Below are 70536 nucleotides of genomic sequence, written 5' to 3'. Positions count from 1 at the left end.
GTCTGAAGAACTGCGACAAACATGAATTGTTTCTCCATGTAATGTAGCACTCACTCCTTGCCCCCTTGATCAAGAGAGTGGACTTTCCATAGATCCTAATTTCACTTACAAGAACAGTTCCACATCACACCTTGCACAGGCTACTTTCAGGTAAAAACTGAGTGCAAAATAAGTAGATAGAAGATTTTTAAAAAAAAAAAAAATCAAATTAAGCAAAGATTGTTTAAAGTTTGTCTTTTTTTCTTAAATCACACTGTGATTGTTGCACTCATTCTGAGAACCTCTATGCTGTGATGTGTAATGCATGTCCAAGTGCTGCCCTGGTCACAGGGCCCCACTGAGCACAGGGCAATGGCATGGCTCTGGGCTTCGGGGTCTGACCACACCCCTCGTGCCTGCTGCCCGGCAAGAACTCACAAAACTGCTGAGGCAGCTTGAGTGTTCTCCAGCTTGACTGGACTGGATACAGCCGGCAGTGGAAATTCAGCAGAAGCCATTGGCCCAAACACTCTGGGGCAGCTCCTGCAGAACCTGGTGAACACCTGCATGGTGAGAGGCTCCTCTGAGCTCCTGGCACCACGGCTGCTCTGAACAAGCTGGGCTTAGCACTGGGCTGGGAACACAGTGCTCCATACTTGTGATGTGGCCACAACAGCAGGAGGGCTCTACTCAGTGACACTGACAACTTCCCATCCCAAAAACCAACAGGGACACGAATCAGTATCCAAGAGTTTCAGAGTCCTGGTGTATGCAAACATGCCAGGGTGAATGAAATCAATTCAGAGCCCTTCATGCTGACTTGAGCGCAGTGTGAAGAGCCTGAACTTCAAAAGCTGCTCACAAATTCCACAGCCATGTGAATAGGCAAGGACTGTTGCTGATAGCTCAACACTCTCGCTTTGCTACCTGCTGAAGTTAAAATGCATTGCAATGGACCCTCCCCCTGGCAGCCCAAATGCTATCCCTTTCTTTACCAAACAGATAGGAAGCAGCTCTGTGCTTTCTATCTGTAAAGTTTTCCAATACTTCAGCTACAGGGTCACAGGGTCTGCAACCCAGATGGGTTGCTGCTATTCTCAGTGAAATATACTATTAATTAGCTGCTGACAGCACAAACCAGCTTTAAACTGTACAATTGGAGGAGCGTGGGGGAGACATCAAATGAATCTGATCTTCAGGGGACAAGATAGAAAGGTAACAGATGTTAGTGTGCCCTGACCTTGGTCTCATCGCTGTTCCTGTAGGACTAACATAAATAAAATTTTACAACCAAAGAAAAAAGTGAAAGGGCTTCATCTGTAACAGCTCCCAGCTATGCTCTAGCACTTTGGCAGATGATAAAAGCAAGGGTTAGATCCTCAGCAGGAGCAAGTGGAGCTGTACTGAGTGCCAGGTGAAGATCTCCAAGCACTTAACATGGACATGACCCAGCAGCAGCACAGCTCTGGCAGGATCACATATGAGGAAAGGGCCTGTCATTCCATCTTTCCACTGGTGATGGATACCACACACTTGGGAGAAATAAGACAGAGTGCCCTAAAGTCATTAAACAGCCCTTAACCCCTGGGTAGCACAGGGTTCTGAACATGCACAGCCGCAAGTCTGGCTTCCTCATGGACAAGGAAGGTGTCCTGTGCCTCCCTCTAACAAGTCAGCCTGGAGAGTCAGGTACAAATACCACCTCATCCTTGTATTTCTGAAGTCCATGAAATAAAAACTAGGATTAAAAACAAGTAGCGCAGATAACTGTTCAGATTGCGACTGCAGCAATGAATATCTAACACAGAAACCAAACTCTAAGGCACCTACATATGCTTTGGGCAGGAATCATGACATAAATCCACAAGGTGTACAAGAGGAAAAACCACTTGGGACTACCACAGCCACAAGAAGAGCTGAGAAAAGTGGCTGAAGAATGAGAGAAGAGGCTAAGCAGCAGCAATAGAGGTCTGAGATCAGGGAAGGTAGATATGGGAAGCACTGATATGCCATTCAGTTGGCAAGAAGCATTCTGCTTGTCTGCCAATTCTGGCTTTTTTGTGACTTCCAAGAAACTAGGCTCATTTCTGGATGCCCAGCACACCACCAAGCTGAGACCTTCAAAGTGGTCTTTTAAAAGTAGCCATGATCAGACCTGTAAGACTGAGAAAAAACAGAACAATGTACTCCTCTTTGTCCTGTCCTCACAAATTCTCTTTCATGTGACTAATCAGACAGAACAAGCACCCCTGGAGCAAGATGTCACAGCTGATGAGTCAGGCAGATTATCAAGCACAAATTGTGCCAGCTGATACCAGGATGAGCTGATGGTTTCTGAACAGGCTTGGTGTTATTCACATCTGGCTTTTGTGACACAACTTGTACTGGGAAAGGAAGGAGCTGAAGGGTTCTTCACACTGCAGAACCCTCAGCAAGAGGAAAACAAACTCTCTTCTGATGCCAAATCTATTCTTCTCCTCTTCAGCCTTCTTGCTGACATCCAAACTTCCAAAGTTACATGCAGGATGAGATCATGTCAGCAATCTCAATCTGAATGCTACCACATGGGTTAATTGTTTTGCTGTCTCCCACACTGAGAGGGGTTTAAATTTCCCACAAGTTCAGCAGTCCAATTTAAGAAAACAGCTATCCCAAACTTTAGCTATTAATCTTGGGTGCAATTCCAGTAGAAGCAATGAGCCACAAGGAAAAAAATGGCAAATTCTTTTATCTCAGACAGGACTAAGGTTATGGGGGCTACAGAGAGAAAACTTGCCTATTTCTAACAAGTCAGAAATGAAACTGCACATCTAACAAAGAACAAAAACACATAATACAGTGCAAATGCCACAATTTAAAAATGTATGTGTCAACATCTCTATTTCACATAGATCAAGGAAACTGTAATGTTTATGTGCTATCAATAAAACTTCCAGAATCTCTTTCTTGCCCCAAGTCATGGTCAAACTCAGCTTGTCACAGATGTAATCCAAAGGTATTTGAATTTAGACACTGAGGTTTTTATGTATAAAAACTGAGAGCTGCAATCTGCATGTACGTACACAAGAAGGGTAAATAGCTTACAGCCAGGAACTCTGTGTATGGGTAGAAATTACTAAGGTCTGGACTCAAAAATACATAAATATATATATTTTTAATATGTATATGTAATATATATACATATAGGTTATACACAAAGACTGGACAGGTTACCTCCTGAGCTGGAAGTAAAATACCTCTCTAGGAACTAGCAGGATCAAGCCCAGATTTGCAAGGGTATTTAAAGGACTTAAATATACAAGTAAATGCTGAAGGGATTTTACAAAAGCTACCTGAACATGCTAATATTTGCCTCACTGAAAAACAGCCTCCTTTGTTAAACTGTGCAAATCCCTGGTTGGAATTTACCCATATTTAGCTGCTCCAATGCCTTTATGAATCTGTTTCCTTATCTTCTCCCATTATCTGTGTTGGCTCAAAGCCATCAGCTAACTAATGGGACAAATCTGAGTAAAACACCACTCAAAAGATAAATAAGGAGAACAACTTGCTAATGGATAAAGAAGGAGATTATCTGAAGAAAACCCAAATGATTAGTACAGACTGAATAAGCACATAATGAACAAATGGTTAGAAACATCATCAGCCCAAGGACAGAAGAGCAGGCAACCGTTTTATTACAGAAAAAGGCAAGATCTAAAATTGGCAAAGCTAACTTTGTGTCACATGGCCTCTTCACACATTCATGCCATGGAATGATAAAGTACCTGCTCACATTCTGCCTGCTCCATCCTCTTCATAACGCTGATATCAAACTTATCACTGATTCCCACCCATTTTCTACAGTGACCTTTCCCCCCCAAAACCTGCTTCAATGAAATTTCCCCCTAACATCATTGCATGGCAGAGGTAACTCATGCTTCTAGGCTGCTGGTCTGCTCTAAAAGCAGCTTTGAGTTTTCATCATCCACTCAGTTTTCAGGTTGAGGCATCAGCAGTATGACAGCCTTGACTGATCTCATGTGGGATTCCCATCTGCAGACAGTTCCTCTGTTAGGAATCCAGATTCATCATTCAAGCAGGTAAGAAACCAGAATACAGCTCTATCTTAACAACTGAATTTTCTGATCTCAGTGTCGGTGACCAAATAAGATAGAAGCCTATCAAGGAAAGGTTAGAGGTAACTAGAAAACTAAATCATCCTTAGGGCTTCTGAGCATTTGTGTTATTTTGGCTTCTCTACTTTGCTTATGCTTCCTTATAGAAAAAGGAGACCTTAAAAAAAAAAAAGGGAAACCCCAAATAATTACCTTTGCAGATGAAGCAACAGTTACAAGCCATACAGAAAATCACTACAATACAGCAAGAGAAACCCCATTTGTGTTCATCATCAGGTAGAAACTAAATACGTGACTAGAGGAGGGCAATCAGGCACTCAAATCCCTGGGTCTTTACTGACGCCCCTCTGTCCCCTGCCAACAAGTTGAAAGAAAAATATTTATTTCCAGAGTCTGACCTAACATGTAAGCAAATCCATTTGAACAGCCAATGATATTCTGCTTTAACTGGTTAATGAAAAAATATGAAAGGTCAAAGTGGCATGGTGGGATATTCACAGTGAGTGAAGCTGCAACATGCCTACTGCCTGCAACAATTTGCCTGCTCATTATTAAAAGCAATAGTGCGAGGAGCTGTTATATAAAGTGGCAGGAAGCACCTCCCATTGAGGGGGAATAAGGATGATGAACATGCTGGAAGACATTATTCATCCATTCTCATTTGTGCTGTTTCCCCTGATCTAGAGGAAGCTAACACTAAAAATAAAAAACCTCCTCAGAGTTTAACTAGGATTTTGTCTTCTGATCCGTTCCATGTTTAAAGGAAATGCATCTGCTAAACTTGGAAACTAAATACAAGGAAAAAATGATGGAGAACACAATTTTGCTTATAACTTTTGCTCAATAAACACGACTCCCCAAATGCATCAAACAGGTTGGCACAGTGTTTATTTGGCAGCTTCTCCTGTGATGTAGTACAGAAAACAGCAGTGCTTTGTCAGCAGAATTTGTTGGTGTTTGGAGCACACAGAGAAAGCTCAGTAATAACCCAAAAACCAGAGCAGATGCATTAAGCAGTACCCCAGCTTGCAGCAGAATGTTGTGTCAGATTCTCCCTCATACCATTTATTCACTCACAGAAATTGCAACAAGAGATTGCTATGTACATTAGGCAGCTTGCTCCAAACACTTAAAAACCAATTCTGAAGAAAAATACAGAGGCTTGTAGGTCTATACCTAGTTCCTAAAGACTAGAAACTATATAACTAAATTACAAAAAGCCTCATCTCTTTAAAAACAAAGCTTATTTCTAGCCACAACTCCCCTTCCAAATTTCACCAGAGCAACTTCTGGGAATGCATTTTCCTAAGCATGTGGCAGGTGAACATGGGGATTGCCCAGAGTAACACCAGGGCTTGTTCCAAGGGGCATGGCCAGAGCCATGAACCTCAGGTCACCACGGGAAAGAGGAGAGACTTGGCAGGAGGGCACTGGACATGGCACAAAACAACACAACTGCTGAGGTCAGAACCTGGGGTCACTGCCAGAGCTGGGAGGTCTCCAAGGGTCTGCTTTTGGTGTGGTCTCATTTCTCAGCACGTGCACAGCCCATCTCATTTCTTCCCCCACTTCCGTTCAGGTATACATACCTACACCTTCTGTTTCCTGGTATTTTCCAGGTGGGCTGGTAGTGAATGGTGTTCTCTTTGGGACACTCAAAATCCTTCATGTTTCCCACAAAAAACACCTCACAGTAATTTTCAATTCATTCTGAAGCACAATTGAACTTACACAAAGTTCACGAAGAACAGGGTTCCACCTCACACCCTCCTGCCCTTCTAAGTGTTCTAACGGTGATAATTTACTTAAAAATGAAGGTCTAAGCCTGGTCTTGTAACAGGGCTAAGATGTTTCCCTACATTCAAGTAGATACTGTCATTATCAGAAAAATGCTTAACACTACTGCTGAGAGAGAACATCATTTTAAAAGGTGTATCAAGAGCAAATCACTCACTAACTTTTGGACACATACTTTTTTTTTTTCCACAAACCAAAGGGAAAACCCTTCAGCATTTTATTCTCAGGAGACTGGCCAGGAAAAGCCTATTAAAAGCACTATTAAAAAACACAAAGGAGCATGTTTGAGTCACATCTTGAAAGCCTTCTCAGATTTGAGAGCCTGTTGCTGTATTAAAGGAATGAGAAGGGTTGGAAGAGGTCTTGCTTGCAGAGACCACCTGACTCAGTGGGATCCTGATTTAGGATGCTGTAATCCTGGGAGAGAGCCAAGCCTGTGAGTCAGATCTTTCAGCCAAGAAACTATAACACACCTATTTATCATTTCAGGACAGAAAATATTTTTCTCTGACATATCAAAACCCTCGTGTTCTCCTGGTGGCACATCAGGCCTGTAACATAAATATCAACAGTGGCGTGGGAATAGGTGGTGACATAAGGGCGGGAGAAAGGCATCAAACTAAGGAAGCACCTCCATCAGAATAAAGATAAAAATAAGAGTGAAGGGCTAAGAGTCAAAAGAGGTAGCTGCAGTGCCTTCAGCCTTACTTGATAAACGTGTTATCTATCAAGCTCTCAGCCTGCAGAGCAGTTTGGGGTTTGCCTGCTGTGTCAACAACTTAGGAGCATCATCTCAGAGAGCTTCACAACTATTCCAGATTCCTTCTGTTTGTTAAAGACTCCAGTGTAATGCAGGCACTGATGTGGAATTCATCAAGTCACACAAAAGACAGTCTAATCACATCCTCTGAATTCACTTCCTTCAGTGGATTTGTGCCCTAGTGCATGGTTATAGATGCCTTGCCGAGAGCTCCCCTGGCTCTGGAGGATTTAAAGCCAAAGGGAGTCCAGGAGTCACAGCACAATCTTGCTTTAAGCTCCAGGCTCAGGTGCATTTGCTCACCACAAGGCAGCAGCAGGTTCTCAGGTGCTGGAGTAGAACATATACCTGCATGCAGGCTTAGAAATGGAAACAGCTCTCTGAAATGGAACACGAATGGTAATTTGATAGTTGGTTGTGCTGCAAGATCTTTTGGTGCTCTGATGACACTGATAACACAACAAAAAAATGGAAGTTTTTCCAAAATTATATTTTATTATTCCTCTGGGAATGTCAGAGGAAAATGGTAAATTTCTACCTGAAAATGGTAAACTTCTCTTTGGGAACCCATTCCTGATAGCTTAAAACTCTCATAGATGCAAAGAAATTATTAACATCCTAAAGGTTAATGTCATTTGGCTGCTTTCATGTGAAGTACACAATAATTTGATTTCAAGACAAATTCCTCACCTGGTGTAAAACACAATAGTTTCTGCATTTATATTTATTTAGCTTTCACTTCATTTCAGATTCTTTGGAATCTGTAAGCTATTCTTTGTCTGGTAATTTGTAAGTTACTCCCTCTCACTTCACCACTTTCAGAAGTAGGTTTTATATTTCTTGGTTTTATGCTTGCAGTGTCCCCTTTACTTCAATTTGCCTTGAGACAATTGTAGCCATGCTGTAACCATGTGTTTGCTTCCTGGAGCCACAGTAAATCTTTTTTAAGGATTGAAAATATCCTTGGCAATGTTGTCCTGCCTTCCTGAGAAAAACCGTGTCCTGACCTGTTTCTAAAGCAAGTGCAGCTGGACTAACTCTGGGTGGGAATTTTCCTTAGGGGAGCCTGGCTTCAGTTTTTAAAACTCATGCTGGACACCTCAGAAAACGCCTCCAGTTTCTGGGAGCAAGAAGGAAAAAAATGCAAAGAGGCAAGCATGCAAGCCTGCAGAGAGGATAGAGAAGATGAGAGTTCCTAAGAACATTTTGTCCTACTTACTTCATAAATAATTGGCAATAAAAACTTCAGAAAATTTAGCCGGTACACACTGCTAATTGGAAGATATTTCAATAACACTTGAGTGCAAAAAGGTTTACTTTAGTCATCTTACTATTTCTGGAAACATCACATAGCCAATGTGTGATATCCTCCCTTTCTCAGTCCATTGCCTGATAGCAAGTGTACAATAAAACAGAAGAATGAAACATTTACAGGTAACAGATGCAAGACTGAAACTTCCTTATTGGTTAAGATTATTTTTCATTATTACCTCTGGTTACTAATTCTTTACCTGAGGCATTACAAACAGCAATTGGAGGGTCATCAGGGCTCACCCAGTGCTGAATTTTGTATTACACACATGGAGCCTAAGGCAGCCAAAGCTGAACAGATCGAGGCACTTCAGCCTCACTGACCATCATTAAGACACACTCTGGGATTAGAGAAAAAAAAAAAAAAAGAAAATGCTCAGACCTACTAAATCTCATCGGTATCAAGCCTGACATGTATGTTCAAACCCCTTTGGTGATTTCCAAGTCCCCTAAACAGGTGGAGGAACATGTGCTTTATGGCCTCACCACTCAGCAAGAAGTTTCATAAAGAGACTTTAGCTTGGACATATTTTCAGTGATTTTAAACAATTAATTCTTGGCCTGTAACCTGTCCTGGGTACACTGGGGTAATTTGCTTTAGCATCAGGGTGAGTTTATTGCCCTTGAAGGCATATTTTGGAAGTTACATATGAGATTTATTGCAATTGCTACAGAAGTAGTGGTCCAGTTTCTAAATCATTCCCTACAGTATATCAGGGAAGAGCTTACAGGAGCAAAAACCAAGTTGCTAAGTGCAAGTTAAAAAAAAAAAAAAAAAAATCCATATAATTCACTAAATTTATTCTTATTTCTGACTAAAGTCACAGATGAACCTCAAGGGGTTCATCTGCAAACACTCCCAAGAGATGAGCACTGGAAACGCGGCTGCAGCAGTGCTCCCTCAGTGAGGAGGGAACATGGCTCTGATCCTTGTTGTTATGCCTGGGTGTCCCTGCTCAATTTCAGGGAGCTTATTGGCAAAATAAGGTTGTTTTGCTTCTTTCCTCCCACCTTTTGTATGAGCTACCTAAATAACCTTCTTTATTGAGCAGCCCTTCTGTTCCAGTCCTAATTACAGCACAGCAGACCCATCTCAGGGCAGCCTTGATCTATAAACTACCATGCAGAGAACTGCCAATATGAAAACCAGAATATTTTCATTTCTTGACCCGAGTACTCAACAACTGTCATTTACCTGTCACATTCACAAGATCTTTTTTGCATGTAATTCACTTCATAACTATAGCTTTCTGTATAACCAGGATACTAAAGGACTGAAATAACTTCTCACCCTACAGTCTAAATATAACACTACAAGGAAATGTGATTTTCAATCTTTTACACTCTACAGGAACAAGTAGGAGAATTTTTCTCCGTGAAAAGAGGCAGTATTTTGTGCCAGGTTGAGTTAGGTGTCCGTGAATAATTCCAATGGTTACCATACCAAAAGGCAGCAACTGGTAACATAGTTTGTGTTTTAGTGAGCATTGTTTGATAACATTTTTTTTGGGCACATGGACATGAATTGTCTTCACCCTTGTTTTAAAGGGTAATGCAACACAACATTTAACTTCCTTAGGTTTACATGATTCTGAGATCAGAGTAGGTCTACATCAGCATCCCAAAAGGGAATTTGGAGGTCACTACCACTCCTCATGGCACACTAAAAGACAGGTTTGGTTAAGCTCAGAATTAGCTGTCCTGTGATCCTGCCAGTCCATCAGGACTGCGCCCTACTACAAAGGGACAATCCATAAAGCACCTCACTTTCATTTCACATTCGTTGCACCAAAACATCTGCCCAAGTTGTTTTTGCCCATGGGAGACAGGTTTTGTGCTATTCAGGCTCTGGAGTCTTCAGTGACTACCCCCAAACCCCACAAACAATACCCTACTCTTCTCTAGAGAGAGAAAATCAATCAAATTTGAAAAGTAATCACTTACTAACTCAACCTGAATATAGCTTCTAGGAACAACTTGCCCTTGGGTGCACCGCCTTTGTTCCTGCCTTGCCTTTCCCTCAGCTCAGAGATGGAATCTCTTCCTGCAGTGGAGGTCATTCAGCTTTGTAATGACAGAGTTACAAAGATGAACTGTGCATTACTTCCCTGAAAAGCCACCTTTAGAAAAACCCATAAACCAAGCAGCTGTTACACAACTGATCTTTAGTATGCATCCAACAAGAGCAGCCCAGAATTCCAGGACAAATGTGTCAGTTTTACTTTCATTTAGGAGTTATCATAGCAGCTGTGGATAAATGTGTTTGTAATTGGCAAAGAATGATTAAAATAGGCTTCCTAGGAAGATTTCTATGACAGATGGAAATTTTACCCCGTCAGTGCAATTAAGTCAGAGGGGAACTTCAGAAAACATCTAACGCTTCCAGTTATAAAACCACAACATTTCATTTTTTAATATTTTAAGAAGAAAAGTAGATTAGTACAATGAAAAATGCTGTACTTCTGAGTTATTGGGGTGACCCTAACCACTATCCCAAAAATGCTAAGTAACTTGTTTGAAGAAGCTTCTGAGTGCTGCAGCAGAGAAGCAGAAGTGCTCTGGATACTGGCATGCAACTGGCTCCCTTGCATCCAGGCAGCACATCCATACTGTTGCCACATCCCGTGTCCCAGGGTGCACGACACAGAACCACAGATTGGATTCTTCCTTCGTTTCCACTGGCATGGACAGACCCTGGGTCGATCTGCAAAAACCCCACAGACCCTAGGTTGATCTGCAAAAACCCCACAGACCCTGGGTTGATCTGGAGCCATCAACACATAATTGCAAAGAAACCCTGAAGAACGTTCAGGTTCCTCAGCCCCAATGCTTCAAGCAATGGAACAACTGGAAAGAATGCATTTTTAAGTAAGCATTGTATAAACATTATTTTCTGCAGCCGTCTGCATCTTTTTTCTGCTGTAACCACACATACTTCAGCATGACTCATGCCCATGACAGAAGCCTGGAATTCCCATGTCCCAAGCTATAAGCCAAGACAGCAAGTTATCCAGTTTCCACAGTCTCCTCCTGCTTTCAATCCAGCATTTCCTCTCACCCCAACCCCCCTTCTATACAGTATTTTGCATTCCAAGAGTTTTAGGGACAGCCTTGTCCTCCTCTGTTTTTCAGACACGGAGGACAGGTTGTGGCTGCCCAACTCATATGGATTAATGACCATACTTCAAAACAACCCCAAAGCTACAAGGTCACCCCAACTTATTTTGGAGGCACTGTAGTTTGAGGGACTTTTTTTGCACACACACACATATTTAACCCACCCCTCCCAGCAGCACTGCTAATATCTGGACATCTCCTGCTCCTAGAGTAAACTCTTTGTTAGCTCATTCCTCGTGCGAGGAATTGTTCAGGGCAAAGAACATGATCCATCAAGTGTAAGCAAATTAAGGGTATCCTCTAAAAATCTCTGCATGTGCCTCGCAGATATCACACTTTTGTCTCAGTGAGTTGATGTTTAGTAACAAACAGCACTGACCGATTCTGAACTTTAACTAGGAATGCAATTAGCATAATTAGCTGTTAATCTACATATAACAGGGACCTGGGACATTCTCAGTGTGCAACTCTTCTGCCCACAGAGGATCCGTGTTAGGGCTAAATCCAACCTGCAATGCCTGGCGCTTGTTACAGCACTCGCTGTGCCTCTCCCCTCATAGCAAAAAAGAAATCAGGAGATGAAATACAGATGCAGACAAAATCTTCCAAGCCACATTCAATTTGGTTTCTTTATCATCACTTAGTCCAGATACCATGAGATGTTCAGCTGCACAAAGGCACAGACTCAGATGTCATATTAATATTATCTGTTATTCTGTGCCTTTGGGAAGGGGGAGGGGAGCTTTCCCTCTCATAAACTGCATATTTTTAACATCTGCTATTTTAATGCAATTTAAAAAAAAAAAAAAAAATCTGAGCTCTGGAGCAATGAGATTATTGGATGGCAGAGTCCCACAGAGCCTAAATTAGGTGTTTCAGGTCACAGGAATCTCTTATTTCAGCCCTTTTTTAGAGGCACACAATACCTGGGGAGAAAGTTCAGCTTGTTTGCATCTAAGAACACACAGTGTAAAAGAATGAGGATTTATTTAAAGCTACATTTTATACATTTCAAAGAGAAGACATGACGGTTTAAAGATGTTGTACACCAGCTGAATGTGCTTTTAACCTTCTCCTGGCCGTGTGGACAGAAATCTGCCAAATGAACCAGAAGACTCGCCCCAGGAAAACTCACCTGCCCTACACACGGTGCTGGGGGTGAAATCTGTGTCCTGAGGCTCGCTGCGCAAAGGAGCTGTAAGAGACATGAAAAATCCCTCTCTCGAGCTTACACACGCTGTTTTGGGCTTCTGCAAGGGGGGGGAGCCTCCGCCAGAGCTGTACCCGCACAGATGAGCAATGGAGCGCCGAGACACTGGCGCACACATCCCGCAGGTGCGGGCTCAGCTCCCAGCCGAGCGCATCCCCACCCCAGTGTCCCCAGCAGGGACGCGGAATTGGGGCCGGTTGGGCCGAAAGAGCCCCATCTCGTGACTCCTGTTAGTATTACACAGCACTGGCGCCGAAATAAAGGCTTCCTTTCTGCCTTGGCTCTTTGGAACTAAGCAGTGTCTCGTACCGGGAGAGGTTTCCCTCCCCAGTACCTTTTCCACAGGAGAGCTGGGAGCAGGAGACCACCGCAGAAGGGATTCCCACAAAGTCTCAGTTCCCCTTTCAATGCCCCTTTAGAACAGAGGGCTCTCCAAAATTCCTAACCGCGTTCGCTTTTTGTCCTAGAAACATGGATTTAATCATGAAATCTGACACAACCGAAGTCAGAGGTTTTGATCCCATGGACTGTTTGTACACTTAATACAGAAAAGCTGTATCTGATTTTGTTGGTTCCCGCTAACAATCAGCGCAAAATGATGAGGTATCGATGTTATCTGGATTCTTTCCTCATTACATCAAACTTCAGAGAACATGCTGTGGCAATTTGCACTTGTGACATAATGAGTGTCAACTGCTACAAAGGAAGCACAGACAATCTGAGAACTAAGGGATGCGAGGATTAAAGTGATTCTCACAGAAACACTTTTATCTTAACTAGGAGTAGCCTTGCTATTAAATTCCACAAGCCAGCACCACTCAGAAACACTCAGTGGGTAGCAGTGCCTGATCTCCCACATTTTCCAGTGCAAGGAAGCGTTCAGAGGATGTGGTTCCCCTTAGGAAAGCCACAGGGCTGTTGTGCCCCTTCTCAAATCCTGACAGTGACTCCCCCCCCCACATACAGCACCAAGGAAAGCTCAAGTCAGCTTTTCCAGCTCACCAATTCATCCCAGTGCTTTTCAACTTCCCCCCTCAACTTTTGCACAGCCCAGATTTTTCTCTCTGATTATCTCTGCCTTCCTGACTACCTCAGAAGCACCTCCTCAGCCCAAGGCTGCTGCAGCAATAGCCCAGCTGAGATGGACCAGGTGTTTTATCAGCCCTTTGGGCCAGGGGGACACAGCAGTGGCTGTGGCTGTGCTGCAGCTCTCAGCAGCACCAGGCTCACCCCCAAAACCCCACTCATCTCCCCAAAAGCCTGGAGCCATCTGCCTGTCCTCACCTGCTTGATCATGGCCTCCAAAGGCCTTATTTAAAGCTGACTTGGGTAAGTAGAAGTTGTTCAGTCTCTTGCAGTGCAGACGTGCCTAATCCACAGCAGCACGAGATTATAGGTCAACCACTTGTTATTGTTTTGCTGTGGGAAGCAGACTGGTTTTAAGGGGAGGAGGTTGGAAACCTGTGCCATTTCCAAATATATTTCAGTTATTAATCTCATCAAAGTAAGAATGTTTCCTTAATTTTTTCCCCCTATCTCTTAATCTTTGTTTTGTTGCCTAATTCTCATTCTGACTTGTCTTGAGATCAAGAGCTCTTTATGCAGAGATCATTGCTTTCAATACATTTATACAGCACCAAGTACAGAAACATTAAACATGCGGGTCTTTAGCACCATCAAATACAAATGCATAATCATATCCTGCACCTCTATCCTAGAGGAAACAGAGCTGGTATAGCATGTAGGAGTCCTGGAGCAGGACTCCTTCCATTCTGCTGCACTTCCAGGCAGTGCAGGAAGCCACAGCCTAAAATTAAGATTTTTAGGCACATAATTTCCAAACCTGAAAGTGCACATCTGATATTCTGAGGCATGGGCCAGTTTGGCTCCAGCTTAATGAAATGATGTAGCTGCAGGATGCTGAACAGTAACCACAGCATGGACTGGTCAAGACCAGATGCAGGCATTAATGTGGTTATTCCCACACTTTTTTGCTCCCTGAAGTCTATCTCAGCTGGATGCCCTGCAGTGTAACCACCCTGACACAGGAGCAGCTTCAAAGAACTCGTCTGTGATTAACCAGCGGGACTTGGCTCAGCTCAAGCAGGAGCCCCCAGCTGCAGAGGTGAAGCTGATGCAGTTGATGCCACAACTGACTACAGCTAAAAAAGGAGAGTATGTGAGTGCATTTGTTCTTGACTTCATCCCTCCTGTCCCCCAAAATGGGCGAAAGCTTTGCCCTGTCAAAGTCTGTTTGAGAAACAATGTGGTCCATCTGTTAATCTTGTCTTGCTGCTTTTCCTGTGGTACACTGGCTTTCCAAGCTAAAATCAAGGCCTCCAGATCCCTCATGCTGTGTGTCTAGAGGAAGCATTATTAGCCTGAGTTTATAGGTGGGGAAGAGACAGATTAACAACTTTTCCTCCAGATTACTCAAAAAGTTCTGAGCTGAGCCCAAGAGCTGTCTCTCCCAGCCTGTCCTTCAGACAGGCTTTTCTTCTCTCCAACAGGATCTGAAGTTATTCCATTGAAAAACCATAGAAATTATCTGTTACTATTTCTGCACATAAATTTCCACATGAGGTTGACAGAAGGAAGAAAAATAAGACAGTGGGGAGTAAAATCAGAGAAGGTAGCATGTGATAGCTGTCAAAACTGTTCAGGGCTGACATTCCCAGGTTTTTGCACCCAAGGAACTGAGTCAGCTTCCTCACAATATTTATTTGGATCACTGGCCACTTCCAAGGTCAGCATGTGCCAGACACTAACATTACTTAAAACAGCACAAACAGCTTTTAGCAATCATGAAATTCATCATTCTCCAGGTGCTGATAAGCCCAGTCCTAGTTCAAAATTGTTATTTTTAATAACTTATTCTGGAATGATTTGGAACATGAATTCCCTTTTCCATTCATTCCCTTTCGTTATTACAGTCAGGGATTCCAGCAGTTGGTTTCAAGTGATATTTACTACTAAAAGTCTGTCAGATGTGCTGACTGGTAAAAAATATTCCTTATGCTGAAAAAAAGACACCACTCTTCCTGTTGATGCACTGGATTTCTGCTCTCCAGGTGGTCAGCTTCACACCACACAGACAATTTCAAACCTAGGAAAAAAAAAATTGTTTGGAATTCCAGTACTTCAAATATTAGTAGCAGCAAAGCAAATGAGCACAAAAAATGATGTTTTCAGTGACCTCCATAATTTTCCTCAAACAGCCAGCAACATCCTTAGCCAGTAAATGCTGAAGCCTGTAAGCCCCAACTCTAGTCTCTTATATCACACATTCCTGCTGGCTTTAAAAACTCACCCTCTCCCTGTTCCATGCCAGTCCTGCTGGGGAGATCCTGCACTGGGACCTGAGGAGAGGATATGGAGCTCTCAGGGGTTTGTGCTGGTTTGTCACCTGTGCACCCTTCCAGCCCTGCCTGCCACAAAACTCCAGGGGCGACCACTGCAGCCTCACTTGTGCACTTCAGGAGGAAAGATGTGATCAGCTGCTCTGACAACAGCCCTACTCCCACCGTAAATCCAGGATTCCAAGAGGAATGCAGAGCCCCAGCTGGGAGAAACCTCTGAAGCAAATGTAAAGCTCCAGGAAGCCCTTGTCAGCCTGGGAAAAGAAACCAGGTGGGTAAGGGCTACCCAGTCCTTCTCTCATTCCCAGGTTTCCCAGTTGGTGGACAGAAGAGGACAACCCAGCCTTGAGAGATGTCTGGGGACTGTCTGTGCACACAGCACTCAGGTTTGGAGGTCAGACCAAATGGAGCTCTGAAAGGCTTTCAGATGTGCCGGACTGACAAAAATCTAACTGGTAGCAGTAAAAGATGAAGAACTCAGTCTAGATTACAAAACAAACTCACAAAGTTTTCAGTAGTTCAGATGCAGCTCATCCTGTGCAGAACTATTACAAAAACATTCATCCAAAAGCTCTTCCCAACATCTGCACTTTAAAAAGTCACAATTAAGGGCTGCTGAATGTTCTGTTCCTGCTGTTTTTCCTAAAAATCACGTCTTGGCAGAAAACCCAATGTTACATCTTTCCTGCTGCAATGTCCTTCCTATGGCAGCTACAATGCCGAGCATTATTTATAGCCACATAAAGCCAGAATGAGCTTATACAAGACTGTCTTAGAAAACCCAAATTAAGAAGGAATTGCAAACAGATCAACTTCTTTGTGTAGTACATCTGTTATCACAAATCTAGGACCTAGAGAACTGCAAGCCTGCATGACAACAGAGAAGTTCATCAGCTGAGTCCTGTTGTCCTCACTCAGGCAGAACCATAGAATTATTTAAGTCAGAAAAGACCTTTAAGGTCATCAAGTCTGGGTGTTAACCAAGCATCATCAAGCCTAAGCCGCAGACCAAACCCCCCTGCCCAGTAAACATCTTGCAGGTTGAAAGCACTGTGAGACTGTACAAGCACCACCAGGCCTCTCTACTTGTCATAATTTTGCATTCCAGCCTGTCCCAAAATACACCCTGACCTACCCCAGTGTAACCTCATCCACAATCAGACAATTATTTCAAGGCAACCCAGCAGCAGTTTGGAGAACCTGGAGAACACAGCAAACTGGGAACAACCCTGAGGGATGGTGTCATTGAGCACTAAAGAGTAGGGGATGTGACTCATCCCATTCCTGGGAATTTCAGGATGCTCATTCTGGCTCAAGAACAGCAGTGAGATGCAAAGGTACGGGAAGAGTGAGGGTCCCTGAAAATGGTGGGCACATCATGAGAATGAGACCTGCATCAGACTGCAACATAGAATTGCAAAGGGAATGAGCGAAAACAATGAAAATAATGAGCTTACTGCAATGAAAATATTATCTTATTTCTTTGAAAAACTGCGAGCTTTCCCCTGTAATGATAAGGAGGATCATACTACACATGTGTAGGCACCAAACATTTTTAAAGCCTACTTTCAATATACTATAAAAAAACAGAAGTGGAAACTTGGAAATTCATTGGAAACCAAATGAATCCAACATTTCCTTCCCACAGGACTGTTGCTAGAGATGCAGTCACCAGCTGCCAGTCTTTTCTTCCCCAAGAAGGGACCCATTGCTATGAATTGTACATCAGACCTTCATGTGACTCTGTGTTCTCTACTCAGTCCACCCCTTCCTTCTGCTCCACCTCAGAAAATTCCTTCAGCATCCGTGATCGGTACACAGGCAGAGTGCTCAGCAACCCCCATAAACCCTCTTCTAATCAGCACAGCTCAACAGCACAGCTCACGCTGGGACACCCCTTATTCCACAGCTTTTTTCCACATATCTGACCACAAGACATTAAATGAAAGAAGTTTCCAGCAAACTTTGGCTTCCATCAGGTTCTTAAATGAGTGCAGTGTGGGTTACTGCAATTAACTGCCCTAATCATTCTGTAATGCCAAAACATCATGCCATGGTATCTGCAAAAAGGAGAAAAGTATTTTTGAGAAGCGCTGAAGTCCCCATCAACTTAGAATCCTTCTGGAAATTGCTTCTTCACTCTATTTGAATCTTTTTATAGAAGTAACACATGTAACTGTTGCTGGAATGGTGAACAAGTAATGAAAAGGTCAATCCTAGCCACTTAGAGCTATTTCAGTCTGAGGTATTATACCATACCTATCTATATTAAAAACACTTCAGCAAGGTTGCAGAGCCAGGTGTTCAATGGTTCAGAGATCTGCTGAGCTTTTGTGTTGCTTCCTGAAAAGTCTAATTACGTGATCACGTCTTATTTTTCTCCAGAAGTTCCCCATCCTATTCAACACACAGAAAAAATGACAATATTACATTTCATCTCCTGTGACCTGTACTTACCCTTCTGCTCCTCTTTACTGCACACTGCTCAAAGCATGCACTAAAGAAAAAATATTTCTTTATGGCTTCTTCCAGTGCTCAGCTCTAGCATCCAAGCACTTCAAACAAATTATTCTGACAATAAAACAGGGAGATGAGGTGCTTTTACTGTGTACACAAAACAGACTCTGCACCTAAGATAATACACTCCAGACCTTCATCTCAGCCAGCTAACAGCAACTTTCAGAACTCTTGACATGATATTTGGTTCTTGACACAGAATAATTCATGGTCAAAACTGGCTTAAGGGGAAGTCCAGGACTCTGGGCACTGAGCAGAACTGACTGAAAAATAAAGGACATACAAATAGCAGATGGTGGTGACTCACTTCCACAGGAACCCAGGGTGGGCACAGCTAATAGGCAAGGCTCAAACTCCCCTTCCATCCATCTGCCCTCTTCTCCCTGCAGTTCTCAGCTTCTCCTGCACTCCCCTTACCTCACCCGCACTCAGGTTCAGGGGTGAAGGGATTCCTGTAGCAGGAGGAGCAGACACTCCCTAAGCACAGGCAGTGCAGGGAAGGTGTCGCCCTGATTTTCAGCCTTCTGATGACTGTTTACATATTTCTAGTGGAGCTTCTCAAGGATGTAACATAAACAAGTAGATTGTTTTCACATACCAATGTGTGATGGACTTCTAAGATGACCATTGGGGTCAGAGGGGTGTCCCCTTTGTCCTCCAATCCTGGACCAAACTCCAAATCCTATTTAAACCCCAAAACGACCATAAACGTCCCTTTTCTTTCCTCACTTCAACCTGTCGGGTGAGTGTGGTTCTTTCGTGTCCCTACTGGTGACAGGAAGGGATGAGCACTCAGCTGGAAATGGCATCCCCTAATCCTGCACTCAAGGGGCAACAAAGGCTCACGAAGCCACCTTTATCCCACCACACCACACCCTGCCTTCTCCTCTGGGACCTCACCATTTCACCTGCTTTTGTGTAGTTTCACAGGCCTGCCTGTCTTGGAGTTTGCTACTCATCCATGTCTAACTCTTGAGACTCTTCACTCCTAGTTTTCTTTTCCCATCTCTCCATTTATCTTTTATTGTTTCTCCAGACCAGCCACAGCCATCCTCTAGTTCCTGGGTGTGTATGGCCACAGAAAAGGATGTAGAAAAGCTCATTTCTGGGGAAATGGCTGCATACCCTAGGAGCCAAGCTCAGGCATTGTCAGGATGAACTGGGAGGCAGCTACCAAACCAAATCATTCCAGTCTGCAAGACTGGAAAGCTTTTTAAGATCTCTCACTTGGTCAGGTTTGGAATGCTCTTCCCCACAGGAGCAGAGGCCATCCCATTAAACCAAAACATTATGTACTGGAAAGCTTAGCCCCCAGCCCAGCAGTCTCAGACCTCCATAAAGAAAAGTTTATAAAACAAACAGTGTATAAATACAGGTGCCATTGTTGCTGAAGCTTCCTAAAAACATCTAGCTGGATGCAAGTATGCAAACTGGAAAGTTTTAGTCCACAGTACTTACTGCCTGCTGAGGTTTACAAGAAGGGACAATAGATCACTTTACCTGAAGGTGCAGCTCCATCTCTTACTATGCAAATATTCTTCTTTAAACCCCTGCAGCACAAGCAAGTGGCAGCAGTGCCTTCCCAGCAGGCCAGGCTGCCTGACAGGGCATCCCAGGGGCCCAGGCTGTCACCTGGGCTGGCCACACACACACAGATGTTCCAGTTGCTATGGGAACAGAGGTGGTGTGAGCACTAAGATGCAAGAGGGGCTGAAGGGGAGAGAGATGAACTCAAATGAACATCTGCACACGGACTGTGAGCAACTAAAGGACACCAAAATGTCGGGTTGCATTTGTCCACCACATGTCTAAAAAATACACTTGCAGACTTTTAAGTTTGAACTCAACACTTTTGATGCTTCCACCACTCCTTTAGTATCCTGTGCTGAATGGAGATTGCCATTCCATAGCAAAAGAGGCCAAAAAGTGACACAAAAGTGCCTCTGCTCCCACTGCCTCCTCCCCCACCATGGGCACATCAGTCAGCACAGCAAGCTCTGCAGCTTTCCAAGGAACTAAAAGTAGCAACATTGGAGCAAAAGTATTGAGTGTCACTGGTGATGATGAGAAAATTTTGTTCACGAAAGAATAGATACCATCTGACACATGGAACAGCAGCAGTAATTTGGAAATTAGAGACCCAGGCATATGCTTTCTAAAATTATCCACGAAACTAAAACCAAGGGCAACATACTTAAAATACTCTTAGAGCAAGCCTGCAGACAGCCTGCATGCATGCTGCCGGCCTGCCTTGTGAACTGGACTGGCAGAGCTGCCTGCCCTGGGCTGGACCTGGAATGTGCCTGTGGATGAGCACAGACTTCAGCAATAGCCTGTCCATCCCCACCTCGAATGCCGATGCCTCCAGAGCTCCGTGTGTGACACCGCCGGTGGGACACACTCACACATACCTTGAGCAGCTCTTGTTTCATGCCAGATTGGTCAAAGTATTCCACATTTATTTTCGTGCTGCCTAATTGACTTCCCTCCCCCCAGGATAGCAATAAGCACAGCCAGAACATTTATTTGTTTGATGCAATGTGATTTTCAACCAACTGCAGAAAAATCGGCTTCTCACTCAGGCTTTCAAGGACAAAAGTGACAGTGCAGACAATATTTATCTGAAAATAGCCCCAGCTGCCCCTCACCACAGCCCTGCCTTCGGGCAGCTGTCCCTGGGTGGTGGCTGCCCAGAAATTGACCCTGCACTAACAGAGGATGAAGAGCTCTCCTGGCACAGAGCAGCACTGGGTCAGTGGCAGTCACATGTGGTTAACCAGGACAGTGTTCAGGGATGCTGATTTAGCTCAGTCACAGCTTCCCCTGGGGAGCTTGCAATAAAGATAACATCCTCAAGTGCCCATGAAGCATCAACCACCAGCTTTACAACTTTCTCTTTTCACCAGCCATCCCCCACCTTTTCCACGCTCTGTCAAAACCTCCAGTTTCAACCAAGCTCCTGGTGTCAAAACAAGAGATTTGATACCAAACCATGCAGCAGAAGTGCTCTTGCTCTGCAGTTGCTTTGCACCACCCTCACGCCAGTGACACAATCCTCTGCAGTCAGGGACCCTCCCTCCTCCCAGGGCTGTTCCAGGGAGCACAGCAGCAGTGCCACAGCACAGCAGACAAGGGAACAGAGGTTTTGCTGTGCATGAAACAGGCACACTGAGAAGAAGCCTCTAGAAGCCGCAGCAGAGGCAGGTCTGGGGCTTCTCAATGACAGTGTCATGGTTTGACCCACGTGCCATCCCACCTGCACCTGTGCATAAAGGGGGAACATGGATTCTGCATTACAAGAGAAAAACAAGTGTTTGAGAAAGAATTTTGATGGTGAAAGGAAGGACTTAATGGAGCATTTCACATAAAAAAAAATAGGAACAGTGACACTTGCAGAGGAAAAAAAGATTAATATGGGCATTAAGGGGGCATTATCAGCCCAGCAGAGGGAAGAGTAATAAGCAACCAGGCTGGGAGAAAACATGTGGGAGTTACATAGGTAGTCTGGATAATCAGACAGCATATGGCCATTTTAACAGTGAGGCTTTCATGAAGTCAATGAGGAATGAATTCTGCCACAAAGCCTGAAAGCACGGAACGTTTATTTTAAAGGACAGGCAAATCCCAATGAGTTACACACATTCTTCAAAAACCAACATGCAGAAGGCACAATGTGACTTCATGCTACGGCTGCAGCCAGCTGCACTGGGACTGGGGCATCAGCCCTTGCAGTTCAGCTTGCATCTATTTTGATTTGCTGCCCTCGTGCTCGGCTGTTCACCTGCAAGAAACTGCCAAGCTCTTTCCTCATCACACCGGGCTCTGCTGGTGCAAGAAGGTTAAGGGGTGGTTCATGAACTCCTCCTAAACCTGCACTTCTAAACCAGCCATAGAGCTGAGCACTTGAGGTGATCCCAAATAATCTGGAAACACAAATAGGGAAGGAGCTCCCACTGATTTACCTCCCTCCCGACTACTCAGCATAATCCCATTATCACCCCGAAGTGGCAGCTTGCATAAGGCAATCACTTGGAGTATTTCAGGTTAAAACCTGCCCAAAAGTCAAGACAAAGCTTACTTAGCACAGCAGACCCAGCTAAAGCTGTGCACCAGCCCTTCAGCAGCTCAGGGGCTGGGCAGCAAAATCCAGGAGAGCCCTTATACTTATGAGGGAGGCTGCTTCTTTCAGGATATCTCAGGGTGTCACCCCAGGAGTGACTGTCCCCCCTGCAGCAGCATGACCAGTTGTCATCCTCACCCGTAATAGATGGAAATGGCTCCTGCCTAACGTCTGCAGTAAGGAAAACAGCCAGGTGAATGGAAGATTCTTCATTTTGGCACTCTAAGGAGGAGTGCAAAACCTTTGCTGAACACAGACATCCTTTTAACCTCGTATCTATTGAAATGAAACGCCACAGCTCTTCCCTGACTACTGGTTTTACACTCAGCCAAGACCCCAGAGCCTGCAGTCCCACACATTTGCACCTCCTGCAGTGCTTTAGCCCTGCAGATGAAGACTGGAGCCAGAGTCAGGATCAGCATTTGAGGCCTTCAGGATCTTGTGGCTAATAAAAGCCAGGAAAATATTATGAAAGAAACCAGGAGTTGTTTCAGAATACTGAGACAGGTGACAGGGAACAAAAATTCTCCTCAAACTCTTCAGCAGAAGCTGAGGTTTGGGTTTGACAAGATGATCTCAGGTCTCACGGAGACTTTCAAAACTTGGGCCAAGGTCAGGCACAATACAAAAGAAAACAAGTAAATATTCATGCCTGGCTTTATGCCTCTTTATAAAAATTCATTCCAGCTTCAGTCCTAATTTTCTTATCATTTCTTAGCATTGTTGTCACCCTGTATGAACTATGTGCTATTGATGTATGTGCCCAGTGTAAAGATTAATTGAAGAACCACAATTCAGGAGGGGTAACTTAATTCCCTTCTGCAGGTGCTCTGCAGTATTTCATACAACTTGTGGCCAGGAATACTTTATTAGTTTCATGCAAGAAGACTCATGGCAAGTGCTGTTGCTCAGCCTTTGCTAGCTGGAGCTGCTGCACAAATTCCAGATCACAGAAGAGGCTGGGGAAGGGGCAAGACAGGGAAGCTGTCAAGGAGCATCTGTTAGTTTAAGGACAGAAAACAGAGACACCTCTAATAGATCAGGATGGGAGGGCAAGTGCACAGTCCTCTGTTTTAGACTGAAAAGGATGCTCACAGCAAGGTTTGGGGCTGTGGTACAATGGCTTTTGGCTCCCAAGTTAGCAAAAAATAGAGTTTGTGGGGTCGAGTTTTCCTTTCCGTTGCTTGGTGCTTTCAAGAATAAGAATTAAGCCTGATACATCCTCTTAGTTTTGGGAATAATTATCCAACAGCTTGAAACTCCTACACCTAATTTGGACAAAAGCAAAACAAAGATTATCAAAATAATCCTGCTGGTATGAAAACCTTTACAGAAATGCATTAATAGATGTTGTGCCACTACTTGAGGCAGTCAAAAAAAAACCAACAAAAGACAGTCTTACTCTGAGGAGAGTGAAGCTCTGCCAGCACAGAAAGCTCCTGCCTGGCCAGAGGATGGTCTCAGCTCAGCTTCAGGTGCTCAAATAAGGGTTTCTCCCAGCATCTGTACTCACATTTCCACACTGCTCAAGAAGAGAGGGTGCAAAAGGTTTTCAAGCCACCCTTCATCAGCCTCTATTGGGCTGCTCACTAGACTTGCTTTAATATGGTGGAAGTTTTATTCAGGCAGTCAATGAACTTGTCCATCCCCAAGGGAATGAATAACCAGCTTCTGGAAGTTTCTGCAAGGCTCAAACCCCTCTGTGACCCCTGTCTGAAAGGTGCTAACCAGGAAGCAAAACAAGCAGCTTAGACACAGGTTACACCCAAAGTCATGAAGAAGGTGATATATTGGTTAAAACAGAATTTCCAACTAAATATTTAGAAAAAGGAAAACATCTCCAATAGGAAATTCTGGCAGCTGGCAATCAGTTTTAGAATTTGAAAGCTCTGAAAGTGTATACATGAATTTATTTTTACATGTTTTTACATCAGCTCCTACAGTCAGATCCAATCCTGCAGCTGAATCAGAGCTCTGCTCATGGTGCAGGAACTTTTACAGGTCTCACCAAAACAGCCTTTTTTTGTAATTTCATATAAATGCCAATTTCAGCGTGCAAATTAACTGTGAGGCCAACTCACTGAAGAGCTGGATATCCTCAATTCCCAGTGAAGTCAAGAGAGTCAAAGAATCCATACAGGCACAGGATCAGAGTAAATTAGAAAATGGATGATTACCATGTTATGAAATCCCAATACATTCAGTGAGTTAAAGCTTCCAAAGACTGGAAGTGTAGCCAATAATAGGAGCTAATAGTTCATTCCAAAGAATTAGAGGAAACTAGGGGCAGCCAAATTCTGTATTTCAGCCTCAAGATTATTAATGTGTTTCTATATAGGTGGGGAAAAAAGTCAGCTGTAAGTATTCTCTAGGTACAATAATTAAGGCTCCACTGTGATATGTCTCTGTAGGCATTTATTTTCCATTAACAGAGGATCAGAATTACAGTTTAATTATTCATAGGGTTCTAAAGAGATACTCTTTTATTCAAAAAGTCATTGACTGGATTACAGGAAAAGTCCACCAAGCTCCCATCCACTTTAATAAGGCAAAGCGGCAGACAAAGGGCAGCCTCAGGAGAGAGGAGGGAGAGGAAGACAGGAGGGCACCGCCACTGGCAGGGATGTCCCCCCAGGCCACACATCCTGGGTCACCTTTGTCTGCCCCCCTGCCCAGGGAGGAGCATTCACCTGCACAGCACCACACCGGAGCACAGCCGTGTCCAGCCTGGCATTCCCATGGGGGGTTCCAGGACACACATCCCTTCGACAGGCAGAGTTCAGCTCCCGACTTCTTTACATTCCTTTGAAAGTCTCAGACTCGGATCATTCCTTCACATCCAAACACCCATTATTCCCGAAAGCCCAGGCACGGCAGCTTTAACACGACTCATAAGCCACTGGGCACAGGCGGAGTCACGGCACAAAAAGCTCCATCCCCGGGGAAGGTTCAGCCCGTACCCGGGAAGGGTACCGCCTCTGCAGGGACCGAGCCGGCCACCGGCGCTGTCACCGAATGTCTGGTGCCCTCTCCTGGCACCACCAGCCGCACAACCCGGTAAATCCTGCCTAGATCGTGACGGTCGGGATATCTCAGAACGTGTTTTCAGGGCTGTGTGGAAAGGAGTTAAGTCGTACACTTGAATATGCAATTTTATAGCAGGTGAGCGCAAGGTACTGACAGAACGACGGAAGATTTCCTTAGAGTAACATATTCGGGAAAACAAGCTTCCTGCTTCCCAGTTTAATCTGGATTACAAATTTCCTAACTTTATGAAAAGGAAATTGAAACACTTTTGTTAGACACTTCTGAGTAGTAAAAAGCCCTTCAATTATTTTAGAACTTCTCCTCACCCAACAAATAATGCAAATATCTAGAAATTTTTCTCTGAATTTATCTTAAAGAGAGATGGATAATTTATCCTGGAATTGGTAATTAAGCCCCTGAACTAGCTAACTATTTGTAGTTAGTTTAACATAGCTGCAAGTGATAGGTTTAAAACCAGAGATAATGTGCATGTTCCCCCAGACAGAATCATTCTCTGGTTGAAAGCTTGTGCAGAAGATTACAGTAAAGAGCATGGCAGTTTCACTGAATATTCGTGCAGGATTGATATCCTGCAAAATCCTGGTCAAGACAGCACGGGAGCAGCTCACAGAGACAAAACTTTAGTGTTTAAACCAAAGTGCATTGCCTCTTGTCTATAAATGGAAGCCAATTTAACACACAAACATGTATCTCTAATTCTTTATTTTTAAACCAGCAGAATTTTAGAACTGGCCTACTTACTAGTCCCTTCAGTATTAATTATATGAACATTAATTACACATTAGCTCCTCAACTGCACATTTTCTGTCCTATATCCACAGCTAACACCAGCAATCATAAGCAAAACTTCAAGTCAGAATTTTCAAGAGAGCTCTCATGTAGCTGTTGAAAAAAGGACTCTTATTCCACATCACTAGCACAAAATAATCTTCAAATGTACTCATGAATAAAAAGTCATGAGGAGACATACAGAATTCAAGGTTCTGAAGGTTCAGTTAGTTAATTCATGATTAACTGAGTTTGCTGCCACAATCAAAGCTGCTCTGAGTTGAGGTATTGACAATAATCTGGTAATGAGATAATAATAATAGTCACAGAAGGCCACTGCAGCCTGAGGTTACACAGAGCTATTTGGAAGCTGCAAAGCAAGTTTTGAAAGAGAGGTTCTTGGACCATGACTTAATCAGCTTCCAGTCAAACTTGGAAAAAAATACTCCAGCACATGTTTCTGGCCAGTGTTTATCTGCACCTCCTCCTCCAAAGCTCTGTGTGAGCTCACAGGCCGGGATCCTCTGTGCCCACGGCTGCTGCTCACATTTTCCCAGGCTGGACTGGGATTCCAGGTACCACCATCACCTCAGGGGTTCCTGGAGAATTCACTCCCTCTCGGTAGGTGCTCTACAAACAGGAGATGGTTGACAGCAAACACAGGAGCTTTAAACATTACAGCCACCCCATCATGAACTGACTCGATTGCTTTAGCAGCATTTCTCTCTCCAAACCCACCCTACTCTCAGGCCCAGCCATTCCAGCCTTGGCCTCCAAGACCACCTTGCCCTGTCGGTGTGCTCCAGGGAAAACAGCCCTGCTCCCAAGGGGTCTGTGCCAGAGATGGGAGAAGGAAAGAGGCAATGGGGAGCTGCACACAGGACAAGCTTCTGGGAGTCTTCCATTTCTAACTGGTGTTTTATGTTCCAGGCTCAGTCCTTGTGCTTTTTGGATTAACCAGCCCCTTGCCAGGTCCTTTTTTGTTTCCTGAGACCAATGTGCTTTATCAGCTCTCCAGCTGAACAGGCTGAAATGGAACCGGGCAAACACAGTCAGCCCTTGGTCCCCAGTCATGCTCATCACCCCTGCACCTTCCCTTCGGCCAGAACAGCTGCCTTTGCTCAAATCCCAGTTTCCCTGAGAAATGCCAGTTTGGGAATACAGTTGGCTACAAGGCAGCAGCGTGGCTGGGCCCTCAGTGTGCTCAGCTGAGCTACACTGGGCTGTGTGGGAGCACAAGCCTCCCACAGATTTGAAATACAGAGTTTAAAAAAGCATCTTCAAAGTCCCACCCCTCTAGGTCACAATGTAGGTAATAACACCAAAAAACCAATAAAGCCCCAGTGCATTCCAACAGAGTTCAGCCTGGGGAGCTCTCTCCAAGCCCAAGAGAAGGTCCAAAGGACTGACAGGAACACGGCAGCCCCCAGCTTCCACCAGCACAGCCAGATGCTCCTCAGGAGGAATTACTGCCAAGGCAGAGCTGGAGAAAACTTAAACATCTGAACTGTCTTCAAGTGATATCCAGCTGAAGTCAGCTGGCCTTTAGTCTGGCCTTCCCTCCCCTCAGCACACCATACCACTACCAAAGAGAAATCAAGGGAAAAATAAAAATGAGAAAATAATTAGGGAAGCCACAACTTGTGATGAAAGGGGAAAGGAAGCACCCTTGCTGAGGGGTGGGGAGAGCGCTGTGCCACCTCAGAGACTTCAGCAGAGGAGATTTGCTCCTTCTCAGAGACCAGCTCTCACCGTGGGCCTCAGGACCACCCGGCTCGATGAGCACAGCCAGAGACACTTATTAGAGAACATCCATTAAACAGGGGAAAGCTGCACCTCAGTGAAGGGTTAAAAAATCGAAAGGAGAGTGCCTGCCAAATCCTAGGAACACAAAATGCCAGACCTCCCATATTTTTATTGCAGGCTTCTGCAATAGGAGTCACTCCATTAGTCCCCACCAAAAAAATGTTTGTTTCCATACTTAGGTCCCTCAGCTTAACAACTTCTAAGGGAGCCCTTTCACACTCTGGAAATGAAGCCAGGCTGGAATGCACATAGGTGGTACATGAGGTTTATATTAAATCTCATATGTCTAAACAAAAAGGTGCTAAGCATTGAAAGTCATCAACTGCAAAAACTCTCACAATTTAATGACAAACACACCCCTTGTCTTTCTTTCATTAGAGATGATTAAATCAGTAGTGCCTTTGCCCAGACCCAGATGGGTCCTTCAGAGAGAGCCCAGAGTTACTGACCCTCCCAAAGGGCAGCCCTGAGTGTTCACAGGGTGCAGCCCACAGTCACACAGATGTTCCCTTTACAGTTGAGTGTCCTCTGGGCCAACAGGACATTGTTCTGTGAGGAGCAGTAAACATGCATGTACTTGCTACCCTTAGACCCACAAAAGACACTGAAATTCTTTTAGGACACAGTTCCCAATGAACATAACTTCTCCACAAAAGTGGTTTTCTCCAGAAAGGTCTGGTGCCTAGTTAAATTCTCATCTTCCCTCCTCCATCTGCAAATTTTCATTTATACTTCTATTTTGTCTCTAATAGAAAGGAAATGATCTTAAAATGACTACTTTATCTACCTCTTAGAGGAAATAAATTTCCACAATCAAAAGCTTAACTTCATTAATTGAACCACAGAATTTTAAATTGAAAATGCCAGTCACTTAACTCTGCGGAACAGTCTGCTACAACCACCTGGCTAAAATCCCATGCTTCCCCGGGATTGCAGGCTTACGTGTACACCTATGCTAAGTGCCCATTTCAGCTTTTCCTTCTGACCTCCCTGGCTCCAGCTCCTCTCAGGCTGCTTTCTCCAGCAGGAACTGAAGCCAGCTGCCCTGAAAGTATTGAAGGGAAGCACCTCTTCAGGTTAATCATACAGTGATTAATGAATAGTCTCACAATATCCTTCCTGCAAATTGGAGGCAGAAGTTACCACAAATAGCAGTGACATTCATTTATCTTCTTTTTTGTTTGTTTGGCTTTTAAAACAAAAGAGCCAACAGAAAACTCTAAAGCACACAGAAACATTCCTTCCTTAAAGCATTCCCACATAACAAATAGATTCCTCCTTTCATTCTGGCCATTCCACTAAAACCAGTATGTGGAAGAGACCTGTTTGTATCCCAGATAGGCAGGGATCAAAGCCATAAGACAGGAAGAGTTTAAGCTTCTAGCCCTTCAGGGATGAAAGGTTTTGTCTTTTAGAAAATCTCCTCCTCAAAGGCCCAGGAGCAGAAAGCAGCAGCAGAGACAAAACTTTTGGTCCTGCCCTTGCTTTTAAAGGCTTGTGTTCCCAGCAGCCCTGGGGAGGCCATCAGTGGGAATGGACACACCTGGAGCAGCTGCACCTGCAGCCACACCTGCTCAGTGGATGGCTCAGTGCCATGGTTTAGTTGAGGTGTTAGGGCTGGGTTGGACTCGATGACCTTAAAGGTCTCTTCCAGCCTTGTGACTCTGTGACATTCTGAGCTGCCCTTGGGACTTCTCCAGCCCCAGCTGGGGGTGGCTGGGGGGCCAGGGAGCAGGAGGTTTCCCAGAGAGCAGCTCTGGGGGTCATGAGGGAACTGATACATAACCAGAGTCCTCCCACATTAATTTCTTTCTCCTGTTCAAAATCAGCATCCCTCAGTGGAGCTGTTCTAGTGATAGAGAACTGTTTATTTTCATGCTCACCATCTCATGGTTGCTTGTCCTCCTTGTTCTTTAGGTCAAGCAACAATCATCTCTGCCCTATTCTGACAATGCAGTTTGTGAAACCCATGACTGAGATAGTTCCAGGTCAGCCAAATTCAAATTCTCATATGTCAGCTTTATGCTGTGGGGGATTTGCTTTATTATTCAGATACCAGTTGGTTGTGATTAACATAGCAGGGGACAGAAATGCTGAGCCACTTTCTTGGAAAAACATGTATTCCTGAGATACCTGTACAGAAAAATGTGCCACTTTGAGATTATGCTAAATTAACGAGTTTCAAAAAATCTGTTGGGCATCTCAATTTTCTTGCTGTGTCAATGGAGCCAAAATCATAGCTTAATTAAGTGCATTTATCCTGCCTCTGAATCTGATTGGGGAGAATTATTACAACCAAGGCTTGGACCCTGTTGTGTCAATTACAGCCAGAAAGACTTTCAAACATAACTCCTGCTCCAAAGGCTATTTTCTCTCCATACCAACAGAGTGCTTGCTATTCCCCATTTCCCAGATAGGGATCTGGGTCACAGCCAGCCTTTTGCCTGAAAGTGGAAGGGGAAAATATTTCACCAGCAGCTTGAGTTCAGCAGGAGCAAATGTTGGGCATGGTGAGCCCAGTGAGGATGTTCTGGGCACCCACCACATTCTGGAAAGGCAGGTGAAGAGAAGGGTCTGGCTGTGCCTTTTTTAAGTGTCCTCAGAGCAGAGGATACCTGGCAGCCACAAGGTGTCTGCAGCAACACAAGGTGAGATCTTGCAGAGAGTAAAAATGCAGCTCTTTCCTGGGGCTGGTGGTCACAGACAGCAGCTCACAAGGGGTTTTATTGTGCAGGACCCCTTCTTTGCCATCTTAGAGCAGCAAGTTCCATTTGTCCCCATGTCTGAAGGGGAATGGACCCCTCCAAGTGTCTGCTTTGGCCCTCTGCTCTGCACCTGCCTTGGCCACCATATTCTACTTTGGGAAACAGGAATTTTCAGAGACTCGGGTCAAATTCTGGCTGCCTGACATCCATCCAGGAGAAAGGGGACTGTGTGCACGCGGTAGAGATAATTGTTCTCTGATCTTATTGCTGCTGATCTAAACCAGTGTGAATTTGCAATAAGGGGAAGTAATGCCTGCAGCTTGGAATTAAACCATGCTGCCTCCATGGATTGCTGTGTATGCCACCATTAAGACAACACATTGTGTAATGCTGGAGCCAGATGAAACAGCACCTGCTGCTCTTTTCTGTGCTGCTGGACACTCATTTGTACCCAGTGGTACAGACTGACTGAAAGACAGACTGAAAAACAAAAGCATGTTGCATGGCTATGCTCCTATATGGACTCAATTTATTCCTGAATATTGTCATCTACAAAATATTCCTGAGCAGGGAACAGGTGACAGGCAATACCTGACCACTTTCTCAACATGGTCTAGTCCCAGCTATTCAGCATTTTGCTGCTGCAGAGCAGCTCCTTTTCTCCCCTGCTCATCCCATATGAGCACAGTAGGTCCAGAGGCTGGAGAGAACTGTAGCTATAATTTACATGGTAGCTGGCATCTCCCCGCCAGTGCTCTCAATTCTGCAAAGACTTCTTAATGGTTCTATGCAGCAGTTTTTGAAGTTTGTAAATCTTTCTTCCCCTTCCTTCCTTCCTCCCTCCCTTCCTTCCTCCCTCCCTCCCTTCCTCCCTCCCTTCCTCCCTCCCTTCCTCCCTCCCTTCCTCCCTCCCTTCCTTCCTCCCTTCCTTCCTCCCTTCCTTCCTCCCTTCCTCCCTCCATTCCTTCCTTCCCTTCCTTCCCTTCCCTTCCTTTCCTTCCCTTCCTTTCCTTCCTTTCCTTCCTTTCCTTCCTTTCCTTCCTTTCCTTCTTTCTCTCTGTCTCTCTCTCTGTCTCTCTCTTTCCCTCTCTTTCTCTCTCTTTCTCTTTATCTTTCTCTCTTTTTTTCTCTCTCTCTTTCTCCCTTCCTCTCTTTCTTTCCCTTCCTTCCTTCTCAAGATCAGATCATAACTAATGATAGGAAATTCTTTTCTGCAGATAATACCTTCAAGTGTCCCACACAGGCAGGTCACAGCTAGGACTGTCAGTGGAAAGTAAGGACATCCAGCACAGTTTGGCAACTTTCAAAATGTGTTTCAAGATTGCATCTGTGGCTGTGGCACATGTCACTTGCTGTGGTGACAGACCAGGCTAAAATAAGTGCCTGTCCCAAGAAAGGAGACACACAGAGGATGGCACTGCTACAGCCCAGCCAAGTGTCCTTTCCAGGGGAGTCTTGCCATATAGAGCCGTGCTCCACATTGGGTGAGGTCTGGAGCAAACTGCCAGTTGCTGATGAAATGTAGAACTCTGTTGTTTTCAGTTTTCTTAAGCAGAACCAAAGCTACAAAATATTTGATTTTTATTTAGGTATATATACTTTTTACACCCCAGAGCAGTTGAATAACAAAGTGAAGAACAAAGTTTTAAAGAAAGGGGAACAATTTAGGTGAAACCAGAGAAATGAGTCTAAGTTCTGCATAAATACATTGAGAGGAATAAGCCCTATCCTAGATCCAGGGAGATGACTAATGATAGAAATGCCTATTCTGTATTTTTATATTAGACTTAGTACTATTTAAATCAAAGAATTTTGGTCCACAATTCCCCATGGTTACAGAGGTTCTTTTTTATCCTGAACTATGCTTTGGAGAAGAGGCTTGTCTCTCTCCTACTCAGTGACAGGAAAATGATGTATATTAAAAAAATATTTTTGAAGCCAAGTTGTCAAGGTTTCAAATTTCTCACTATGTAACCAATTCTCACAAGATGCCAGATCTTGGAAATAGGGGTCAGAGACTTTGAGGTTTTCCCACCCTTAATATTTACATTCACAAATGGTTTGCAGCAGAAGATTCTGAGAAGTGGTCAGTGACTTTCCCATGTTTGTTTATGCAGGGTGACACTGTGGCCAGCTAGCTCATGAAATAATAGTGAGTCTGTTTCAGTGTAAAACGCAAAGAACTGCACTTTCCACAGAGTTCCAAGTCAGATGGGGCTATCTGTCATTTTTGTAGCTGAACTAAATCAAGTTGCTGCAACCTTCAACTGTATTATCTTTCCCTCCCTGAACTGCATGATGGAGTTAATTTAAATTACTGCAGCAAACAACCATGGCACTGGTGGTGCTTCTGTTGATAAAAGTGTGCCTTGGAGCACTGGCCAGGTCCCACACACATGGAATGAAGCACTGGAGCCATACAGTGGGCAAAAACCTGGCCTTGGCAAAGTTAATGGTAAAAGTTTTGGCTTCAGTATAAATGGGCCTTCTGTCTGTCCTTCCTTGCAGGGAATGAGATAGGAGGGAGTAACAAAAAAAGGAAGGTGATAAATCCTGAGTTCACGGTCACTAAATGTAACTGGTTACACAGTGGCTGCAAACTAGAGACCTCTACACAGCCACTTGTTTGGCATTAGAGATCACCCTTTTCTGCAGGTCTTACACAGAGCTAAGGTCTGAAAAGGAGTTTCTAAGAGAAAACTCTGTGTTGAATCTTGAGAATCAATCATATAAATTATTTCAGAAAGTACCCTGCCCATGACCAATTTCACCCACATGTGATGACAACATTCTTCTTTTGGTCCATAGCCTGCACCCACAGGTGACAGATTTAAGAAAAAGCCCTGTGATTTACCTCACTAACACAGACAGTGAGCTGCGTATGTTCTGTGCCCCACAGATGTGGGTTACCTGCGTGGCACAGCAAAACAGCTGCATCATTCCCCAAGGGGATGAAGACTGAAGGGATGAGAGCACGGACCAGGGGCTCTGCCCTGAACTCCTTCTTTGCCTTGAGCTCCTGCTTGTACTTGGAACTTTCAGTGTGCAGCTTTCTAGGATGAAAAGCTACAGCTCCTAAACCTGTCCAGAAGCTCAGACTGTTGCTCTCTGCCTTTGGCCCTAGACACATGTTCAGACTGGTTTTGCACATTTCTCAGATTTGGTCACACCATCATCAGGAGGACACAAGCAGTCACTGCTCATTCTTCCTCAACGGCTAAACCAGATAATGAAAGACATCTGTATTCCTGTTGGGAAGGGTTTCCTAGCCTTCCCTAAGTAATTGATGTCAGCATCAATACAGCACTTTTTGCTGCCACGGCTCAGTAGCATTTATGGTAGGTTTCTTTTTTAACTATGCTTTCATTTTTTTCCTATTTCCTGCTCTTAGAATCTTGTCCAGTAAATTCCTTGTTTGGGTTTTATGGACTTTTTGATCATATGCCTTAGAAGATAATTCTTTTGGGATGTGACAAGCGTAGAGGAACTTGAAAGAATTACCATTGTTGACAAGATGTTTGGCCATGGACAAGTGTTCCTCATTAAGAAGAGGTTCTGTTTTCTACTTATAAAAACAAACTTCCTGCACGCTCCAGTTACAAGGAAATGGCCTTATTTTTATAAGGATGCGTTTATGTTTGAAGCCAGCAAGGGGCTCGGTCCTTGTCTGGCCTTTTATCACGTTCATGGTTGCTTTCCCTTGCCCTTGCAGAGCTTGAGAGAAACTCCTCTCAGTACACCATCAACCTTCGACCCAAAGCAAAACAAAAGTACCTTAAAAATAATCTTGTGTGCTTGCTGCAGGCTAGCACAGAGCTCCACATCAGAATGAGGTCTAGAGTAATCCCATTCTGGGTTCCTGCTGGCTCTGCCCTTGCCTTGCATTATTAATAACAATTTATGACTCTTCTGCCACGTTCCTCATCTTGCAGCACATACAAGTTGAATGCAAATTGAATTCCAGGAGCAATGGCATGAACTGCCTGTGGTTACCCAGGAAAGCTGTGATAGAACTCAGGATAGAGCCTGGCTCTCTTGGGTCTCATTTGAATTTTGTTTTTTTCCTTCTCAGTGCCATCTTCACCAGCCTCCCAAGCTGGAGCTTGGCACAGCTGACTGAAAGGGACTGGCAGGCAGAAGCAATCCAGCTGAAATGAATGGAGTTGTTGGAAGGCTTAAAACCAATCATCTGGATAAGTTACCTGATGTCACACAGGGTGAAGACACTGGAGATGTAAGGTTCTGCCTAAATCCTGGCAGAAGCCATGATTCAGTAGACATTAAAGCATGTGCTTAATTAAAACCTCCCTGTCTGATCCCTGGGCCATCAGGCTTGTGAATGTGTGTTTAGGGCTTGTCAGGGTTAGCTGTTGCCTGCCTTGTTACCCAGGGCTAAGTACTCCACACCTTTTCTGCCTGCCTTTGGACCACTCTGGAGCTGTTTGCAGAATTAATGAGGATTTATGGCCACACTGCAATGGGAAGACTCTCGGGTCCCCACTGTGCTGGTTCTGGCAGCTGTGCCCACCTCACTCCTGTGTGTGTAAGCCTGGGCATTTTCCCCTTGCTGTCATCGGCCTTGCACACTCGTGTATCCTCAGAAACCTCTCCCCTGCTCTCAGCAAGGCTTTTAGGCCTCTTTATTTTCCATAAATCATCTTCTAAGTTCCTTGTGATGTAAACACAGGGGCTGAAAGGGATGAGACGTTGACAAAATCTTAGCTTACTTTTATAGCTTCAAAACAAAAAGGGATGGTCAAAGGTTTCACATTAAACCTGTTATTTGCATTGTAACAACTCCTGTTATTTCTTTTTAGTCTTTTGTTAAGGATGTTGAGAAGGCTGCAGGTAATGGGAAGGAGGGGGAGCACATTTAAATAATTTCTATTTTAAAGCTTTTAAAAAGGCTTTTATTTTATTTAAAGCCCACACTCACACATTTGCATTATCCTTAGCCAAAAAAATGTCAGACAACAGAATCTCCCACGGAAGGGTATTTCCCTGTTTCAGGCATCTCTCACAGCAATGAGCCTGAGTTAATTTTGGCTCCATCGTCACACACTCTGGGCTCTGGCACCAGTCCAGCAGAGCAGTTTGAGCTGTGTTTCTTGCCTGCTGCTTTCAGCAAGTCCCTCTGCCTATCTTCAAAGATAAGCACGTGCATAAGGGCAGTGCCAGAGCAAGGTTAGAGGCAGCCCATGGACATTGAGCCCTTTGTATCTCTACAACATCTTGAGGGCTTCAGAAGAAAGGCACTGCTGTACCAATGAAGCCAAAGTTTACATGTGGAGATGCCTGTAAACTTTGAAATGTAACCCTGTGAGCCTCCAGAATGTGATGTACCTGCACTTGCCTTTTTTTTTTAAATAAGCAATATGTAAAATATTATCTGCCTCAGAGCTGATACAAAAATAATGGCTGTGCCTCTTCCAGATGAGAAGAAAAAAAACCCCATGCAAACAGGCTTACACACATACACACACACACACACACACACAGTGAAAAATACTTAATGTTGAAGGATTTATAGCCTCAGTTGCTGGGTCCTCCTGTTTCATGCAGTTGAAAATGGGCATCTTACTATCAGCATGATGATAAAAGCATTAAAAAGCATGTGAGAACAAGAAAAAGGAAGAGAGGTGGGCCTGACTCAAAGCAAAGAGCACTGGTGTGAGGGTGGGCTCACATTTACGAGCTGCTGGCAAAGGGACAGGGGTGGGAGCAGTTTGCGGAGCAGTTTTGGCTGGTCTGACTGAGTGGAGGGCTGGGGGAGGGAGGTGTGCATGGTGGGGACAGTTAATCATGTCTGCAGTGTTTTGGCAAGGTCAGGAGTGGATTACATGTGTCAGGCTCTGGCTTCCCTGGCAGTGTGAGAGGGATTAGGAATTGTGCTGGCTCAGGCAGTGAGAAGGTGATGAGACTTTGTTATCTCCCATACATGAATTTTCGGTAATGAGGGGAGGAAGGACACTGGGGACTGGAGAGGAAAACGAAAAGTCTTTGCCCTTAGGCTAAGCAAAAGGAAAGCTGCATAATGAGCAGGGACATTTTATACAAAGGGTGAAGGGTATTGTGGCACCTTGTTCAGCAGGAGTCAGAAAGTATCAGCAGGTTGGTTGTGCTAGAAAAGAGAGGTTTGTGGTGTAGGGTAATTTTTTTCCACACCTGCTAATGGACAGGATGGAAGTGGTGGAAGGAGCAGAGACACCAGTATTGTACAAACAATGGGAAGCACACAGTTCACAGAGAAGCCCAGGCCCTGGGGTAGCAATCAGGAAACAAGCCTAAGCAATTCAGATGTGACAGATGCTCCCGTTTATTAAGTATGGTTGGAAATGGGCTCCCGATATTCCTTTTTCATTTTCCCTAAAGGCCCTCTTTCTACTGCATGGACAGCCTACAAAACCAGTATCAGCACTTGTTAGCAGTCCCCATTTTGGGGTGCTGCTGAGGGGAGCACAGGAGTGTCAGTGCAAGGCTGGGCACAGGGGGCTATGGGTAGGGACCTCAGCGTGAGCCAGGCCACTGAGGAGCTGCTGGGAGGGCACAGAGCCATGTGGAGGCAGGTGACACCACGTGCAGGTGCTCCCTGCTCAGAGGGGAGCAGTGTGAGCCTGTGGGGGTCACTGGCTTTACACACACTCCTGTTTTAAGCTGTGAAATGTCCCAGCTGTCAGTATTCAAAGTGCTGTAGTGCTGCAGCATCCCACCCACTCCCCAGGCTGCACTGCAGCCTCAGAAAGGCTTGTTAGGCCTTGGCCTTGACAAACAGCACTTGGGCTCAGCTCCTCCTGAGCTGATCAGAAACACTGCCCACTCCCCGGAGCTTGTGCTGTCTAACGAGCTCCTGGTTTTAACTAACAGCTTCGAAAACTTAGTTTTCTTGCTGAATAGCAACCCCAAGTGGAACTATATTTTTGTTATCAAACTTTCAAAGAACCTCGGTGACCTAAATCGCAGCATCCAGGATGGAGAATCACTGTGACTAAAGCCCGCTGTGTCGTGGCCACACAGAGCGGTGCAAAGTGAGACCCTTTGGGCTCTCCTGGACTGCAGCAGGCTGAGACCAGCACCTCTCTCTGAGTGGAGCCTCTCAGAGCAAAAGAGCTCTCAACGTTGCTATTCCTGCAGGACCATCAGCAAACCACAGCAACAGAGCCTGGGCTAACACCCCACTCCTGGGGGCTCAACCCTGAGGAGATGCAGAGATCTGATGTGAGTCCTTTGCTGAACTCAAGGGAATTTTCACAGGTATTTACCCTGTACCTGCTCCTGTAGGTCTGTGTGCGGTTCAGTGTGCTATAGCCAGTGTACAATGGATGTTGCTCTGCTAGATTCTTCAGTGCTTTAGAGTCATAAGTAAGTTAGGCCTATAAGTGAGTTATTGTTGTGCCATTGTAAGTCCTACAAGAATATTTTGTTAAATTGTTTAAATTGAGTGCTGTTAAGTCTAAGAGCTATTAAACCCTTTAGACCTAAATTGTTGGTAAAGTCCAGGCTAAGTTTGGCAAGGGGGTTCACACTGACCATTGTAGCTGAACAGGAGGGTCTCCCTTATTCTTCCTTATCCTCACCCTTTCCCATCCTTACCCTTTTCCCATTCCCATCCTCCCAAAAGATACTTTTTTGTTGATTTTAGCTTCAGATTGATAGTTTTGGGGGTTTAGTCCAGTTTTTCTCTATGTGCTTTAATCACCTAGGAAGCAGCAGAGTGAATCTTGCCAACAAATTTGTCACATTTTCACCTTAATATTAAACCTGCTTTTGCTGATACCTTTGCCAGCAATTCTTTGAGCAACCAAAAACACTCATTTGTGAAAAACTGTTGTAGTCAGCAGGACGGGAAATGAAATCACTGACTATTTACAAAAGCATGGAATAAGTCCAGGTCCTGAGTTCTCAAATGAATGGTCTCGGAATAATTGGCATGATTGGGAAGCTGTGGAGGAACGTCTGGAAACAGCTAGGGGCCATATAATGGCTGGAAAAAACAAAGAAATTATTTGTAAAATGTTAGACACCAGCCTAGAAGCTGCCTGCTAGTATAGGAAAGATCAAGTTAAAGAGAAACAAGTGCTGAAAACTGAGATAGAAGGCAGGTAAACAACTGAACTATTACTGTCCTTGGAAATAGAACAGCTGCAGAGACAGTTACAAGAGGAAAAGAAAGGAAAACAAAAGCTGAAGAAAAAGCTGAGCTGATGCTTATGCAGGCTCCAAATCCTCCTGACATTGTGCAGATTAGAAAACTAATTGCATCCCCTGAAGATCGGGATGGAAATATATGGGGTGATCTCTGCAGTAACAGACCAGGGGAAAAGCATCTTTTATCTCCTTCAAATTCCCCTGTGCATGAAGTCAGACCCATTATAAAAACAGAGGTAACTACTGGACCTCGGGGTGGACAGAGAAATCATCACCAAACCCCAGCTCCGTTTGGTGAGATTCAGTAGGCAAATTTGCAAGAACGCTACAGGTGAAACTGAATATTTATGGCAAGTTTGTTTATCTGGAAGAGACAGAGTCTTATTAAGTGGTGAAGAAGCTAAAGCGTTTTGGGGTCCTGCTGTCTTTTTAATTTCCCACCCCCAAAATGATCCCCATTCAGTCACTAGCAGGGTGGTATACTGGGCTGGTGACACAGATGTGGGGGAGAGAGGAGAGCCTCTGATCAAATCCATTAAATCTTCGAGTGAGCTCTTCACTGCTGTTACAAAAGCTGCCTATGTCCAAGCCATGCATGTACCTTGCCCTAGTAACACTCCCATTACAGCACCTGTAAACTATGAAATGTGAAAGACGCTAATTAAGGGAGCCCCTGCCATATTCAAACTCTACCTGGCTTCAAAATGAGATTAAATTAAGAGACCCTTTAATGCAGAATTGGCTGGGAGTGTTGCTGCAATTTTAGAACACAGAGAAATCCCCAGCTGGGAAATACTAATGAGTGATATCATAAATTACAGTAGAGAGATAGGATGGAGTGATTTATCCAGTAAAAGCAAAAATAGAAGTCATCATTTTAGACAAATTGACTCTCCCCAGGAACCAGGACCTACAGGTCATCCATCCAGAAAACAGAGGTGCTGGAAAGAGCTATATAATCACACATTATCATCAGACATTCCAAAAGGTGCAATTCAGAGACAGCCTATTGGTATTATCCAGAGCCTAATCGATGCATTCCTGAGATGAGATGTATGTATATTGTATGGCAGGCCATATCAAATTCCACATATTCCGGGAGAAATTCACATGAGGGGGTAAACTGACTTACAGAAGTATTTAATAGCTCAAAGTTCCACTTAGCAGAAGCTCCAGAGTTTTATCTTGTTATCCAGACCCATGTTATCCAGGAAAGGATTGGACACTCTTCCCTGCTCATCCATTCCAGCCTGGAGACTGGGCCTGTGTTAAGTGCTGGGACAGTGACCCCCTGCCAGCTGAGTGGAGAGGACCATTCCAAGTCCTGCTGACCATCCTCACCACAGTCAAAGTCGCTGGCAAAGGACCCTGGATTCACTGCTCTAGAGTTCAGAGGGCCTCTGCTCCTGAAACAAATGGAAAAACAGAGACTGGTACCAATGATGTGGTTTGATTTCTTTTTCTGTGTTTACTATCTGCAGAGTCGGTAACTGTGAGTCAGCTTTGGAACTAAAATTTGCATGCAGCTCTAGTCCAAAATGTATCCAATGCTCTTCATAAAAACAGTTGTTGGGTTTGTACTCAAATGCCAAGAATGAATCAGGATAACAACTGGCCATTAATTGGTGTTTTAATGAATGAGACAAACCTTAATGGCAGTTGAGAACAGGTCACTAAGGACTACCTACCTACAACTCTAAGCAGCTTAGTTCCTGAACATTATAAGGTTCCCTGTGTGGTGGTTAATGTCACAGGAAAGGTCATTCTCCCTCCATACTGTCATAACACTGAATCTGAAATAAGGCTAGTCCCAAAAGCCATAGCAGGGTTGGCACAGACACCCTGGAGAACGGTTCCCCTGCAGGGCTCAGGATGGTGTTGGATGTGTAAAAATGAAGCATGGAAAGTTTTGCCCCTTGATAAAGACTGGGCCTGTGCCCTCGGGGCTGTAATTCAAACACAGCAATATTTGATCACCCCAAAGAACAAAGTGGGTGGATGAGGACTATGTAAGGAGATGAAAACATCCAGTAATCCCCTTGTTGAGCATCCCATGATTTTCCATAGTGCAATTATGGCTCCAGTTCCTTCTTTAGAAGTAATGAAATTGGAGAAAGCAATTGTTAACGTTATGGCCATCATTGAATATACCGAGAGTTATATTTCAGATGTAATCGTGGCCTTATGGGAAGAAGCTCAGGGTTTGGCTCAGGTGATTCTGCAAGACAGACTGGGTCTCGATTTTCTCACGAGTGGGCATGTGCAGAGTCATTAACACTAGCTGTTGTTCTTATATAGATGAAACTGGAACATTTAAAAAGGATTTGGCTGAAATTTGGAAAAAACCACAAATTTTAGGTCAGGTAACTCTTGAAGATGACTCATTGGCCTTTGAAAATAATACCCATACACTTACTTCATGGTTAGCAAACTGGACTTGGATAACACAGCTGTTCATACTGGTTGTATTTGTAATTAGTGTCTGCACAATTACTTGGTGCATGTTTCGACGCTGTAGTTTCTGGTCATCTTTATGGGCTGGTGCTAAATATAAGTGATAGAGACTAGGCAAGATAGAATTTTTTTGTCAAGTCTCTAAAGAGGAGAAATGATGACTAAAGATCTTTAGCTTTTAAAGTAATTGTAGCTTTGTGGATTTTTAATACGTAGCTGTAGTTTCTAGGACTTTCTTACACTTTAAAACCGTAGTTAACCAATCTCACATTTTATGCCACGTTCTTGAAATTCTGCTTGGTCTTATTTTCAAGGAGAAGAAATTTTAACAAGAACATCCTGTTTTGTTCCAGCATCTGAGCCAAAATAATGAGATACTTCATAGACATAACAAGATATAGGGCTAAGAACCCTTGGAGGGGTTCCAATGGGGCAGATGCAAGGGTCGTTACCAGGACAACCATTCCTCTATTGGATTTACTTGCTGGAGATGCTAATTAGTTAAACTTATAAACTTATAAAAATTGTGAAAACTTTGATGCTGTGCCTGCACACAGGTATAATGTGTGCACCTGAAAGCTTTCATTAAAAGACTGCTTTTTGTTTTATCAATTTTAATATCATTTGGAAAGTTTTCCTTCTGATTTTAGTCAACAACTTAACTAAAACTGGGGAGATAAAACCAGAGGATTCCTTAAACCAGGAGTGGTATTGATTGGGAGAATGGTTACATCAGAAATTGATCACACTGGCAAGGAAGGTTTTTATTTTGTTGCACAGAGCAAAGCAGGGGGGCCTAAACAAGAAAACTTGTGAAATTATTTTTACAGAATGTCCCCAGTGCAGATTAAAATTACAGTTAGAGCACCCTGCTAAAGCACCACCCCTGCACATCAGTAAAGGAAAAACTTCTTGGGCCACAGGGCAAATTGATTGTGTTGGGCCACTGAAACCCTCTGAGGAACACTGATCCATCCTTACAGGTGTAGATGGAATCTCTGGCCTACTCATGGCAATTAAATGCCAAAAGGCCAATGGTCAAAAACAGAGCATAGGGATTGTCATCTTGGTTATGGAGCCTACCTAGTCCCAATACCATCCTAAACAATAGTGGCTCACATTTCTCATGTAAGGTACAAGAATGGGCCAAACAGGGAGGAGTTCAATGGATATTCCACACCCTGTATTTACCCCAGTCAAATGGAATCACAGAAAGGGATAATGGCCTATTGTAAAAGAGCCTTAAGCCACATATGACCACTCCTCAAGGTTCAGGCCTTTGCCCATTGAGCAGATCCAAAGGCATCCAGCTGGAGGGGAATTTTCACAGGTATTTACCCTGTACCTGCTCCTGTAGGTCTGTGTGAGGGTCAATGTGCTATAGCCAGTGTACAATGGATGTTGGTCTGCTAGATTCTTCAGTGCTTTAGAGTCAAAAGTAAGTTAGGCCTATAAGTGAGTTATTGTTGTACCACTGTAAGTCCTATAAGAGTATTTTGTTAAATTGTTTAAATTAAGCTCTCATTTAAGTGCTGTTAAGTCTAAGAGCTATTAAAACCTTTAGACCTAAATTGTTGGTGAAGTCCAGGCTAAGTTTGGCAAGGGGGTTCACACTGACCGTTGTAGCTGAACAGGAGGGTCTCCCTCATTCTTCCTTATCCTCACCCTTTCCCTATCCCCATCCCCCAGGTAGACAATTTTTTGTTGATTTTAGTTTCAAATAGATTGATTTTGGGTTTTAGTCCAGTTTTTCTCTGTGTGCTTTAATCATCTAGTAAGCAGTAGAGTGAACCTTATCAATAAACTTTGTCACATTTTCCTTTTAACATTAAACCTGCTTTTGCTGATCCCTTTGTCAGTGATTCCTTGAGCAACCTAAAACACTCTTTCATGACACCTGTGCTCTGCATGTGCTTGTGCAGCAGTCACACCTTCCCTAAAGGAAAAGGGGAGCAGAGCACTCTGGCACCAGCTGCCTTGCTCAGAAATATAGTGCACAATGGAAGGGAGGTTTGGGATGCACCACCATGCACATGTTGCCCAGACCAAGAAAATCAAAGCACTGGTAAGAATCAAGCATTAAAGGAAAAACTCCTGCCTTTCTCTCCCAAGAACACCTGAGAGTGCCTGCCCAGTTTCTGTCAACTGTCCCAAGGGCTGCCCAGCTCAAGTGCTGGGTGAGACAAGCCACCACATGCCTGGCAGCTGCAGCAGTTTGCACCCTTTGCCTTCTAACAAAATTCACAGACATTTGCCTTGGGAATGTGATAGGAGGGATCACAGGTAAAGAAGCTTGGGCAACGAAGAGAAATAACCTTGATTCAATCCCTAGGCAGCCCATTTAGTTATTATTCCTTTCTTAAGCTCCCACCAACACTATAAGTCACAAGTCAAGGAGAGTTTAAAATTCAGCACATTTTAAAGGGTTTAAAAATAGATATGATCATGACTGTATTGATAAGCATGTAAGTATCCTCATCGTTTTCCAGGGTCATCTGGGAAGACATGAGCAATACCAGGGGCTGAATCTGTTTGCCAAGGAATGCTTTACAGCTTTGCCAGCAAAACTGCCTTCACCAGTCCTCTCCTAACTCATCCGTTGTCTTCTTTACAAAAATTTCAGCAGTTTTCCCTTTAAACGACAAACACGTTGCTGGGGGCCCGAGGGCACTAATCAGGACCAGAGGGCGCAAAGGCCTCATGTACCTTCACCTGTAGCCTCCTCCCACGCCCCTGCCCATGGTCCCAGGAAGCATTTAAGCTCAGCCCAGGGCCGTAAATCCTAGGCTGTCTTTGGTGGGGGTGTTAGTCTTTGGCTCTGCTAGAGTTCTGAGTGTTTCTGTTTTATGGCTCCTGCTTGTGTATTTGAGGCTGTAATCTATAGCAGACTGGTGTGAGTACTGCTTTTCTGTAAGGGCTGATGGAGCCTAACTGGGGGGAGCAGGGGGTTTGGGAACGTGGCAGTGCTTGTTTCTCCTCCCTTAATGCTGTGTAAAGGTGAGCGGTGTCTGTGTAGAGGAAACAAGTTGCTCCTAGTTCCTTTTTATACAGGAAGGAACTGATACGTCCTTCAGTCAGAAAAGTAGTCTGCTGAAATGGGGTTTCTACCTTTGTGCCTTTGGTCCTGCTTTTTATCCTTTTTATCTCCTGCCGCAGCTGCGGTTTTACCCCGACTTCATTCAAACTGCAGGCGTGCTAAGTGCGAGCAGGCTGTGCCCTCCGGCCCGTGTGAGCAGCCTGGGCTCTGAGCGGGATCCCGGGACGGCAGAGGGAGCCGCAGCCCCGCGCAGCAGCCCCGGCCACAGCCCGCATCGCAGCCACGCGCCTGGCCCTGCTTCCTGCCGGCTCTGTGCGCCCCAAGGATGAAGCGAGGTCCGTGCCAGGACCCTGGTTAGACTGCCCTGCCCATCCATACGGCTGAACCTCAGTTATGGTGACAAACATGGCATTAAACTGAAAGTCATAGTCTGAGCTGCCGGGCAAGGTCAGACGCAAACCGACTGCCGATTCACGTGTCAAACATGGGCAATGATCATCAAATTACGAAGCGCATAGCAATAAATGCTGCTTTCCCTGCGTTTAACTGTATGCATCAAGGAATTGGGGTGTCAACAATGCTGTTTTAAAGATTAATTTATCTGGTCCTCATATGATAGGTTCAGTCTTGTTCAACTGCACTGGAGTTTAGCTCATCAGTCCGAACTAGAACCTCAAGCATAATCACTGCAAAGTTGCTTGGTAAAACCACTAATTTATAAGGCTAATCTCTGCCTTCAGTATATAAGGCAATAATCTGACTAACCATAATTTACAATCCTAGAGCTGTACAGGGTTTCTTCTCCAACTGCAAAGCTAGTACTGATCACTGTTACCAGAAAACCTAGGGCAGAGGGTAAGAGCTGTTTCATTTTGGGATGGTGACGGATAGTCTTTACCTTGTCAGTCTTTAAAACAGCTAAACTTTGTAAGGTGGATAAACAGAACAATTCTTTCCAGACCCACATGTGATGTTCCTTGGGTTTGCTAACCTACTTTACTTGTAGCAAAGCTTGTGTGACTTTTGGTCTGGCAACTGCTGCAATGATACAGGCGCTAACAGGTCTCATTGATTGCTGGTATCAAATATACTGGCAACTTGCTCGCATTTGTGATGGATTTTTTGTAATCAAGCTCATCTCTTCATCAATCTGGTTAATCAATTTTATTTTCCCTAGGGCAGAGCTGCTTGTGGACAGGTATAACTGGTGATATTGAAGCAGCCTGGGCCTATGAATCAAAGGGAAGAAAAGACCCTGGGTGTAAAGAAGCTTCTATTTATCCTACTGAAATCTTACCTTTGGTAATGAAATATCTAATGCATTTTTATTTAAAGAAACATCTCTGTGAAATGAAAACAATAAACAGCTGCTGATGGCTTAATAGCTGAAGTGCAGCTAGAACATTCAATCAATCTGAAAAAATTGTGAGTATATTTCAAAATGGTGGAGGTTATTGCTATGATACATCTAACCTTAATGGCAATGGGAAAAATATATCCTCTCTTGAGAGTTCTTGAATAAACCTGTCAGTTTGTGACCAGTTTATTATATTCCCTCCTGAGTGCAGTCATCTGTGGCTGTGCTGAATAGCTGAGTAAGGCTAAAGCAAAGAACTGACCCATTTATCCAAAGAGCTGCCTTGGTTGAGCTGAGGCCTAATATGGGTGCAGGAGGGGTGAGTACAGAGGATGCCCTGCTGCTAGAGCACAGCTGCTGCTGCCTCTCATTGTCCCTGCAGCAGAATTGCCTGGAAGCCAGTGCTCCTCACTGCCATGTACCTTCTGTGGCGCGGACAGGCATTGCCAACTGTGTCTCCTGAGGAAACAACATGCAAGAAATCAAATGGACTTGTTGGCTCTAATACTCCATTTTTCCTATGGCAAAAATAATTTGAAATGTTACCAAATCCTAACCTGCTCTGGTGGCAGGCTGGGTGTGAGGTTCCTGTCATTCATGTGAAAATTTTCAGATGGATGGCAGAAAAAATTTGTTGGTGTCAGTGGTGATAGGAGGGCAAAAGTCAGCCAGCAGCTGTCCTTTGCTGGCTCAAGAGCATCTGCTTGACTGGTGAGCAGGAGCACCAGCCTGCTGTGTGTGCCAGCAAGGTTGCATGGACCCTGGAGAAAGCCAAATCTGGTGCTTGGAGCCAGCATTGCTGCCCTGGGAGGGAAAAGGGGCACTGGGGGAGAGCTGAGGATGCTCCTGGGGAGCGGCACGGGGATACCTGACAGGATCAGCTCCTTGAGAGCCAGCTACACTAGTCCTGATATCAGTAGAATTGCTCCTCTCCTTTGCTTTCAGTACCTGCTGCTGCACGCAGCACTGCCTGCTACTTGTGAAGGTAGCTCATTTGTGTGTACAAATATAACCTTTCTTCAGATAAAGGTTAAAATGATAAGTTGAAGTAAATCTGAACAGATGCACTTACTTGTTGGCTCTTCAGTGTGATTGATTTAAGTGTGGAGCTACTCCTTAACTCTATGGTTTGTAACTCTGACCTTCACAATTAGCTCTAGTACATCAGCAAGTGGTTCATTTTTACTGGGCTATCTCTAATGGCACTGCAGTTATTATGTTAATGATTTTGTAACTATCCAAATCCATCTGCTATGTCTCTCTTCAATTACTTCCAGGGGCTACCATTATCAGGTTGATCAAACCACTTGCTGGCAGGAAAGCTGTCTGTTCACAAGAACTGGAAATATATCATATTTCAGTAAAACTGACTGTAAGATCAAGCTCAGGGTCAGCCTGGGAGCTCACCTGGCCCAGCAGCAGAGAGGGTATCGGAGGAGGGAGACACAGCAAAAGTGCAGAGCAGTTCAGCTCCCAGGCCAGGCTCAGACACTGCAGCCAGGACACTGTGTAGTTGATAATACATCATGACAAGACATTCCACAGCTTAACTGTATCAAACCCCACTACCTTTTGTTTTGAATAAGCTGTTGCCAGAATAATTTGGTATCTCTTGGTAGAAAAGACCAAGGATTTCTTGTCATCCTTTTGATGGCCTGAAGAGTCCCAGCCTGCTTTAGCTGGTCCTTGTCTGCTAATTCCCCTCATTGCTCATCTTTGTACCTTGTCTTGTTCAATCACGACCTTCTGTTATGTGAGATCAGAAAATGCAGGCAATATTCAAAATAGGACTAACTGGCACAATGGTAAAGTGATGTCATAGGGGTTTTGTTTCCTGTCTTATTTGATTTGTCTTCTTGCCTATGACTAAGCATTAAAGAACATTATACCACAACTGTCTTTGGTAGCTCCAAATCTAGTTTGAGTGGAAATGGTCAGAAACCACATGCCTTGCAGGTGGGAGAAATTTACACAGGTACCTCATTTTACATTTCCTGGTCACTTTGTTACTTGGCTTGTTGGTCCTGTGATGTCCTTCACCCGTCTGAGCAAAGCATATTCCAGTCACAGAAATCACCTTTTGACCTGTATTAGTTGGACAAATTGCTGGAAGAAGCAGTCAAACATTTGTTGTTTGTTGGTTTTAAGGATGGTCAATATATCACTGCCATTAGTTGTTTCTGATGTACAGAAGTGTTGTAACCCTAGGAGAACATTTTGTCTGCTCAGCTCAAGGGCAGAGCACTTCAGATGCAGCTCTAAGTCCTATTTAGTTTTTAAATAAGTTCCTATGGAGCTCTGCATGCCTTTGCTTTTGTCTATTGATTAAATAGGAAAGATTCTGGCATTTTAAAACAATGTACAAGGGTTTTTTTCAGTGCCTGGAGGTTTATAGATTTTTGTGTGTGTGATACCAGTCTAACATGACTATTGAGAAAACAAAGGCATCCATAAACTTGCTTTTATGTATTCCTTTATCTTTGTTTCGAGTTAATCGACAGGGAGAGGTGAATTGCTCCACAGGGGTTGGCTCTGGGTAAAACAGCCCCTTAGTGAGACGCCGATCTGAAGGCAGGCTGGCAGCTCCAGGACCGCTCCCCACTGAGTCACACAAACACCTGTGCTGCCCAAACTGCATTCCCCTATTCCCAAGGGAATGTCCTCTGTGCTCTCATTGATTACTGTCTCTGACACGGCTCTGTGTGCGATTTTCTGGCTTTGAGAGCCATCTACAGAAAGTACATATTGACTGGATGCTCCTGGGATGGGTGGGTAGGAAAAACCAACAGTCCTTTCTATTGTGAAGCAAAGCTTTTCTGCGTGAATGGCCTTAGCTAAAAAAACTATGCAAACTTTAGAGCACAGAGCCCAAAGAACTTCTTGTCAGCAGGAATAACAGCTTTTTGACCTAACGGGCGGTTCTGAAAAAGAAGAACAGTAAATTTCTTTCCAAAATAAGTAGAAATTAAGACACTGAACTCATTAAGCAGCTGCCCTGTTAAGTGCTGTAGTGTCTGCTGAAATGTGGCTGCTGCTGAGCAAGATTTGCATTTGTGGGCACCACGGCATCTCCAATTACTGCTCAGCAGTGAAGAAGCCCGCAGGGCAGCAACTATTAGCAGAAGACTCTGCTAACTGATCCATGCCAGCACTTGTGCTGGACATCCAATGCTGGTACTTCAATTGCCCTCTGTGTTGAGTATGGAAAAAGGAAAGCGTTCCTAGAGAAAGAGGGGGGGGGGAAAAGAGAGAGAGAGAGAGGGGATGAAATGAATGTGCTTGCAGGGTGTTACAAATGCTGCAAGTCAGAGCACCATGTGTTCTGAGAGCAGGCAGAGAGCACACTGTGCACTGTTTGGCACACAGACCCCATGAGCCACAGTCCTTCAAGCAGCTGATGAGAGCTCATCAGTTGCTCTCTAGTCCAACATTGTGTTTAAAACAGACCCAGATGGGACAAGTAGTCATGTACAGCAACACAACTCTTGATAGAAGAGGTTGTATCTTGTGATGCAAGTTGTTTTCAATGCTAGGTGTTATCCTCTTTTTATAATTTCCTAGGTCTGCTTAAGCATGGAAACCCAGAGAATGTATTCCCATCTCCAATATGTGCACTAGCAAGTTGAAAATTTTGATTTGAAATAAGTTGCAAGCGTGTAATTGTTAGAGGACTGTCACACAATGTCAGACCAGTGATCCTCCTGGCTCTGGAAGTAACTCCAAGCTAGAGGACAGAATAAGAAGGTGTATGGAGATAGGTGTGTGTCAGCCCAATAGCTATGGGAATCTTCCCAAGATCATCCAGTGTTGTAGCAGACTATGTTGTGCCCAGATTGACCCTGAATCTGATAATCTCTGGAACCTTGTCATCCTCCTACAACACTGTTAATATCTCAAGAGGAGAGCAGCAGGATGTGGCTGCATCAGGAGCATCACTGTTCTCCTTTGTCATCATCCAGAACAAGTTATCTCACCTCCCACTTGGAACTACACCTGGTTTATCTAACTGCCAAAACAAACAAAAAACCATACTGATGGATGTGCACCAAATAGCTCTGTGACAATTACTCAGTTACAGCTGATGACTGTTTTGTGTGTGTATCAGCACACCTCAGTGCCTCTGTTTTTTTATTGGAGCAGGATATGCCGACTAGGCAGTGAAGGGGAAAGCTTGGCCCTGCAGGCAGTGCTGGTGGGTGGACGCAGGTACAGGGATGCAGCACAGACTCCAAGGAAGTGCCTTTCCCCACCCACAGCTGCTGCAACCCAGGTGAATGGGCTGAGGTGCTGCAAGAATGTGGCTCATGTAGGGAGCCTTCCTACAGGCCTAGGAAATATATGTTAAACAGGAGAATTAAAGCCTTTCAAAGATGGAATAGGTTCTGCTTTCATAATATTATTCTTTTCAGACTTCACAAGACTTGGCACAGCCCAGTGTGCTACAAAGCACCCTTTTTTTCCCTTACTCAGAACATCTTGAATTAATTCTTGGCAAAACTATCTAATTCTGTGTGTAGATAGGAACAAACTCCAGCTAAGCTGGGTCCTCCTGCAAGGCCACTCACCTGGCTCTCTCTGCCCCAGGACTTTGTGAGTACACAGATTTCCCCTGTGCTCCTGTGGCAGACAGGTGGCTGTGGTAGAGCAAAAGGCACCAATGTCAGGACCCACTCATGCAGGTGGGAAATGCTGGCATCTAGAACTGACACAGAGAAATGATTTTGTAGACCCTAAAGGCAACTGGAAATGCCCAGCAAGAGAGTGCAGCTCAGATCAGCATCTGTACAGTCAGATCTCACAGCATGAACGTGCACAGTGAGCTCTGCACTGGCATCTCAGTAGCTCCTCTCAATAGAGGAACCATCTGGAAATAGCTGGAGGTTTGGCAAGATGACCTGAATGGCCACATTTTTCAGAAGTATGGAAATCCCCAATCTCCTCGTGAGTCACAGAACACCTTCTGCTACACCCTGGTCCCTGACCACGCTTGCTGCCATCAGGGGTTGTGTGCTAGATGAAAATCAATCAAGATCTATGTGTCAATTGAATATTCTCCAAACTGTGTCTCCCCTTCAGGCTTCTCAAAGTGGTGGATCCACACAGCAACCTGCAACAGGCTGGAGAACAAAGCACCTGCTTGGTGTGGGAGAAGAATCTTTCCAAGAAATGGGTATGATGTGAAAATGCATTTTAATGCACCTTATCGACCCTCTGAAGGCACGTGCGCCATCAGCATGGCTGTGGTCCTCAGGGACCTCCTTCTTTACTTACTGTAACCCAATTGATTTTAGCGGGCACTCGGTGCCTGGGTACATTTTAAGGTCTACATTCTAAGGATCCTAAGTAAGAACATAAAGCACTGTCAAGTATTTCTGGGGTTTGTGACTGGAGAGGGAACTCAATATCCTTTTAGCAACTTGTTCAGCTAGCGTTTTTTAAAATCTATTTTTTAAAGGGGCAGAAAGAAAGAAAGTCAGGAGGGCAGCAACTGCAATAATCACTGAATTTGCTTCTGGAGTTTTTCTCTTTCTTCCAAAAACAAGTGTTGTTGCCAAAGTTGATTCTGATTTCCTCTCAGAAACTGTCTCTTCCATGGGGAGTGCTGAGATATAATGCAAATGCAAACAGTTAAAATGAAGAAGAGAAAATCAGATTGGTGTAGTAACTCAGTGACGTTTCCCCCCACCCTTCCTTAGAAAGCACTGCTATTTTACAGCAATAGAAATCCTTTTGGAGTTTTGTAGCTGACTCAGAGCTGCAAGAAGAAGAAAAGAAGAGAAAGAGAGAGGTAATTTCCTAAGGGAAATTAAATTAACCACTAAATCAAACATTTCCAAAGACACTTGATTTCATGTTGGTTGAGAGGCACCTTTTGGATTTATGCCATCTAAAACCAAAATATCAATACACATTTCAGGACTGATGGTCTTTTAATACTCTGTGTTGCACTTCAGAAGCTGTAAGAAATGTAATTGGATTTTGTTACGCCTAAATTAGTAACTAGAATCTATTCTGGAATGCATTCTTCTATTAAAACAAGAAATAATAGAGTTTACATCATTATTAATCTCTTGTAATAATCCTCAATTGTACAGATTACTTTTCAGAAACACGAGCAGTGTCTTGCAGCCAAGATGATATTTACTGGCTTATTTTTCTTTAGTATGCTGATGAACATGCTAACAGGTAAGATTACTACCGAATTTATTCTTGTTTGTTTTTTCAAGCCACCAGAAATATTTTATTACAAATACAGTATCTTCTATTTAGCATTGCTGACATATTAATCCCAACTGTTCAGGCTGTGAGTTCTGACTGTCAGCCAGACTAAGTTGGTTTGTAGCAGTGACTGATTGCAAACAGGGAATTACTTGTTCTGCTGTTCAAGAAACAAAAGTCCTTTGGCTACATAGAGGTTCCTATGTGGGCATTAAAGAACTTGTGAGCTTCTAGCTGTACTTGGAAAATGTTTGGTTAACAGAAAGTCTTTCTGTGCAGGAGCTGGTACTGATGTGTTTCCTCTTTATTTACAGATGCCCGATCCATCCAGGATGGAGATGGTAATTCCTAATGTGTTTTTATTTCCTTTGTGTCACTAATAATTAGGAGAGTAATTTGTAACTCCCAGACTTGATGCCCAGCAGTGACTTTGGCTGGAATGCTTTCTAATCTCAGTGGACTATGAAAAAGCTTTCAATTAGTTTTGGTGGAAAAAGAATAGTGAATTTAAAAAATGCGTTTAAAATTTATTAAAAGTTGGTGACATATTAATAACGTATACTACTAGAGCTAATATCCAGTCTAAATGAAAAGAGATTACAGTCAAGTCACTAATTCTGTTGTACAAAATCCTAACTGGAATGCACCAGACTTATAAATGCATGGGACATCTAAGAATTTTTCTATCCTGAGCAACAATGCTGTGTATGTATCTGCTTGTTGGCAGATACTGACTTTCATGACAAAAAGCTTAAAATTTACCAATTGCTACAAATCCAATTAGAGAAATGTTGGGATAAATCCCTTAGCACAGCTACCCTGTGGTTCGTGTCACTTTGTGTGATTAGTCCATTGGATTAGTGTTTGCCTTTGATTAAAAAACCCCTCAACACCCTAATGATGTTTACACTGGCTTACTGATGATTCTACCGTTTAACCTATTTTGGGCTTTTCAGAGATAATTCTGTCTGAAAACAAAGTTGCGGTGAAGTATCTGCAATAACCAAGTGCTCCCATTGCTGGTGTACATCTCAATTAACCAGAGGACAGCCAGCAGCATCTCCAGTGCACAAATATGCACAGAGTATTATAACGTATTAACAGGACAAATAGACAATAAGGTCTAATATGATTACTTATAATTCAAACCTTTTTTCCCTAAGCTCTATTTCTTTAGAAATAAATCTTTTTAATATATCCTCCCTAAAATATGTTTAATATATCATCTGGGTTTGTGTACAGCAAATACTTTTGCTGCAACTTTTGTGACAGTCAGGAGAGCCGGCATCAATCTAGAATTGGAACCCTGTTCAGGCACTGTCCTTTGCTCTCATTACCAGCAATTATTGTTTTCTTTCACACTGGGCCAAGCAGCAGCCTGCAAAGTGAATCTGAGGTCAGCTGGTATAAACAGTGAGTTCTCTGCAGACAGCATTTGGCTGGTTCATTTGGTGTTCTGTGCTGTCTGAGCCTGCATGCTGCAGACTTTACTCTGTAAAATTAAAGTCTGACAACAGAATTGTTAAAGGCTCCTAATTCCTACTAAAGACCCTGACCCCAAGCTGAGTGGAAAGATTTTCATTCATCTAAATGGGCTTAAAATAAAAATAAAATACTGTGTTAAGCTTTGCTGCACAGAAAGACATTTGTGACTGTGGTCTCAGCTGCTGTTTACATTTTATATATGCTTCTCTGTTTGCCCACAGTTGGGCACAAGGGTGGTCGGCTCCTGCATTTTCACAACCGATTTTGTTCTCCTGCTGAATTGGAACTCTTGTTTCAATGACCACATCACATTCTGATATTGTAGAGCCCAAATGCAGCAGCTGTCTCCCAAGTGGCAAAGCCTTTCCACTGCATCCCCTCAGCCCGTTTCCTACAGTCCCCTGAGAAAAGGCACAACTCTGCAGTTCCAGGCAATATCAGCGAAGTATGGCCCCAGTCCCTGGGAGTTCTGTGGGCACTGGGGTCAGCTGCAGGGCCATGCCATAGAGAGTGGTGCCTTATTCCTTATATTTTTATATCAGGCAAAGCAAATTATGTGGGATGACGAAAAATGGCTTTCGATTGCAATCGCTCCTTGCTTTGAAATAACCAGCACCCTTCTAGAATTAAACCAGCCCGATGAATTCTTGAATTGGCATAAACGTGGATGCGTCCCTTCATTCCTGCTCCCCCGTATCTTGTCCCATTCTGTCACTCCTGGTGCATCTGGAGCAGGGAATACCGGCTCCATTTTCTGCAGAGTGGGTCACCAGAGGGGTCAGTGGCTCTCCTTGCCTCCCTTCTGCCAGAGGAGCACACCAGCCCCCAAAGGGAACTCACAACCCCAAACCACGATAGCTCCAAGCCCAACCTCTCAACAGAAGTGCTTCATATTACAGTAATCTGCAATATTTTATTTTGGTTGGGTTTTTTTAGATCCCTACCGGGAAGCTGCAGCCTTGCCGTACTGGCCCTTCTCGTCCAATGATTTCTGGTCCTATGTGGAATATTTCCGGACCTTGGGAGCCTACAACAGGATCAATGACATGGCCAGAGCCTTCTTCGCCCAGTTCCCTTTTGGGAGCCACCTTGGCTACCACGTGCGCGACCACGAACACTGAGTGCCTTGCTCAGCTTTGCCAGAGCTGCTGCCCAGGTGTCTGGGGGGGCACCTGTCTGCCAGTGAGCACACCTGGGCTGCCTTCAGCTGCTCTGTGATGCCAGGTCATGTGCAGCATTTCACTGCTTCAATGAGTCTCTTTTTTTTCCATTTCTTGTAAAGGCGTTTGAGTGAACACCCGCCTGCCAGCAAACACACCTGCATTGTGCCTCAGCCCCCTGAGTGACGCTGCAGCCACACGCAGCATTCCAGGCTTCAAATCAATCCCTTTCTTACACCTTCTGCTTCTGTGTGACACAATAAACTCCTCCATTCCGCTGCACGGCTTTGGGAGCTTTTTTTTATAGAGGCGATGCTCTCAGCTTCGTTTCGGGAGGAACCCCTCAGTGTAGAGGAGTTACTCCACCCAGTTTGGGGGCTGGAGGGGCCGCCAGTATCAGCCGCCCCCACCTCTTTTGAAGGTGAAGCCCCGCTCGGGCCTGAAGGGGCGTAGGGCCCGCCGTCGCCATGGCGACGGGGGCGTGGGAAGCAAGATGGCGGCCTCCAGGGTCGGTCGCCGTGGCGACGGGAGCAAGATGGCGGCCCCCTCTGCCGGTCGCCATGGCGACGGCACGGCCCCCGCGCGGGGGCGGCCATGGCGCGGGGCCCCGCTCCGGCGGCGGAAGTGACGAGCGGAGCGGCCGCCATGAAGCCGGCGGTGGACGAGATGTTCCCCGAGGGAGCCGGTCCTTACGTGGACCTGGACGAGGTGAGGCGGGGGCTCCGGTGCCCGTGGCGGGGCTGTGGCGCCACGGCGCGGAGGCGCTCAGCGGCTGCTTTCGCAGGCAGGGGGAAGCACGGGGCTGCTGATGGATCTGGCCGCCAACGAGAAAGCGGTGCACGCTGACTTCTTCAACGGTAAGGGCCGCCGTGCTCCGGGGTTAGCTCAGCAAACCCCGCCTGGCTCCTCTCTCGTGGTTTTGGTGCCTGGTGGTCGCTAAACTTGCCGCTTCCACATCTCTGGGGAGCGGTGTGAGGGCAGTGCCGAGTGATGCGGCTGGAGCGGTAAAATGCGGGGCTTTCCTCTCCCGGGAGTTTCGGCCTGTTAATCGCTACAAGGGGAAACGCCTCGCTCTGTTCACGTAACAAACAGCCCGTGTTAAACTGTGCGAATACATGTAAAACCGCGGGCTTCTCCGGACAATCTGTCCCAGTGCCTCACAGGGAAGAATATTTTTCAAATACCTAAACCTGTCAGTTGGAAGCCATTCCCCTTGCGCTGCCACTCCAGGCCCTCGTAAATAGTCTCTCGGCCTTTCTTGTGGGCTCCCTCAGGTGCTAAAAGGCCGCAGTTAGGCCACCGTGAAGCTTCTTTTCTTTCCGGGCTGAACAATCCCAGTTTTCTCAGCCTAAATTCAAGTATTTACAGCTGCTTTGAGAGAGAGGAGCTGCACGCCAGGCCACTTAGGGCTAGGATATCCAACACTGTGCTGCACTTGGCTGCTAAAGGGGTTTTTATGCTTCTGAAGAAATACATTTAGACATCGCAACAGTGAGGTTTGGATGCTATTAAATCGCGCTAATATCACTAATTGGTGTTTACTCCGAAATAAAGTGCATTTCTCATTTTGCTCAAGGCTTGGAATACAGGAGTGAAAGGCGGTTCTGCTCTCAGCAGCTGCGGGGGACACCCAGCTGTCTGTTGGAGGCAGCATATTCTGGAGTGGCATTTCCATCTATTTCTACCGTCACACTGTGGTATTGCATTCCACTGGTAGTTTAGGGCTCTTCTAACTGAGGATTCGTCTTCAGTTCATTGTAGGGTACTTGTAAATTGCCTTCTGTGAGAGTAAAGACTTGTGTTCAGTTAGGTGGTTAGTTTATGTTCAGTATACAAAGAAGATGCAGAGCTCAGTAGTTAGGAGTAATTCCAGAGGTGATTAGAACCATTTCACTTCTGGGAGATGTGTTCTGAGACAGAAATGTTATTGGCACCTTTAAAGCAATTAAATGTTTTTGAGGAAGGGGTTTTTAACACAAATCCCAACTCGTTCATCTGCAAAATCATCACCCTGATGCTACATTTCTAATAACTGATGGTGCAGTAACTCTCACTCGCTGAATTCTTTATTTCTGTCCTTAATCCAAGGAACAAAGTACTGTACTTGCATGTGCATTTGTAACACTGAAATTTCTGAGGTGAATTTTTGTGTTGTTTTCCTGTCTAGATTTTGAAGATCTCTTTGATGACGATGACATCCAGTGAACTTGGCTGTCCAGCAGTGCTCACATGAGGATTTTTCTCTGGGATCGCCTGTGCAGTCTGTTATTTATTAAATTAATCAAAATGGAAAAGTCACAGGGGTGGGGAAAGCCTGGATAAGCTGCTTGGGGAATATGAAAACCAGATGGTTAAAGATAACTAAGGAGGGAAGTGTGCACTGTTATTTCTAGGAAACTGTGTGTAGATTTTCCTGGAAGTTTTATTTGCTGACGTGCTTATTGAATAAAATACTGAAGAAACCCCCTCTCCCTGGCTTATACTTTGAAAGTAGAAATTGCTGTCTTCTGAACTTCTTAATTATTGTTAAATAATTCACTGTTGCTTTTGGATATTACATAAAAGATATGCAGTAGGGCACATGCTGCCTAGAAAAGTTTTGTCCATCCCACAGTAAAGGATTTTCTTGGGATCAGATGGTCCAACTCATTTGTTGGTCACACTGAGAAGAGTGTGGGTTGTCTTTTGTTTCAAGACAGAGAGCTACCATCAGTACTTCACTTTTAATTTAAGGAACACAGAAACAAGAAGTCATTTCATCTTGGTACGTTATGCAGAGAAATGTTCTTATCCCAGATTATGGGAATGCTTGGATTTAAAAATATAATTTCATTCTTGAAATTGTACTTGACAGAAAAAGAAACCTAAAATTATTTTCTTTTATTTGTGCTTAGAGGTACAGTGTATATGACTCAGGATGTTGAAATGCTAGTTCAGATTTTGACAGAAGCTTTTCAAAACTTAAAAATGTTTCATTCGTACCCTTCAGTGACCAAACTGAATCTCAGAATGAAAGGAATGGGTAAGTTTTTGGTATATTTTTTTCAGTCAAGAGTGTAATCCTGTCTAATCTCAAATGCAGTCTGTATTCCATAAATTGATCACAGCCTTAATACTATGACTGATCTTTCTTTAAACACTTCACACTACTTAAATTTTACCTGCAGTGAAACCCTTTCATATTTCTGTCAAATTTGTATTTCTTTAGTTTGTCTTAAAAAAAAGAATTCTTAAATCTAACAGTAACTGTTCCAACCAGTGATCTTAAAAATGTAAGCACAAGAAACCCAGTAGGATTTAGGCGCCCTTTGATTGTGTTGCTGTGGATTTCTGAGCAGCCTGTGTTCCATCCTGCAGTGTGCTCTAAATCAGCATTCTGACATTAACTCTGCTTGGTGCCTGGCCCTGTGCTGTATCCCTGGAGGAACAGCCTTGCTCAGGCAGTGTCCTTTCCCTTTCAGTGCTTGCTCTGAGAGCCTGGCCTTTCCAGTTTCCCTCACTGAGACCGAGGGAAAGCAATTGGAGTGGTGGCAAATGGGTGGGGACTGGCTCTGGCCTTGGTGCTTTCTTCAAACTCTTTGGAGAAATGAATTGCTTCCAGGAAACAGAGACAGCATTTTGGGCAGGTGCAAAAGATGAAATAAAACTCAGGAAGCAATTCTCCTCCTCTGCTCTTTTATCTACTTTTGCTGATGCCTCACTATGGTTGGTATTGGAATACATCCCTGTTAATGTTTTGTAGATACTTCTTTGTTTTTCATTTGCTTCCTTAAGTTGTAGGAAACTTGAGCTTTCGGTTAGATCACAGCAGGAGCAGTGTATTCTGTGATACAAACCCACCTTGAACAGCTGCTCTGCAGTATGGATAGTGTTCTCTCCTTTAAAGATGTCTAAAACGTTAGTGAACATTGGTTTGAAGGTGAGTGGTTCTGCTTTTGTAACATCTCACCCGATCAAAACATGAATTCTCTCTGTGGAACTGGGTAGAGGGCAAATGATGCTCCTGGGTCCAGCAGTTATATCCTGGTAGGATGTAACTATCCAGAGTAGAGCTAACACACCTTTTTGTGAAGATGTCCAGAAACTCAGGGTTTCAGGTAGAAAAGCAGCATTAATAGTACTGCTGGCACCTGGGAGGTATGGGGGGTGTGTGTGTGTGTGTATGTGTATGTGGGGAGGGAACTTCATCTGTGCAGTGTTTAGAAGTGTTTGAGTTAATCAAAGTCCTTAATGAAGAAGCTGTGGAATCTCATGAACTGCCTGGGTGTGCAGGTAATGCTGCTCTGGCTGTAGCTGCTGGGAGTACTGAGGATTCTTGGATACTCCCAGCTGCTATCCTGCTAACTGAGCCTGCCCTTCAGTCTGATGCCTGTGTGGGTCTCCTGGGCTGGAGTGAAATGAAAGGAACATTCAGAGTTGGGATATTACCAACCCTGCATCTTGGAGCTGTGTGCAGGATGAAGTTCCCTCCTGCACAGTGAGGCTGAGGGTGTGTATCACATCATCTTTCCAAAGAGGGCTGTCAGTGTGTTAAATTTCATCAGGAGCTGTGGTTTGTTTGGGTCCATTCTGGAACGGTGTTAGGTGAGGAACAAAATGCCCTTCAGCTTCACACTGTTTGTGTGTTCCCATTTGTCAAGGCTTTCAGTCTAATTAGTCTGTGGGTAATCAGCCTGTTGTCAGGAAATAATCACAAGATGTCAAAATCCCTAATAAAAATTGATGTAAAGGGCATTTGACTGCTTTTGCCAGTTCGTTTATTGAGCTTTGATTCCTGTCCCTTTTGTGGAGATTGACACCTCTCATAATAAGTGTTTCTTAGGGAACAAGGCTGTTTGAACAGCAGTATGCAAACATTTAGACTGATGTGTATGAGTTTATCAGCTGCTGGGTGCTGCTCAGTATTTCAACATCCAAATAAAGGCTCCAGTCTGAATAGTTTCATGAATTGTCCCAATGATTGCAGTGGGATAGCTGGCAATCCATAAAGCTGATCTGCCTGGGACTTGGCAGGATGAGGTCCTAAGTGCTGAAATGCCTTAGAAGGGTGTAGCCAGTGGTGCAGCACAGATGAAAAGCAATTCCTTCAAAACACTTAAATGTCAGCCTGTTCCCTTCAATACTCTCAACAAGCCATGGCTCTGTTTGCAGGGAACTGCAAACTGGCCCAGGACATTCTTTGGAAATAAAAATGTGCAATCTGTTTTGAGCTAAAAGAATTCACTCATTGTGAGGGAGAGAAAGTTGCCATGCTGAAGGAAGCTGGCTGTCATCTGTGCATAACGTTTCTGCAGTGCTGCTTCTGAGCTGCTTTCCAGGTTATCCAGTATCCAGGGTTTCCACTGCTCTTCATATCAGCAAGGACAGGCAAGCTTAGACCTAGTGTGGCAACAGTAGATTTCCTTGGTGGCTTTTTGCTGAGTTAACTTCCAGGGAATGAAAAGTTTTTCTTTTAATATATTTCAATAATTGCCAAGGAAGGTATTTTTCTTGATAAAGAAGGAATTCATTTAGATGAAAAAATGGACTTCTTCCTGCTTCCCTGGGGTGTTGAGAAGCTGGCGGGCATCTTCCTGCTCTCAATGTGCAGTTGTTGAGCGTACGAGAACATGCTGGGCAGATGACAGTGCAGCCCTGTTCCCTGTGGGTCCCTGTTGCTGATGGGGCTGGAATGCCAGTGTCACATCAGGGATATTTTGGAAAAGCACAATGCAAGTCAGTCCTTGGCAGCAGGGGTGGCTTTGAGCACAAAGATTTGCTTCCATGTTTTTGCTTTCAGGTTTATTTATTCTTTTAGTTTGCCTTTTATATTTATTCCAGTTGGTCTTTGACAAGCAGCAGGGTTAGAATCCTGACCCATAGAACAAACCTTTTAGTCAAGTTTCTGTAAGGAGTTCAGAGCAGAGGCAGGAGCAGTGTCTTTTAAAATTCACAAACAGGACTATTTTGTAAATGCTGCTTGCTCCTTTATGAAAAAAGTTTTAGGTAATCTTGTATGAACTCATTTAAACTTAAAGCCTCCTGGAAGAAAGGACCATTTTGAATATTGTGAATAAACAGATGCACAGCTGAGAATGTTGTGTATGAGGTGGGTGACAAGGGGATAGAGAGTGCCAGGGCGATGTGACAAAGCATCCCTGGTGCTGACAGGAGCTGCCCCACCAAGGGAGTCCCAGCTAGGGATGCTTTGGTGAGGACACTTCAGAGGGGACTCCTGTCGTTCCTGTCGTGGGACAGTGGCTCTGTCCTGTCAGAGAACTTCCTATTCAGGGTGTGCCTCAGCTCCCAGTGCAGCTTTGGCTGTGGCCTTTTGGTCTCCTACTGCTCTGCAGCTGCCTCTGCGTTACAGGTGCTGTGGTGTGGGAACCACCTTCCCTGTGCTGTACCTCATCTGGGATGGCAGATCCACCTTGGCCTTACAACACGTGCCAAAACATGGTACAGAACTCAAATGGCTTCTCTGGAAATCCCTGTCAAGGAGCAGAGAAGCTGTGCTGTCCTGACTCTTTTAGGCAGAGCTCCATTTTCACAGGTGGCCAGATTTTCAGAGGGAGCTAGGTGTGTTGGTTCATACCCCCTGTCCTTCCCTGCCTGACTCCAGAAGGGAATCAGAGATTGTCTTCAAGTGTGATCTCTCTGCCTCCCTCCCTGATGCCTCTCCAAAAATCTGTCCTGCTTTATGGGAGGGATCCCACGGATTGCCTCGAGGGTGGGAATCCCTGCAGGAAGAACTAGATATTGACATTTAATGCTTCCATTGCATTGGGAATAAACCTTTCCCCTGGATTGGCTGGAGGGTAATGAACTGCACCTCCATGTAAGGAAGTCTCCCGGTGTTCTCTAAGAGCAGTGGGCTGGGCCGATCATCCCAGGATGAGCTGAGGGTGGGTTTGCTGACTTACAGTCCCATGGCAAACTGAGTCTTTTCATCAGGTACCTCCAGCCAGCACAAATACAGTCATAGAAATGTGGCAGCCTGGGCACGCTCTGGTTTCCAGCACAGTATTTCAGAGACTTTAAATCTGATGGCATTTCTTGTATGGAAGAAGAGTGGCTGATTAGCCAAATGTCGGACTTGATCCTAATCCCTCTGCCTGCTGCCATGATGAAAACCCTCTAATGACTTTATACATCAGGAATGCAAGTCTTGCAAGCAATTTCTCTTTTTCTTGTAGCTCTTCATGGTTTAGTGCAGCTGCTATTTGTATTCCAATTAATTACTGGCACAAGTGATTACATGGGGCTCAAGTACAATTAGGACCAGCCTATAATTGTGTTTGAAAGGGCTATGGATGCTTTTACTGATGGTTTCCCTGCTGGATGAGACTGGTCAGTCTCTCCAGTTGTCTCCAGCTTTTCATGTTATTTCTCCCTAATTGTTAGTGCAGTGACTTCAATCTTTCATTGGGGAGTGTTCTTACTTTCTGCCTCTTAGAGTTCATTAGCTTCCAAAGGGAAAAGCATCCATTTAAACCTGCCACAGCCAGAGAAGCAGCAAATACTGAGGCATAACTTTGAACAAGGCATCTACTGTCAGGATTGATTAAACCACAAACTAAAACACTTGAAGTTTTGGAGAGCAGGTGATTCTGTGCCCTCTCAGCATGCCAGTGTCATTCCTGCTCTTTCGTTACAAGATAGTTGTGTGCTCCATGCAGTGTGATCCTCAGGAGCCAGCCCAGGCCTTGGAGATGTGCCTGTGTTGGCCAGGTTTTCCCCTCTCATGGGTTTACGAAGCATGGAGGGATAGTAAAACCACAGCAACTCCATAATGGAAAAAGGCTGGATTCCTTAGGAGCTCCCCTGAGCTCATCCCCCAGGACCTCGTTATCCCAAACCCCGTTTGCGGCTGTAGCTTGAAAGCAGCCCAAGGCCAGCACAGTGCCCTGCAGCTCCCTGTGCACCCTCAGCCTGGCCGTGTGCCCTGATGTGGCACAGCTGTGAGCTGGAGGTTTGATATCCATCCCTCATGCAGGAATTTGGAGGTGCTGGGCAGTAAGGACTCCCCAGGGTGATTGGTGGCCATGCTCAGCTGCTGCTCCCAAAGCTTGTCAGCACGTTTTGGCTGGTGAGACCCCCATGCAGACCCCTGCAGGGGCTGGGCAGCCTCAGGAGGCAGGAACAGAGGGGAAAGGCAGCTGTGGGGCTGCAGTGGGGCAGAGGTGGGGGTGCTTCTCTGCCTGCCTGTGTCTGTGCTTGCTTGGTTGATGGACTGAGTCTCTGTTGGGAGCAGTTACCTTATAGGAGAGATGGGAGGTGGCTTAAACTGGAATCTGGGGCCTGTAGGGAAAGTGCTTGTCTCAACTGAGCAAGAATCCAACAGAGATTGAGGTGAAAGGCTTCTTAAAACAGTCCCAGTCCCTAAAGGGGACCTTTGACCCCTGTTTCTGTGCAGTGGGTGTTTGCCTTGGGTTGCTGTTTGCTGGGTTTTGAGGTGCCAGGCTGGGATGTGCACGAGCAGCATAGGCACTCTCCTGGAGTATGCTGGTGAAGCTGCCGTTCAGTATTTGTGTCTGTGAGAAGGGGGAACAGTCAGTACATGGAACAGTAGTGCCTTAATGACGTGCCTTTAAATTTTTCCCAAGGTCTGAGCCAGAGTGCTGGTGTACTGGATAAAGCTGTAAGCATGTTTGCTCCCACTGCATGGCAGCAAAGAAAGCAAGAATTTGTTTTGGCTCCCTCTTGGGAACTGGTCTTTAAACTTGTATAGCCTCCTAATGTTTATCCCAAACGCCTCTTAGTACTCAGGCTGTTTCAATTTTCCCTGCCTTCTGAAGATCCATCTGAAAATGTTTGAGAAAAACAGTGCAAAATCTCTGACTCGCTCCTTTCAATTTAAGCCTCTTACGCCATTTGATCCAGCAAATGCTGCATTTTTAAATCTCCTTTTGTTTATAAATCTGGTTTTGTTGGTTTTTTTTTTACCTTTGCCCTCTTCCCTCCCCATTAATTCCCATGATAAGAGCAGAGCTTTTCCCAGCTCTCTGGATTTAGCATGACCAGATTGAGCATCAGTTTCACCCTTGCTAAATCCAGTGTGCTTGAAGCCTTCAGGGCCAGCAGAGGCCCTTGCTCTGGACGGCCATTTAGGCTGGATTCAGGGGATCTGGTTGGGGAAACAGTGTGAAAACCAGAGCTCATCTTACCCAAAAAGGATGCAATACAATGGGAGGTGGCGAGATGCTGAAGCCTTGGTGAAATTTAGAGTGTGGAGTGTTTCTTGAGAAAGCAAATGGGGGATACCCCTGTGTTTGCTAGCCTATGGTGCCCCTACCTTGCTGAGGAAAAAAAAAAAAAAAAAACAACAAAACTGGCTGCCTGATGAGGCTAGGAGTATATCCCTTTCTTCAAGTCCTTTCCAACAACACACACAAAAAAAAATGTGGAAACATTCTCATCAAAAGAGTTTTTATTGTTTTTTATTTGCAGTGTGATAGTTCACTTGGAGTGTGGAAAATGATGTTGCAAGTAATTTCAGTTGAAGCTCTTAATGCTGTTTTGTGCTTGTAATACTGCATTAGCTCTGATCTGTGTTAGCTTGTTCTGAAGCTTAGCAGCAAGAGTCTTCTTTGAACATATCTGAGAAACCATCAAATCCTCTTTTAGCTAAAAGTCAAGCAAGCTCCTTGGAGAGCAGTTTGATGGGATTGACACTAATTCCAGCCTTAACACTCTTCTGCATTCAGGTAACCTTTCTGAAAGCTGGGGCAGGGGTGGAGCCCACTCCACATGGGAGGCTTCAACACCACCTGCAGCTCTGCCCAGCCGGTGGGCAAACCATGGCTTATGGCACACTTAGGGCCTGGAAAAGTACAAATACAGCTGACAGATCTCAACTTCTGGCTGCATTTAGAAGCTATTTAGAAAGGAGATGAGACAGGATTTTTATGGTCACCTCGGGGCCCCTGAAACCACACAGTCAATGGGCTGCTTTTGTTGTGTGGCCTCAGCGGTGCTCACAAGGCTTCTCAGATAAATCACAAGAGAAGACCCCTGCCCTAAACCAGCCTGCTGTCTACATTAGAGATAACAATAGGGGATAAACATAACAAGAAAATCAAAGGATTAAAATCAGTGGAAGTTAATAACCTAAATATATTCAAAGATCTGGGCTAAAAAAAGGGAAACAACAAACCAGGAGTGGAAGTCAAAGGCCCTAATAAGTGGGAGTTACAAAAAATTGAGCCATTTGTTCCAGATGAAAACAACAGCACTCTGCTGTTGTGAGTAGTATTTTTCCTCTTCTACTCAAACTTTAAAATGCTGACTAAAATTTCTGCTATTGGTTTAAATGAATTTAAGTGGCTAAAAAAGGAAAATTTAAAATGTCATATTTAAATGCAACCAATTTCTCTCTTCTCACTTTTAAATTTAAAGGAAGGTTAAGTCATGTTGAGAGTTTTTCATGACATGGGAGGAGTGGTATTTGACTTTGGGCTGAGGTTTCCACAGGAAAGCAAGAGCAGAGGTAGGAGTGAACTCTTGGTTCCATGGAAGTACAGGTACGATGTCACTGACTTCACAGGAGAAAGGGTCCCCCCTTGGCAGTCGTTGCCCTTGCAAAAGGCAATTTAATGGTAAATACATGATAGCTATAGCGCCAGTGCCCCAGGCCACGTCTGGGGTTAAGCCACCTCCTTTTCCACGCAGCACCCCCTACTTCAGTAGTTTTCTGGGTCAGGGTACAGGAGGAAGCCCATGAAAGTGGAATCGTTGAGGTTGTCAGCATAGACCCCGTTTTTGTCCCCGTTCCCGTACACCTGGAGCCAGACCTCGTCCCCGGAGCTGAGGTGCAGCAGGACAGAGCCGCTCGCTTGGTCGACGTTGTTGTTCTGGAACTGGTCGTAGGTGAAGATCACGGCCTTGTCCTTCCTGTAGAGGCTGACCTTGACATCTGACAGGTACACTGTGAGGTGGTAGGCGAAGTAGTAGGTGCCAGGGACGTTGCAGAGGAACTTGCCCGTGCTGGGGTCGTAGTGGCCCTGCTCGTTGTAGAAGATCTTGCTGAAGCGGATGGGCATGTTGGGGGCAGGGCTTCGCTCCGTCAGCCCCACGCTGAAGGCAGAGCGGTGCACAAAAGCATCTTTGCCCTTCTGCCCTGGGGTGCCAGGAATTCCAGGAGATCCCGGGGGTCCGGGAAAGCCTCGGCTTCCTACTGGGCCTGGTTCACCTTTGGGACCTTGTGGACCTGCAGGACAGAGTGGGGACTGGGAGCTGTGTTTGCACTGTGTTGGAAGCTTCTACTGAAATGCAGAGGGGGCTGTGGTGTGAGCCCCGCTCAGCAGCACGGAGCCAAGGAAGGGCTGAGGGACCCCAAGAGACCCCACGGGCTGAGGCAGCAAGTGGAAACCCTGCTCACCCCCACCCCGGCAAGGGTGCAGAGCTGCTGAGAGCAGCAGGTCAGAAAAAACATCATTAACTAAGGAAACAAACCCTGCACTGAACTCTTCGACTTGGGTTACGGGACCTCCACCCCAGGAGATATCAAAAGCCATCTGGATAAAGATCAGGCATGGACCCACCAGACAGGAATCCTGCTGGGAGTGGGACTGGGGCTGCCCAAGGACTCGAGCACTGCCATACCACCTGCTCCTCACCAACCTTCATCTCCTTTATCTCCCTTCAGTCCATCTCTTCCATCCTTCCCATCCCGGCCAGGGGTGCCGTTGTGGCCAGGGTAGCCAGGTGCTCCTCCCATCCAGTTGGCACATGGCATTTTGGGGTCAGGCTGGGTGTCCTGGGCAGCCACCCCTGTGGAGTGGGGGGCCAGCAGCAGCAACGAGCACAGCAGGGAGCCTGCCAGGCCTCTCATCGTTGGTTCCTGATGTGGACAATTGCTTTGTTAACTTCAAAGGTTAATAGAGAAAACAAAAAGTGAACACTCTCCCTTCCCCGCAAATAACAGAGAGGCACAGAAGAGTAAATTTGAGTCGGTACATCTGAAGGAAAGCAGTTCTGTTGGCCCAACGGCCTCTCTGCTTCCTGTGTGCTGCTGGTGTGAGCTCCATGAGCCAGGCTGGACCCCTGGGGCACAGCCAGTGCAGAGAGGAGCAAACAGCAGCTACTCCTGCAGCCCTCACAGGCTCTGTGCACAGGCACGGATGTCTCAGGAACCAGCATGGCAGATGTCAGGGTATCTGTGGCTGATCTCCTTGCAAAGCTCTGTTCAACTGGCCACACAAAGCCCTGACTCCTGCCTGGGTGAGTGAGCAGCTGATGGAAGGTACGGATCTGGCAGAGGTGGTCTCAAAGCCTCTGCAGCCTTGGAGCCAGGCAGGGCTGGTTTCTCACTGCATGTTCAGCCTGCTCACCTGGGTCTACCTAACAGGAACAGAAACCACAGCCAGGCTTCCCAGCTTCCCCAAGCCGCAACAGGAAATTATGATACCAGAGCTTTTTCCATCCAAATTGTTTTTTGATTATGGGAAGACAAATACTGCGGTGTTTAGGCACTGTAGGATTGTATTTCTCTTTAATCTGACTGCTTTTCTGGTCAGAGTAATTAGTGCAGCTGCCCAAAACCAGGTTGGTGGTGACATCCTGCAGCCAGCCTGGTTTTGTCCTGTGCTCCTAGCCCCTGGTGGACTTTGGGTCAGGTTCTCAGAACACAAGATATTTTAAAATTGCCATTGTTGTGTGATACTCTCCTCGGGCAGGGTTTATACTCTGGAACAGTAAAGGTGTCCTGTTAGGAGCATTGTGAGTGGCATAATAGGCAATAAAAAGTGGGCAACAGCACGGCAATTAGAGTCCCTTAGCTCTGTAATTTTCAAGAAAAATAATATTTTGGAGCAATTTCTTTTCAGGGTTGATTTTCCTAGGCAAGGTTTTCAAATGTCATATTTTAAATAATGTCTTATTAGCTCTGGTGTAATTGCTTCAAAGGAATGTGCTGGTTTTAGCTGGGGCAGAGGTAATTTTCTTTGTCGTGGGTAGTGTTTTGGATTTGTGCTGAACACAGGGTTGATAACACAGGGGTGTTTTTGTTATGGCTGAGCAGTGCTTGCACAGCATCCAGGCATGTTCTGCTCCTCACCCCACCAGTGAGGAGGCTGGGGGTGCACGAGGAGTTGGGAGGGGGGACAGCCAGGACAGCTGACCCCAACTGACCTGAGGGACATTCCATAATCATGCTCAGCTGTAAACCAGGGGTAAGGCTGGCCCCAGGCTGCTGCTCAGGGACATCAGTCAGTTGGTGCTGAGCAACCGTTTTCATTTCCACCACTTGTCTTTCTTGGGGTTTGGTTCTCTTTGTTACTTTCCTTTCTATTATAATTTCTTATTGTTATTATTACTATTTTATTTCAGTTATCATGTTGTTCTAATCTCTGCCCATGAGTGTTCTCACTTTTACCAGTGCAATTCTCTCTCTCTGCTGTAGCAGGGGTAAGCGAGTGGCTCTGTGGAGCTCAGCTGCAAGCTGGGGTTAAACCATGACAGTAACAAAGAGATTGCCATGATTTCAGTTTTTGCTCAAAAAAAAAAAAAAACTGATTATTGAGAATATTGAAGGAAAATTGAAAAAAAAAAATTAAAAGCTTTGTTTAATAGCTTTGGTGGGCAGTGCCTAACACTTAAAATCAGGAAACTCCCAAATCTGTGCCCACCCAGCCAGGCTCCAGTAATCCAGCAGCCACCCAGCACTCTGAGATGGGGCCAGCACCCTGGCTTGGGGGCAGTTTTGGGGCTGAGGGTCCTGCGCAGTCCAGTGGGCACAGCCTGAGCCTTAGGCAGTGTTCCTACGTCCCAGCACTTTGGGAAGAGAAATGTGCCTTTGGGGATGTAGTGACTGTCCATGAACCAGCACGGACCAGTGAAACTGATGTCTATAAATCCTGCAAGTGGCTTGGTTTGCTCAGCAGGGTGAGCACAGTGATCACAGTGTGACAAAAACCCCTTGCCATGCCCCAGTGGGACCCTTGTCTCCCCTGCCTGGGTCCCCTCCAGCTCAGGCACATGCATGTACCCCTCCAAGACCAGCACGGGCTGTCTGGGGACACCTAACTGTTAAACCGTGGTGGTGATCCATAAAAATCCGTCTCAAAATTGTGTTTCTTGAGCCATGTCTTGGTGGTTTTGTTGGGGTTGGTTCTGCTTTCTGGTGTGCTGCCTAGGACTCAAATACTATCTCAGTTTTAGTGGTGTATCCCACAGTCAGGTCTTCCACTGGTGCAAAATAACGCCCTCCTGTAAGGTCACAAGCGGTGCAGGTGTGAGGAGCCCGAAGCAGGGCTGCAGGGAAGCTTTTCTGGGGGCTGCCCTGGCCAGTTTGCTCCAGAGGGCTCAGAGCCATGCCCTCCCCAGCATCAATGGACACACATCACAGACTCAGTGCTCCGCTTTCTTGGGAGAAATGTGCTGTGATATGCAAGGAGAGAACACCTTCCATCCCCACAGTTTAACTCAAGCACAGGTGATTTCTGTGCTTGAGAAGGCAAGCAGTTCTCTGGCATAAATACGTCTTACAGAGGGGAAGTTTCTATGTCTACCAGATCTGAGCTTAAACTCTGGTTTAGAAGTCCCTTTACTCGGTCTTTCCCCTTTTCTTTTTGGTGTTCCATCTGATGCTTAGCATCAGTTCAACATGAAATAATCTGCTATATTTGAATGTTAGTTTTTACCTTTTGGACAAGAAATAGATGAACAAGAAATAGATGAACAAGAAATAGATGAACTTTGTACTGCTGGTGGCTTTCAGTGATTACCTTGGCAGCTGCTCAATTAAAAGCACATATGCACTATATGAAGCTTGTTAATTTACCAGCAGAAACCACTGCAGCATCTCTGAGAACAATGCCATTCCTAAGGGCTACATAATGATTCCAATTTTAAATTTCTGATAGCACTATATAAAAATTATATACTCTAAGCCCCCACATCTTTCTGCGCAAAACCGACTGAAAAATCCATCTGTTTTCCCACTGGCGAATTTCCCTCAAAGGGTGTTAACCAGGGCTTTGCCTTATGTCAAAGCTTTTCTTTCTGTGATTCTTATAGCGTAGTTTTTGCTGCTGTTCCAGCAGTGACTGGTTCCAGAGGGCTCACACCTTAAATGTGAGTGGTGCAGGTTTCTGGTGAGGAACTGATGTGACTCAGGGAGATTTGAGCAAACCCAAATCATCCAGAGGTGAATTGAAAGGTGCCAGTGCAGCATTTACTATTACAGCCATGCAGTTTCTCACTGTTGTTCCTGACTACTTTTTGATTTAGGAGTTCTGTTCTCTAAATAGTGTTTCCAAAAAGGGGAGTGTGAATCTAATGGAGACCAGCTATTCTTGGTTTAAAATACTCTCTGGCTATTATGAAAATAACTCTGAGAAAGAAAACTTCTTGCAAACAGAAAAGTCTGTCCAATTCAGCCCAAAAGAAGAGAAACTCCTGAACTTAGTAAGGAGGGGGGGAAAAAAAATCATGCTTACCAGCTGCTTTGAGTCCTGGTTGGCTTGCTGAAGTCTGTTTAGAGAATGAAGTCTGGCTATTGCATCGCTATCCCTAAGGGCACGGGGAGCTGTCAGCTCAGACACTGCACTTTCCATTTGCTATTGCGCATGCTGACCTAAAAGTTGGGTTTTCCCATTAACTTTTCCTGGACATATCTTAAGTTTTGGAACAGCTATTTAATCCACTGGGATGGCTTGTGAAGACGGCCTTACAGGGAAAAGATGGCTTTGGGAATTGGACAGGAGCTGGGAAGAGCAGTGGTTTGCTGGAGAGCCTGTGTGAGAGCTTGCTCAACCAGGGCTATGCTTGTCCAGCACAGGCTGCTGCTCTGCAATTTGGGAAATGTTATTAGTGGCTGGTGGAGAAAGTGTGTCCAGCTTGCAGCAATGCACGCACATGGGGCTTTCAGCGTTTTAGTAAATGAATTATAGTGGAGTAAGTTTGGGCTTCTCCTTTTAACTGCAGGAACCATTCCTGCTGGAGGCTGCTGCCACACCAAAGAAGGGCAAAGCTGCCCGAGGGGGAAGGCAGCACTGGGGGAAAGTTCCTTTTTAAGGCACCCAGGCATGTGCCAGCACTATTGTAAATGACTGGAGTAATTCCAGCCCTAGGATGCCTTTCCA

At 44.9% G+C, this 70536-nt stretch overlaps 3 protein-coding genes across 6 annotated transcripts; 2 read left to right on the top strand and 1 right to left on the bottom strand.

Moving 5' to 3' along the window:
- Window positions 1–37534: 37534 nt before the first annotated feature.
- On the top strand, window positions 37535–54754 carry OTOS (otospiralin). Of its 4 annotated transcripts, none has more exons than XM_066193782.1 (5): window positions 37535–37830; window positions 50685–50778; window positions 51704–51794; window positions 52142–52168; window positions 54249–54754. In XM_066193782.1, coding segments are annotated over exons 1-5 (399 nt in total). In that variant the 5' UTR covers window positions 37535–37828; the 3' UTR covers window positions 54434–54754. The 4 variants fall into 4 exon arrangements, with proteins under 4 accessions (XP_066049879.1, XP_066049878.1, XP_066049880.1 ...); XM_066193781.1 differs by lacking the exon at window positions 37535–37830 and adding an exon at window positions 44018–44107; XM_066193783.1 differs by lacking the exons at window positions 37535–37830; window positions 50685–50778 and adding exons at window positions 44023–44107; window positions 45429–45553.
- Window positions 54755–55073: 319 nt separating this feature from the next.
- COPS9 (COP9 signalosome subunit 9) lies at window positions 55074–56939 on the top strand. The gene is made up of 3 exons (XM_066193955.1): window positions 55074–55180; window positions 55257–55329; window positions 56640–56939. Exons 1-3 carry the CDS (start codon window positions 55118–55120, stop codon window positions 56675–56677), a joined length of 174 nt encoding a protein of 57 aa, XP_066050052.1. The 5' UTR covers window positions 55074–55117; the 3' UTR covers window positions 56678–56939.
- Window positions 56940–63863: 6924 nt separating this feature from the next.
- ADIPOQ (adiponectin, C1Q and collagen domain containing) lies at window positions 63864–70088 on the bottom strand. The gene is made up of 3 exons (XM_066193954.1): window positions 69892–70088; window positions 66074–66293; window positions 63864–65660 (listed from the first exon to the last, which is right to left on the bottom strand). Exons 1-3 carry the CDS (start codon window positions 70006–70008, stop codon window positions 65134–65136), a joined length of 864 nt encoding a protein of 287 aa, XP_066050051.1. The 5' UTR covers window positions 70009–70088; the 3' UTR covers window positions 63864–65133.
- Between the last annotated feature and the right edge of the window lie 448 nt (window positions 70089–70536).

The sequence above is a fragment of the Chamaea fasciata genome, unplaced genomic scaffold, assembly GCF_029207755.1.
Source record: "Chamaea fasciata isolate MVZ Bird 193981 ecotype frontalis unplaced genomic scaffold, bChaFas1.0.hap1 SCAF_11, whole genome shotgun sequence".
In the NCBI taxonomy this organism is placed as follows: Eukaryota; Metazoa; Chordata; class Aves; order Passeriformes; family Sylviidae; genus Chamaea; species Chamaea fasciata.
The sequence above is the reverse complement of the archived record's forward strand: the minus strand, read 5'-3'. Positions and strand labels throughout refer to the sequence as shown.

Coding starts and splice junctions, on each gene's coding strand:
- OTOS (XM_066193781.1), top strand. CDS start 44,061: ATGGCTCCTGCTTGTGTATTTGAGGCTGTAATCTATAGCAGACTGGT. Junction 44,108..50,684: donor GTAATCTATAGCAGACTGGT/GTGAGTACTGCT, acceptor TCTCCCCTTCAG/GCTTCTCAAAGTGGTGGATC. Junction 51,795..52,141: donor GCTGATGAACATGCTAACAG/GTAAGATTACTA, acceptor CTTTATTTACAG/ATGCCCGATCCATCCAGGAT.
- COPS9 (XM_066193955.1), top strand. CDS start 55,118: ATGAAGCCGGCGGTGGACGAGATGTTCCCCGAGGGAGCCGGTCCTTAC. Junction 55,181..55,256: donor CTTACGTGGACCTGGACGAG/GTGAGGCGGGGG, acceptor CTGCTTTCGCAG/GCAGGGGGAAGCACGGGGCT. Junction 55,330..56,639: donor GCACGCTGACTTCTTCAACG/GTAAGGGCCGCC, acceptor TTTCCTGTCTAG/ATTTTGAAGATCTCTTTGAT.
- ADIPOQ (XM_066193954.1), bottom strand. CDS start 70,008: ATGGAAAGTGCAGTGTCTGAGCTGACAGCTCCCCGTGCCCTTAGGGAT. Junction 66,294..69,891: donor ACCAGGACTCAAAGCAGCTG/GTAAGCATGATT, acceptor TGTCCACATCAG/GAACCAACGATGAGAGGCCT. Junction 65,661..66,073: donor GGGAGATAAAGGAGATGAAG/GTTGGTGAGGAG, acceptor TCTGTCCTGCAG/GTCCACAAGGTCCCAAAGGT.